Below are 72,089 nucleotides of genomic sequence, written 5' to 3' on the forward strand. Positions count from 1 at the left end.
AAAAGTGAAGCCAGAAAGCAATAAAGCAAAGTCTTAAATTTTTATGAGGTGATGCATAGTGTAATCATCGCAGAAGACATAATGCATGCTTACAATGAACAGATATTTTTGGATATCTGCATCATCATTGATATTTAATGCAGTCACAGAAAAAGATTACTACACATGCTTATTCAGGTTTGGGGGTCTGGTTTTATACAGGGTCTCATTATGTATCTCTGGCTGGCTTGAAACTTGCTCTGTAGACCAGGATAGCATCAAACTCACAGATCCACCTGCCTCTGCCCCGACAGTGCTGGGATTAAAGATGTGTGCCAGCACTCTCAGGTTTTTAAAAGATATATATTTTTATAGAAACCCAGGAACAAAGACATTCTTCCTAGTTTGTGTGTCTCCTGGTCTTTACTTCTCTGACTCCCAGATGGCTACTGTTCACTTCCTCATAGTCACAAGCCACTGTGCCCCACAAGGGTCCTGCCAGTCGACCTCGTGTTCAGTTCCCAGAGAAGGTGGTAGCTTTCATGGCATGTTCTCAACTTTCTGCATCATGGTAACTTACTTTTCAGCTTTAGTAAGTATTCCTCCTTTATGATCATTACCACAATGCTTTCTAAATCTCAAGTGTCATGTAATAATAAAACATTCACCACCCACCCTTCACATGCCTGCCAAACTGGAATTGATGCTGGATGGCATTTCTTAAATAAATGTTTTTATTCTTTGTGGTTGACTAACCATCATTCTCATTCCAATGAAGACTGTGGAAAAGTATTCTGAGAAATATCAGTCTGTGCTCCTCAGCATGGCACAGTGTCCCAGGCAACGTGGAAGTCAGCATTTTTTTTTATGATGAATAAATAAATGTTAAGTGCTGAGTAACTGTAGATAATGAAATTAACAGGAAGTGATCATCAAAATAACTAACGATTAAAAAAGGTCTTGTCTCGGGTCAATGTTTATGTGCACATACATAGCTTTGGATAGAAACACCAACCGTTCTGAGAAATTCTGCCACATGCCAGTGAGATGTCGCCCTGAGAACTCTGTGCCGCCCACGTGGAGCTGCTGTAAAGGGACCAGAGGCATGCCTGAATAAACGATTCCCCAGGAGCTAAAGAAGCAGTATAGGTTGGCTAACTCAACAAAGCTTCCCAGAAGGTATGGTGACTTCACGGCCTCACTGAAGACCCACCTTCTTTCACACAGAAGAATAGTTTACAGACTTTAAAAATAAAAAAAAAAAATTTTGACATATGCTAAAATATGGACATTATGTTTAAAAAGATAAATATTGTATGATTCCACATAAATGAGGAATGTTCATAGAGACAGAGTAGCCAGGCAGTGTTGTCACATCCCTTTAATCCCAGCACTCAGGAGGCAGAGGCAGGTGATTCTCTCTGAGTTTAAAGCCAGCCTGGTCTGCAGCACAAGTTCCAGAGTTCCAGGACAATGCTAAGGTTACACAGAGGAACCCTGGATCAAGAAACAAAAATAATTTAAAATTAATTGAGAGAGAGAGAAAGACCGAGAGAGAAAAAGAGAGCAATATAGGTTGACAGGGGCTGCAGAAGGAGAAATAGAATGTAAATTTTTTCAGTAACTAAAGAGTTTTGTTTGGATAATGAAGAAATTCTGGGAAAGCTCTGGCAGTGTACATTTTGAATATATCTAAATGCCATGAAATTATACACTTAAAATTATTAAAACAGTACATTTCCTTATGTGCATTTTGCTGCAATAACTTTAAAAAGTGAAAACAAAGCCAGATGCTGTAATCCCAGCACACTGGGATGCAGAGGCAGGCGGTTCTCTGTGAGTTCAAGGCCAGCCTGGTCTACAAAGTGATTCCAGGACAGCCAAGGCAACACAGAGAAACCCTGTCTCGGAAAATCAAAAAGTAAAAGCAAAATGGAACAAAACAAACAAAAAACAACCACCACCTCCCAAAAGCCAACCAAAAAAACAAACTATAAGCCCAAGGCCTTCTTATCTTTTTATTTTCTTACAGGTTTTCAGTTGCATTTCCTGAATGTGCTGTAGCTGCTGCAGATTGGATCCACACATAGACATGACAGTATCCAGTTTACTAAGCCCATGAAAGTGACCCACCCCAAAAGGAAAAATGTTTCATTACTGTGTTATTAAAAACTGAAAATATGAGGCGACAGTGAAGATCCATTCTGACTTCTGGTTGATCTTATTGGCACTTTTACATTCTTTCAACTTGTCATTGGATCAACTCTTTCTGCTGTGTATCTGCCCCAGTACACCCTGGAATATTGCCATGAAGTAAAACTACCCGGATTTTAATCCCAGCTTGGTCCTCTATTAATTATATTTTTCACCAGAAATAGCTTTATTTTAAAACAACTCGTCCCTTCAGTATTTTTGTTTGTTTGTTTGTTTTGAGACAGGGTTTCTTTGTGTAGCTTTGTAGACCAGGCTGACCTCAAACTCACAGGGATCCTCATGCCTCTGCCTCTCAAGTGCTGGGACTAAAGGTGTGTGCCACGACGTCAGCTTCCCCCAGTATTTTGTTAATTAAATAAAACTTGGACCTGAAGGATAAATGTTTTAAGTGTTAACTCAATCATTAAAATGCTGCAGTTAGTAGAGCTTTGCTAAAACTAACATTAAAACACTAGTGAAGAGGACTGCCTCTGACATAATCTGATAGGCCTGTTCTTTGATCACCTCCCCCTGAGGGGAGAGCAGCCCTACCAGGCCACAGATATGACAATGCAGCCTTTCCTGATGGGATATGATAGACTAAGATCAGAAGGAAGGAGAGGAGGACCTCCCCTATCAGTGGACTTGGGAGGGGCAAGCGAGAAGAAAGGGAAGGGAGGGTGGGGCTGGGAGGGGAGGAGGGAGGGGCTTATGGGGGGGATACAAAGTGAATAAACTGTAATTAAAAAAAAAAACACTAGTGAGGGCTAAGAAAGCTACACAGAAGACAACTGCAGTGTCCTGGGGTCACTATAGCAGAACTGCTAAGACTGGACAGTCAGTACAGAAGTGAGTTCTCACAGTTCTGAAACCTGAGAAGTCCAAGGTCATAGCACTAACAGATCTGCTGTCTGGTAAGGACCCATTGGTCAGTGATGGCACCTTCTCCCTGCATCCTCACATGGAAGAAGAGGAAACAGGTTTCTAAAAGCATCTTTAGTCAGAGCATGATTCCTATTCTTGAGGGCAAGCTCTCTTCCCCAATACTCTCTCAAAGGTCCTGACCTCATAATGCTATCACACAATTTTTGGGTATACACACATATAATCAGCCATCTGATTCATCAGCAAGGTGAGATTCATCTCCTTGCTGAATCTCAGTGTTCTTCCGTAAATGTAAAGAGTTACTCTGAGGATTGTGAATGCTCACACATTGTCCTAGCTGGCTTTCTGTTGCTGTGATAAAATACTCCATGGATTTCCCTGCAGGCATTTCTCAGTTGAGAGTCACTTTTACAAATATGTCATGATTTGTGTCAAGCTGACAAAAAACAGACCCCAAACTAACCAACACACGCACACACACACATAATCTATGCTACTAGTGCTATCATTATTTAGCACATTTAATCTTCAACATGGGATGGCGAAGAGGGAGAGAATGTGTTTATGCCTACCCAGAACCTCACTCTTAGAACCACTGCTGCTTGCAGGGAACAGATTTAAAACAAAAAGGAAGATACTGGGCCTTGTTTGCAAGGGAAGTATATATAGCCACACTGGAAAGACAGGAGCCCTCATCCCCTGATTTGCCAGTGGTGTATAAGCTATTAATTAGGGGTGGCACTGTGCATGGAGGAAGTTGGTGGCAAGGACAGGACCTCAGTAGGTCCCCCTACCTCTAACAAGTCAGGAAGAACTGGGCCATAAACTAGAAAAGTTGAAAAAAATATGGTATAGAAGTGCCACCCTCTAAACCCCTGGGGGTCGGATTGGCTCAGGTGGGATACCTTCAGATCAGCTTTGTGGGTTAATTCTGCACATGGTTGTATTTGGGGAGAGAGACTATGATCTATTTGATTTAGCCTTTTATGGTGCTCAACCCAGAGAATGCTGTCTCATTTAGGAATGGGCTAAAGTTGGACTATCTCCAGTTCAACAACTTCCTGCTGAGGTTTTCTCAGGGCAAGACAGTGCTGCTTATCTTAGCCTGAGACTTTGTCTTTGCAAATCCCAAGGCCTTGGGGTAAAGCTGGACCCACCTGAATGCATAAGGCTTGATACTACTGTTTCCAGAAACAGCTTCCTTGGGCCCTTGCACCTCCTCACTGCAGTTCCGGCCTAGACTCTGAGCCTGACTGTTGTTGGTAGTGGCCATTGCTCTAAAACCTAAAAGAACATCGTCTCCTAGTAGTAAGTTTGTGGTGGTCTCCATTAGTCTTGGCCACTTGAACACTTGGTCGCTCGTTGATAGCATTGTCTGGGGAGGTTTGGAAGACGTGGCCTTATTGGGGACTGTGTTTCACTGGAAGTGGGCTTTGAGAATTTAAAGACTCATACTATTTTCAGTTTGATCTCTCTTTGCTTTATGTTTGTGGCTTGAAGACATGAGCTCTCAGTTTCTGGCTCTGCCCTAATGAACCCTAAACCCCTGGAAGCATAAGCCAAAATAAACTTTCTCCCATAAGTTGATTTTGTCATACTGTTTTATCACAGCAACCCAAGAGTAACTAAGATACAATACAAGGTTTACCCGTAGACAAGATCTTGCCAAGCTGTCTCTCTGCCTAACAGAGGGCTCTGCAGAAAGAGATAAAATTCATTTGAAGGAACTCATTGTGGAGGAGACTGAACCGAGACCCAGAGCTGGAGGTAGAAACAATAGCAAAAATCCTCATGTGGTTAAAGGAATTATGTGCCACAACACTGATCTAGGCTAACCTATGTCCAGCTTTGGGCGAAACCAGGGGATCTCTGACTGAATGGGGCTTGCCCTAGGGCGTGGAGGAAACTGTTGCCCTGACGTACTGGGAGAGTGGGATCCAGTGTGTTGACCTTGGCAGCCGATGCAGCCTCTGTGCCTTTCCATCTCTTCACAGTTGCGGGTCACCTATTGCACTGTTACAGAACATGGCTACACCTTCTTCGTGGTAGTTCAAAGACCAAAGAGGAAATTTCAGAGTTGTTGCCAAGTACCTGATGTCCTTAAGCCGATGACCAAGCTAATAGATAATGTTGCCCATGAGCCTGGTGTTTCTTATGAGGGCAAATTGAAAAGTTTATTAGATTTTGACCATTAATTCCTGGATAAGAACACTGTCACACACACACACACACACACACACACACACACGTTGGATTTGGCAACCCCCACTGCCAACTACCACACTGAGTTTGAATTGAGGCAAATATCATTTAAAGAAGCCATTAATTAATAACATGAGTCATGAACAGCACTTGACTAAACTCCAGCAGGTTAACTTGTGAAAGCACAAAAACAGATTGTTGCTCTTTCCTTTCCTTTGCAGTACACAGACTCCACAACTGTTTGCTCCCACAGCTACACTCCTTCACACCTCTATCCTTTCTACCATTAGTGAGAATTGATTTGGGGAGCCTTTTCCTTTAACTACTATAGCACTTCTGTTCTCTTCAGGGAGTTCTGAGTTACTTTACTTCAGAGTGCACGGACAAAACTGCTTATTAGCAAGTAACAGGGATCTGCAGGCTCCTTGATGTTTAGCTTGGGCAACTCAGTTGCGCGTGTGCTTGTCTAGATGTACAAAGCCCCGGGTTTGATCCCCAATATACCACATGGACAAAGGAGTTGCATGCCTGTAATCACAGCACTTGGGAAATGGAAGCTGATGGATAAGACTTTGAAGGTCATCCTTGGTTATACAGCAAGTTCAGGTACAGCCTGGGATACAAGAGACCCTGTGAAAAAGAAAGCAAGAAAAATGTCTGAGCAGTTTCATATTATAAATTTTGTCATATGTACCACATGTACTATGTATGTGATGTGTGTGTGCATGTGTGCCATGACACACATGTGGGAGTCAGTTGATGCCTTTCAGAAATTGGTTCTTCCATTGGAGGTTCCAGGAATCCATCTTGGGTCATCAGGTTTGCGTGCCAAGTGCCATCTTGCCAGCCCAGTAGTTTCATAGTCTATTTGGGACTGTTCCTCCCAGCCATGTATTCAAACTACAGGTTTAAAATTCAAGGACATTTCAATTAACTGTCTTCCTAGAGGATTTTTATGGAAATATTGCAAGATACAAATCCAGCCTTTCATTTACCTCTCTCTCTCTCTCTCTCTCTGCTTCTCTCTGTCTGTGTGTGTGTGTGAGATATTCATTATATGCTTGTGTGTGTGGGCATGTGTGTGGAGGCCAGAGGCTGATGTTGGGTCTCTTCTAATTCTCTCTACTTTAACTTCTGAGACACAGTTCTCAAAGAACCTGACGCTCACTGATTAGGCAAGACAACCTAGCCAGAAAATTCCAGGGGATCTTCCTCTTTCTGCCTTCCCAGTGCTAGGATTACAGACAAACACCATCGTGCCTGCCTTCTCACGTGGGTGTTGGGGATCCAAATGCAGGTCCACAAGCTCTCACAGCAAGCATCTTACTGACTGAGCCAATGCCCCAGCCTTCAGCGTTTAATTTGTATGAGTGTGCATGTGAATAGCACTATGACATGAAAATATTCTAAAATTAGGTTGAAGCGAAACTGCATAACTCTGCAAATACACAAACAATTGAGCTGTTTGCATACGCAGTGAGTTTTATGCTTCATATCTTATTTCTCAGCACAAGAGGATATAGCTCAGTGGTAGAGCTTTTGCTTAGCATGCATAAAACTATGATTTTGACCATTACTGCTATAAAAATAAGATAGATTAATAACTGAGATGATGAAAGCCCCAAAGAGGACACGCATACAGAATTCACATAGGTAGTCCATAGATATTACATTGTAACATTCCTGCAAGCATATTATCAACAATTTCCCTGTATTTTTCCAAATAGGTGTCCCCAAACTTTTTAATCTTTGTTAACTTTAATAGCCAAAAAAGCAGTAAGTAAAAAACAAAAAAAAAAAAAACAAACAGAAACAAAACAAAACAGAAACCTACACAGTGTTGGATGTTGTTGTTCCTTTTTTCTGAGACAAGCTCTGTAGCCTAAGCTTTCCTGGAATGCACTATGCAGTCCAGGCTGGTTTCAAACTCAAGCAGAGGTGAAATTGCCTCTGCCTCCCGAGTGCTACGATCACAGGTATCTCCCACCATGCCCAGCTTACCTTAAACCTTTAGTCAGGATGTTGTAAAGCAAGACTGAAATTTCCATTTGTATTAGGGCCTTTGACATTATCTTCTCTGTGAAAAAGCTGTCTTTATCCTTTGCTTATATTCTGTTGGTTTCTGGTTGGTCTGTTTATATTGACTAGAAGCAGGGGATATCTTTCTTTAAATGTTGACTACATTAGCCTTAGTCTTTGTACGATATGAGCTGTAAATACCTTTCTCAGAGATAGATTATGGCACTTCTTATGGTATATTTTTATGTAGGCGTTTTTCATTTGCAAATAGTAGACTTTATCAGTCTATGTTTCTCTTCCCCTTCTCTCTCTCTCTCTCTCTCTTTATACATATAATTTATATTTTTTCCACTTAATATCCTGATTGTATTCCCCTCCCTCATCTCCTCTGGTCCCACACACACACCCCTTTCTCCAGAGAGGTCTTCCTCTACTACCATCTGACCCCAGCCTATCAAATCTCATCAAGACTGTCTGCATCCTCTTCCTCTGTGTCCTGGCTAGGCCTGCCCACCAGGGGGAAGTGATCAAAGAACAGGCAACAGAATCCATGTCAGAGACTGCCCCTGCTCCCCTTACTAGGGAACTCACATGGAGACTGAGCTGCCTATTGGCTACATCTGAGCAGGGGGGTCTAAGTCCTCTCCACGCATGGTCCTTGGTTGGTGTATCAGTCTCTGAAGGATGCCCTGGGCCCAGAAAAGTTTGCCTGTGAGTTTCAGCATCTGCTTCAATTCACTGCTGGGTGGAATCTTTCAAAGGACATCTATGGTAGATATATAGATCCCATGCTATACCCTCTCTTCAACCTTTCTTTTCCTTCCTTCCTTCCTCCTTTCCTTCTTTCCTTCCTTCTTCCTTTCTAAGGATTCTCCCCCCTAGCTTCTTTTTATTTTTAGGAAAGATTCATCCCATGAGAGGATTATCCAGAAAGTGCTCTTAGGTTTTTTTTCTAATAACTTTGTGGCTTTATTGTTTTCACAAACTCACATGAGATTTATTGGCTGAATTACAAGAGATAATGATGTAAAACTTTTTGTTACTGAATATTCTAAAATCCTTTCATGATAAGATCTCTTCCTACTAATTTAAGAGTCCCCACTATTATGAGCTAAGTGTTCACAAATCTATTTTGAGTCTGCTTCTGAACTCCATATCTTTCCTATTAATATGCCAATGTATTCTGGTATCACTATCCCACACTGTGGTAATCACTATCTTTGAGGTAATCTTTAGTATCTGAGAAAGCTAATCTTTCCTTATTACTATTCATTTTCATAATCCTACCCTATTATACTTGGCTTTTTACTATGATATGTAAATGCTATTAATCTAAATACAGTAATATTAAACTATGATGATATTATTACAAAAATCCTGATATTCAGGAGCTAGAGAGATTGCTTAAGTGGCTAAGAGCTCTTGTTGCTCTTAGAGAGGACCTGAGTTCAACTCCCACTACCTATATAGGAACTAACAACTGTCTGTCACTCCAGTTCCAGGGGATCCAACACCTTCTTATGGCCTCTGCAGATACTGTACATCCATGATGCACAGACATACACATAGGCAAACCACCCATACAATAAAATAATAAATAAAATCGAAAAAAGTGAATTAGAAAGATGTTAGCTGGAACCAAGTTTAATGGTGCTTTCCTTTAATCCCAACACTTTGGAAGCAGAGGCAGGAGGATCTCTGTGAATTCAAGGCCAACATGGTCTACAGAGTGAGTTCCATACAACTGGACTTGGTACTGTACTTTAGATATACTTTGTCTATTTAATCAGTACCATGGTTCAATAAAATAAGAAGTCCAATATTCCTTTTACAAATAAGGAAATATGGTCAAGGATGAAGAGACACAGCTGGGAAAACTGGAATTGGTACCTGAGCGCTCAGCCTCTGGATTCAACAGTGCTGGATTTCTATACTAGCCCCACACAGTCTAATTGTTAGCAAAGTGTTGACCCTCTGAAAATGGCGGCTTTCTTTCTAAAGGGATGCTATTTTCTTCCTCCCCAATAGCTGTCCTTCCTTACCCAAAGAGCCCATGAATGGTTACAGGAGCAAAGACCTGATGCTTTCAGTTGACCTTGCAGGAACACAAGACTTAGTCCTGGCCACTGGGACCCAGAGAGAAGAGCATTAGTAAGATGGGTTGCTGGGAATCTGCTTTCCTTACGTAAGCTGTTCTGACACCTTATGGTATTGATATGAAAGGAATATGTCCTGGACATCGAGGGTGGCTTCAGAAAGACAGGACTGACTGAGCCACGTTCATCACAGAATTATGAATTTTTTTATAATTATGAAAATTAAGTAAATTTTTTCTTACTTTTAAAACCACTTTTAATGTGACATTACTTCTCCAGAGGCAACAAATATTTACTGAGTATGAAATTAAACTTATGGAGAATTTAGTAAGGTACTAGCAAACAGGAAATGCCTAGTAATTCATTATCGTCATCTTCGTTGATGTTGTCTGTGCATAATTTTTTAATTTGTAGCTTTTGGTCATTAGTAAGGTATGGAGTTTTCTTTATTTTTAAAATAATCACCTCTTGGGCTGGAGAGATGGTCCAGCACTTCAAAGTGCTTGCTGTTCTTATATAGGGCCAAAATTTGGATCCCAGGACTCACATCAGGAGACTCATAGATGCTTATAACTTTAGCTCTGAAGTCCTCTTTGGCCTCTCTGGACACCAGTACATGGGTGGCAAACATACACATAAGTAAAAATAAATTACAAATAAAGTAAAATAATCACTTCCAAATTTACCAAATCAAAACATGTAATTACAGTCCTGGCCCATACACTGTTAAGGGAATTGTTAGGGTCAAAACCCAGGCCCTGAGAACCCTAGTGACCCAACCTCTTATTCTCAATAGGCCAACTACAGAGACAAGTGATACTAAAATGTAAAGAGATAGCGATTTAATGTCACCACACAGGGAAGAGGAGTAAATAAAGAGGTCCAGTGACCCTGATGCTAGGTCCACTTTTAGGGTCTTAGCATGAGGTTTAGGTATCAATACATAGCAAGAGGTCTGCATAACAAGAGTCCTGGTCAAAGTGTACTCCTGACCCACCATTGTTTCCGCTCCAATCTCTCCGTGTTGACTGTGGGAAATCTCTTTTCAGGAGACTCTAGTTGTCATAGGCTTCAGCTTTTTCTATCTCCCAGCATGAGAATTCTGGGAAAATACCAATTCCATAGGAGCCACTGTTTCAATAGTCTGATAACTAAAGGGAAGAATACAGTCTCTCTTTACTCCATTCCTATCAGAGAAGTTAAAGTATATGTGATGGTGACCCCAGAAAGTTATAACAGAGGGCCAGTGAGATGGTACAGCAGGTAAAGGCGCTTGCAAAGCAAATCTGACAACCTGTGTTCAAGCTTTGGGACCCTTGTGAAGGGCAGAAGGAGCAATTTCACACAATTACCATGTTACATTTGTCCACACCACACACACACACACACACACACACACACACACATTCTCTCTCTCTTTACCTCTCTCTTTCTCAACTAGTTAATTAATTAATGCAAGAGATTTGTGGGGAACTGAAAACTTGTGATTGTCTAGTGGTATGGGGTTTGTAGACAAAGTGTCTTCCCAAAGCTTATGTGCTAAAGGGTTGGTATCCTGGGTTGCATTTTCAGAGATGGGATTCTGGGGAGGTTATTGGATTATGAGGTCTGTGATTTCATCAGTACCTCTGTCCACTAATGGATTCATAGCTGAATTGGCCATAGGATAGTGACAGAAATTTTAAGAAGGAAGGGGCCTGATTGGAGGCAGTATGTCATAGTGGGTATGAGGTTAGTCTTTGCACTTGATGGATTTACAATTACCATGAAACAAACTTCTGGCCATGTCTGTAAGGGAATTTCCAGATTAGGTTAGTTGAGGTAAGAAGACACATCTTAAGTAAATGGAGCACTAGTCTGTGGAGTGGTACCCTGGACTGAGTAAAAAGAAGAAAGCTGAACAGCAGCTCTATCGCTTTCCACTTCCTGCATGCTGGCTCAAGATAAGCAGCTGCTTGAAATTCCTACAATCATGACTTCTCCAACACAATGGGTTGTCTCCAACACAAAGAGTGTATTTTATCTTTGGCTCCTGCCTATACCTCCTGGACACTATAAGCATTTCTCTCTCACATGCTTCTGCCATGATCTACTACCTGGCCTTTAAAAACAAACAAACAAAAAAACCCTACCTGATCAAATGACTATGTACTAAATCTCTGAAACCAACAGTCAAAAGAAACCTTTGTTGTTGTTTTATAACAAGGTCTCATTATGTAGCTGTGGCTGTCCTGGAACTTACTATGTAGATCAGGCTGGCCTTAGACCCATGGAGATCCATCTACCTCTGCCTCCCAAATGCTGGGATTAAAGGTATGAGCCATTTATGCCCGGCTCCACAGATTTTTAACTTCCTTTAAGTTGTTTTTCTCTGGCATCTTGTCTTAGTGATAGAAAGCTAACACAACAAGTGACACTGTGGTCATCATTTTGCAGCAACTTATGCTTAATGATAACACTGGTAAAACCACATTTACTCTTAGGCCAGCAGCACATACAATTATGGATGGCCTATGTTGCTTGACAGTAGGAAGTACCATGCTACGGTTTTGTATGCACTGTACTTCACTTTCTGTGATGTTTGCTCAGTGACTACTGTTTGTTTCTCAGAATGTATCAAACAAACAAAAAGAATATGCTTGTAATGAATCAAAATTAGCTTATAACTGATTGCCAAGAAGGAACAGACAGCATCTCAGAGAAAGAGCATTAGAAAGATCCTACTACAGATTTAGATGGCTCTGTGGAGGTTTATTCTAGCTCATCCTAGGACTTATTCTAGAGCATCTGGTTTGATCCAGATTGGAAGCTGTAAGAGAGCATGGACTGTTCTGTGCTTGGGTGACTCAGTAAATATTATCTATCGGGAGAAGAGACTAGGAAGAGAATACATTTGCAATTAGCTAACAGGTGCCAACAATTATTTTAGCAAGAAAAGAGTCTGATACTTTTGCAAAGTACACTGACTGATGTTACTAGCGTACTTAGACAAAGTTATGCGAAAGCCTTATTTTCGCTCTCTCTTTTTTTTCATGGTCTTGTAATCTTGTGTAAGGTTGATATTCCCTGAGATCGTTTATGTCTAATGAGAGAACATCACCGTTAGTGTAAGATGAGTGGACTGCCACAGGCTGTCATCTTTACTTTCTTATCAAGGCAAAGTGCACCAATGCAGACTAAACCCCAGTAGTCCCCACTTACAGCTTCTAACCACTTTCTTAGTCCAAAGTCTTCCACATTCCTTCAACAAACAGCATGGTCAGGCCTGTCCCAGAAATACCCCGGTCTCCGGTACCAGATTTTATCTTAGTCACTGTTTCTTGCTGTGAAGAGACATCATGACTGAGGAAACTCTTATAAAAGAAAGTATTAAATTGGGACTTGCTTACAGATTCAGAGATTTAGTCCATTACTGTCATAGTGGGGGACATGGCAGAAGGCAGTGCTGAGAGCTATTGGTCCCCAAGCAGGGAGAGAGAGAGATGGAGACAGAGAGAGAGAAAGAGATTGGACCTGGCATTTGCTTTTTAAACCTTAAAGACTACCCCAGTGACACATTTCTTCCTAATTCTTCAAATCCTATCATATAGTGTCATTTCCTGGTAACTAAGTATTCAGATATTCAAATATATGAGCCTAGGCAAGTCATTCTTATTTAAACCACCACAAAGACCTTGGGTTGAAAGCTTTCATCACTACAACCTTGAAGTTAAAGTCTTCAATACAAACCCTTCAGTTTAAGTTAAAGTCCTTACAGTGACCTTTTTCACATCATTTACAGATGCACTGTTTAAAAGATAATATAGAAACACAAACAAACAAACAAAACCTCAATAGGGTAATGGTAAGTATAGAGGGATCAAAAGCTTCTATTGATAGTTGATTTGATTTGGTTGCAAAACCAATTTTCTTCATTCAGAAAATCGACACAAACACTCACATTTCTAAAACCATTTTGTCTTTCCTGTGAGAGGCATGAGTGACCTCAGTTAGAATCTCAAATTAGAATTGCCTACTGCTTGTTTTTTTTCTTTTCTTTTCTTTTGTGACTGGATTTAGCAAATTACTTATAATTAATTTTCACCTCTTCTGGATCATATTTCACTGGGAATTGTTCCCTCAGTAATAATTTATAATCTATTTTAACTGGAAATATTAAATTCTTATTAGTATATGCAACTCAGAAGTAGTCTGGAAGGACACACCTGGAATGAGAGCCAAGATATGCAGAGCTTCAAAACTCAAAGCTTTTGGTCCAGTGGCATGTCCTGTCAGGAAGGCTCCCATGTGGCAATAAAGGAAGCTGGATAACCTCATGACTCTATGGATCTCATAGTGTTTATTACCAATAGTCAAATGTGGAACACTATTACAGTGGTTCTTAAATATTATTACATAGAAAAATGACTAATAGGACATGTTAGAAGAGAGGTTACTAAGCCATGCTTTCATCATAGAATTAATTTTTTGATGCCAGTAGAACCTCCTTCAAGGTCAAGTCATCTCAAGCTTCTACTGATTTCTGCGGTCTCTGACAGAGAAAACTACTTTCAAAGGCTCATTTAATTAGACAAGGTAGAGCTACATGATGTTTGGCCCTCTAGGGCCCAGGAATTTGCCTTTCTAAGTTCCCAGGAGCTGCTGAGACAGGTAAAATAGTAACCATATTTTAGGAACCAGTATTTAACGGATAAGGGATTGTTTCAGTTTCTATCTGTTGAACCCACCCAACGTGTGTTATATGATCCTCATCTCAAGGCTGACATCTAAAAACTCTGACATTAGTTTGTGGTGGCTAGCTTCAAGGCCTCTCTTGCTTTGTAGAGAGAGCTTGCTTCCTGCATCTCTGATTCTGGAACCCAGTATTCCCAGGCTGGCTTCACAGTCATTTGCTGGCCTCTCCGTCTTTGTGGGCATCATCCAGAAATTTCTCTTGGCCTTCTTCCTTCATCCATGAATCTGAACCATACTTTCTCCTCCTGCATCTACCACCCAGTTCTGTTGTCACCTAATGTCATCATACAATGAACCATCTATAACAATCCAATTTAGTTAAGTTTCAGTTATGTAATGGATAAAAGTAAATAAGACTTTTCTTTAGACACTAAAGGGAAATAGGCATGGCTTATTTGATTAAGTTTTAAGGCAGGGCTATGTAAATTGTTAATGGCTGAATCCTAACAACTAATAACACAACAAGCCATTGGCAATTTGATTAATAATTAGCTTCACTTACACAAAGGCATATTATTTTTTAACATAGTCCATCAACATTTAGGATTATATTTATTTTCTCTTGCTATGTGGATGTCACACAGCAAAGCTGCCACAGAGCCCTCCTTAACAGCAACGATGGACCATCAGCTCCAAACTTAGTGGCCTATAACAATGCCCATTTATCTTTCATGTCCTATTGGTTCAAGTTTGGCATATCAGGGCTGGGTCCTTTGCTTGAGGTTTCAGAAGGCTGAGGTCAAAGTGTCAGCTGGTTGCACTCTCCTCTAAAGGCACCACTAGGGGGAATCTGTTTGTAGCCTCACCTTTGTTGTTCATAGAAATTTAGTTCCTTGTGTCTGTAGGCAGCCCTACTTCCTTGCCGTCAGTTGGCCACCAATCTCTACTCCTCCAGGCTGTTCCTTCTTATAGTCCTTCTTCCAACATAGTAGTAATAGGATCTTTTGATGCCAGTAGGAGAACCTCCTTCAAGGTCAAGTCCTCTCATGCTTCTACTGTTTTTTGCTGTCTCTGACAAAGAAAACTATTTTCAAAGTCTCATTTATTATACAAGGTAGAGCTACATGACTAATCTTATTTTTGACTTAGAACAATGGAGGGACTGATAGCAAGTTCACAGATTACACTTGGACTTGAAAGGGGGATAACTATATAAGACCCAAAGTTACTGAGGTACAATTTTTTTTTCATCTCAGAAGCATAATTTGTTACCAGGTTGAAACCCCTTGAACTAGAATGCTAAGCGATTTGCCGTGATTATTATATGACCCTTTCCTCACTTTTGCTGACCTAGTTTTCTGTCTAAAAAGGAGAAAAAAACCCTAAATTATAAAATAAAAATGAGCCATGTCTATTTTTCTTTTTTTTTTTACACATGCTTCATTATTTTAATCTTGTTCCCTTTTCTCTTTGTCTGTGTCACAATTTTTTTTTATTTATTAATTACACTTTATTCATTTTGTATCCCCCCATAAGCCCCTCCCTCCTCCCCTCCCGATCCCACCCTCCCTCTGAGGTACAATTTTGACTGCTGCAGTTTATGCCTAGGCCCCAGTGATCCACATATGTCCACATGTAAAATATGAATTTACTCTAAAAGATTCACAGAAGTATTTTCCTGTCATGATATCATTTCAAAGTCCAAAATCTTGTTTAAATATCATCAGCCCAGAAATACAAAACACTACCTGTATCAGGACCAGATAAGGTCCCTGGGAGTAATTAAGTCCAGGAAGATTTCTTCTCTATTCATAGACCTGTAAACCTGAAAAGATAAGCTCCCTGTCCCATTCTTTTGACATACCATATTGAGAGGCATTGGATATGTGACAGACATTTCAGTTTAAAAAACCAATATACATACTTATATATGTATATATATAATATATATATATATTGGTTTTATATATATGTATATTTGCTATACATATGTATACATATACATACATATATACATACATATGTATATATATTATGGAGTTGAATATATATTATATATTTTATATATACATATATATATATATTGATATTGATATAATGGGGTTGTAGAGATGACTCTATGGTTAAGAACACTGGATGTTCTTCCAGAGGACTCAGGTTCAATTCCTAGCTCCCACATGGAAGTTCACAACTATCTGTAACTCCAGTTCCAGGAGATCTGACACCCTCACACAGACATAGATGCAGGCAAAACATTAGTGCACATAAAATAATAAACAAACAAATAAGTAAATAAATAAATAAAACAAGGTTACATGGGGCTGGAGATTGTCTATTAACTTCAACTCCAGGGGATCTAATGCCTTCTTCTGGCCTTTGAGAACACCAGATACATAAATGGTACACAGACAAACATGTAGGCAGAATACACATAAAATAAGTAAATTTAACACACACACACCAAAAAACAAAACAAAGCAACAACAAAAACACGTTTACAGATAAGCCTAACACAGGATGTACATCCTGTGAGGCCAGACCCATTAGTTTTCAAAGACTGAAACATTAGGCTCATGGCTTTTCCTGTAGAGGTTTATGATCTGACCTTGGGAAATGTTCATTGTGCAACCCACATTTGATATCTCTTGAGTATCCATAGCATGCACACACACACACACACACACACACACACCCATGATACAGTGGCAAAGCATAATATAAATCAACATTTATAAAGTCAAAGAAACAGCACTGCATTTTTTAAGCATGATATTGTTAGCGACCATATGCCACATTATGAATAAGTTCCTTGGTCATTTCCGCAGCAGTGATTTCATACACAAACGAGATGACTCCCTGAGGTTTGGAACATTTAATAGTGCTCTAATAGATAATTATATCAATAAACAACTATGAGGAAAATCGGAGAACTGAAAAAAAATACCTAAAATAAATGTTTTAAACAGAGCCCATTGACATTTCTTTAAATCAAGGTTTCTCTAGAATAGTTAATTTCATTAGCAAGAAAAAGTCTATAAAAATCTCAATTACATTAGGAATAAGACCTAATCAAGGTACATTGTCCAGACTGTAAGAGCCTTCTGGGAGATTTTAAACCATTCAGCCTTGGAGAGCATATCTATGCAAGGCTCTCTCGACTGGGACTTGTGAGAAAGACCATGAGAAAACTAGAGAAGACTGATGTGGATGAAATGGAGAGAATATCTTTAAGAAAGATGGGCATCCAGAGCCTAGGACAAGCTTGCATGTCTGATTCTGATTAAGAGACAGCCTTTCAGATTTCTGCGTAGAGGGAACAGAGGGTTAATATTGTTGAAACAGCAAGCCAGATATAACCTTGGCAACAGAACAGTAAATTGACGAGACCAGGATAATAGCAAGAAGAGGACAAGGGGAGAAATTACAGGATAATGTGGACATTTCGTTCCTCACACACTAAAACAATGGTTCTGGCCTGCTGTCAGCACAGAGTGTTCTCTGGGGCATTTGTAAATGGCAGTCATGGGTTCGTGTGACGTGGTCACCAGTTCTTGTTCAGACTTGCTGGTGAGCAAAGGCAAAGATTACAGTGGGCTATTGTTACAGTTACTGCCCTGGATAGGGTTGCATACAAATCCGGTATGTGGCAGAAGACACACACACACATTTAGCGGGCATACGCACAATAAAACTGTTGGAGCCTGGCCTTATTAGCTAATTAGATAGGTAAGACATATTGAGTGCCCACTGTGTGTTAGACACTATGCTTTATGAATGTTATTTCATCTAGTTCTCAAGGCAGTCAAAGCAATTGTTAAGGGTGAAGAAGTGGGGCCTCTGAGAGATGCTGTCTTGCTGAGAACAGTTAGGAGGAAAGCTGTGGTCATTTCTATAGCACTCTGTACCTTTCCATGACTTAGATAGTAAAGTGAGTTTGCTGGCTGTGGATGCAGCTCAGTTGATAGACTATTGTTTGCCCTGCAAGCTGGAGACACTCACCTGTTAATTCCAGCACTCAGGAGAAGGAGAAAGAGGATGAGAAGACCAAGGTCACCCTCTGATACACAGCAAGTCGGAGGCCATGAGATGTGTTTCAACAAAATTAATTAATATAATAAAGTTGTTTGCCTGTTGATGTCTGTTGTCCACTATGGCCTTGGGGACCATGCAGAGAGAAACTGACTGAACCTTTTGTCGGCAACAGACCTGGGTTGAACTGAGGTTTTTTGTTTTTTGTTTTTTTTTTTTTTTTTTGTGTATATTCTGTGCTGCTTATCATCTGGCCTGTTGTGCTAATTATGTAAAGTAATTAGCCACAATGATATAAAAATGTAGCTGGAGCAGAATTAGGCCTTCAGAAGATTTTATTCTCAATATTCTATGATCCTGTAAACTTTTCTTAAGGAAGAGACACTAGACCCCATGAAGAGAACCTAGAAGCCATTGTAAACGTTCTTTTCATAATTTTTTCTCTGTCCTGTCTAAAGAACACATAGAAAAATTATAGAAATTCAGCAAAAGTTATTACATGCATCCTGTGTCCCTGAGACTATTGGTTGGCATTGGGGTGCAACAAAGAAACAGAGAAGCTCACAGACGCTCAGACAGTAAACAAATTGTGGTGGTTGAATGACAGACATCCCCTGAAATATCAGGCATTTGAATGCTTGATTTCCAGTTGGTGGTGCTTTTTAGGGAGGCTTAGGAAGTGTAGTTTTGCAGGCGTAAGTACATCACGAGGGGTGGGCTTTAAACTTTCAAAGCCTCATACCACATTCCAGTTTGCTCTTCTCTGCTTCCTGCTTGCTATTTAAGCTGTGAGCTCTCAGCTTGCCGCTCCAGTCTCTGTGCCTGCTGACTTGCCGTGCTTTCCTTTAGTCTATGGCGATGATAGATGCATCCCTCTCTGGCACAACAAACTCAAATAAATCCTTCCTTGTATTAACTGCCCTGGTCTTGGTGTTTTATCACTAACAATGGAAATCCCAAATAAGACATAAGTCATGGCAATAGTGAAGACGACAGGGCTGTGAGACTAGGCCAGGAACCCTACCAGATCTTTAGGGTTGGGGCAAACATTCCTGTAGAGCCCTGAGACAGCATGGTTAGCTAGGAGTGAGCCAGGAAGAATCATGTGGGAAAGCCTGACAATGGAGCAGAATGTATCACCAGTATGGATAAGGAGACATGGAAGAGGAGAAAAACCAAAGGTGTGGAACAAGTTCAATGCAGAGCACCACACACAAAACTTTAAAAAGAAAAAACAAACATTTTTCTCAGTGTACTTATTATTGTAAAATAACAGTATTTAGAAAAGAATCCGTTCTCAACAATGATAGTGATACAGTGTGAGGACTGGCGTGCAGGACTCCAGCATCCACGCTAAAGTCTGAGCACATGGCAGCCATCTTGAAATCCCAGCACTCTTCCAGCGCAGCACTGGCAAACTGGCTAGCTAGACTGGGCGGATGGTGAGCCCTGGATTCAGCAAGAGACTCTGCCTCTGAAATAAAGTAGAACATAATATCAGAAGACACTTGACATCAACTTGAGGCTTCCATGTGAGTACTTACAACACAAACACACACACACAAACACACACACACAGAGTGGTTTTACCATTGCATCATGTTGGTGATGGGAACAGTTGAAGCTGAAGATTGTTTATGGGAGTTGTAAACAGCAAAAGCAGCACTTCACCATTTTGCTTTCTAAGGACACCAATGGAGGGGAGCATCACTGTAGATGGTAGAAGATCCACTGGAGGCTCTGGCTCTCCGCTGAAGCCTTCTCATGTAAAGGTAAGACTCACAAACTCTTACCAAAGAAGTCCCTGATTTCTCTAATGCTATCAAGTCCTGTAAATGACTCCAAGAGCAATAATAAGCGTGCTCAGAAAAATCAAAGCCAACTTAGGAATCGTATTTTACACAAAGTTACATTTCCATCCATCTATTTACCCTCCAGAAGATATTTCTAAAAATTAGGCCTGCCTGCCTTTCTTCCTTTCCTAGCCATAGCAGCAGGACACTGCCCAAATTATTGTCCTTACCCAGTGTGCCTATCATTTCGCTCAGGATTGTAGCAGCTTCATGCTTTCCCAGGAAGAGTAGGTGGGGGTTTCACACTGTGATAATAAAGGGACCCAAGATGGAGATTTTTCTAAAACAAACACACCCTGAGAATTGCTGTTTATTCTAGTGTCAAGAGGAAGAACAGGCAGGGCCTTTCTAGTCAGGACAAATAGGCTTCCCCTGCCACAACCTGCTATATACACACACTGGATTAGTTGGGTGTGTACATTATTGTTTTTGTCTCATTTTTAACTTTTGAGAGGGAGATATAATAATGGCGAGTTATATTTCTTAAACTCTCTGATCAAAGGCAATCTTTGAGGTCTAGAAAAGCCTTGTGGAGCCCATGGTTTAGCCAGGCAGCATTATGTCTGTGAGCACTGTGTCTGCTCACTCTGGGTGAAATCAGAAGTTGAGTTTTTGCCTGGTGCCTTCAAGGATAGCAGAAGCCAGGTATGCCCTGCCCTGTCATTCAGGCTCAGTTGAATTCCTAAGATGTTTCATGGCCAGCCTATTTCAAAACCCTCTGCCTGCAATTTCCACTACTTCCTTGATACATAGTATAATTCAGCTAAAAGTGACATCTTTCAGCTCTGGGGGTTTCATTTTTATTGTGGTTATTTGTGTGTGTGTTTATTTGAAGCAGGGTCTTGTGTATGTTATGTGGTGTATGTAAATGCTCATGAGTGTGTATGTTTATATTATGTGTTATGTGGTGTATGTAAATGCTCATGAGTGTGTATGTTTATATTATGTGTTATGTGGTGTATGTAAATGCTCATGAGTGTGTATGTTTATATTATGTGTTATGTGGTGTTTGTACATGTTCGTGTGGATATGTATGCATATGTATTATATGGTGTATGTACATGTTCTTGAGAGCATGTTCAAACATGTGTTATGTGGTGCATATGTATGTTAATATGTATGTTTGTGTATGCATATGTGTAGCCCAGAATTTACTAGGTAGCCAAGAAGAGCCTTGAAGTGGAAGTTTCTGGTTTCTTTGAAAAACAGTTGTGTCATGTGAATATGTTTTTGTTTTGGTCCCAAGAATAGGGTGTGGAAATGTTTTTACCGGGAGAAAACAGCCCCCGTGGAAAACAGCCCTCATGAGAGAGAGAGACTGATCTTGGTCAGCTGAAAGCTACCTTGTGCAGTAGGTGTAATTTTTGTGAGCTGCAAAACATCCTTGTGTGGCTTCTGAGAAGGATTATATAGAAACCCACTGACAGTGAGACAATACTTTCTGTATCTCTGATTTTTCACTGCCAAAGTTCACATCCTTTTCTGGTCTTTGCAGAGAAAAACACTCCAGAGAACTGCTCCGGCTGCTTTGGCGGAGTTTTGCCTCTTTGGCAGACTTGTGACAATTGGGGAGTCTAGCCACTTCCACTGAATCATGCTGCTGCTGCTGCTCTACTGTTTGATTAGACAGTTGGTACCCTGATGACTAGTTTGATAATCCCCCAAAGACCCATAAACCCTTACCAGCAGGAAGTACATAAAGGAGGTCTACAGCCCCTTTCCCTATTAATTGCCTATCTAAGGGGATGGGGATTGGTTAGAAGGGAGGAAAAGGCAGTTAAGAGCCTTTAATAAAGTAGGTGTTTGAAAAATCTAAGCCTACACAGCCTTGAGACCTTGATCCTCCTGACTCCACCTCTCAGTGCTGGGGTTGCAGATGTGTGCTAATACATATGCTGAGGCTTCTTTAAATTCTTAACAGCCAGTCCCTTTGAGCAAATCTCCTACTTCTTCACATCTCTTCCTTTTTGGACATTCACTTACTCTTCAGTTTCTGCTTAGTCAGCACTGCCTCTAGAAGCCTTTCTTCCCTACTCATTGCCCAACCCACATGCAATGATTCAAATGTCCCAGTAGAACATGTTACAACGTGATCTTGCTCATGTACACTCTATTCCCAGTTCCTCACTGGGCAATACACGGAGTTAGTCAGACTTTCAACAGATAGTGACAGAATGAAGTTGGGTTTAAGTTTAGTCTGGGCAACTTAAATCCTGTCTTAAAATAAATGTGAAAGGAGGACTGGGATAGCCGGCTTTGTATAAGGCATTAGGTTAAACACAGACACACATACACACACGCACACACAAATGACTAGCTAATTGGATGGGTGAGTAAACAGCTAGATGGATGAATGGATGCATGCATGGATGAGAAATGCCTGACTTCCACAATGATCTAACAGAGGGCTATTTTTAATAGGGACTTAAAAAGCAAGAGGTATTTCTGATTCTTAGATAGCTGTCTAAAGGAAATGGAAAAGTGCTTACTATTTAGAATAGCAATAATGATAAACTGATTTAGCCAAAATAAATCATGATAATCTGATTGGACTAAGTCCAAGTAAGATGTATGCGCAGCAACTCTCAGTTTCAAAGAGACCTCATATAGCCTGCTCGCGAGGATGTGATCCAGGCTTCAGAAAGTGAGACCCTTAGGGCTATATATTAGGTCTCTATAATGCTGTCTTTAGATGTCTCCTCAAGGGGATGTACAAAGAACTACACTCACAAGATTGCCTCTCCAAATACGAATTGTGGCTGGAGGCTGGACTGGACGTATGAGAGGCTACTCTGGGCAGGAAGCAAGGCCAAGACTTGGCATGAAGCCCATTACTAACCATGTTGCAGAGAACAATGCCTGTGGGAGAACTCAACAGGAACCAGACCCAGTTTTATGGAGAGATACAGTGGCCTCAGTCTGAAAACAATGGGCAAGGGATTTTCCAATCAGAAATGTTGGGCATTCAAAGATGTATTCATGCTTGGCTTCATCAAGAAGGCCAAGAGGAAGTTCCCTACTGAGTGCTGAGGTCAGGCCTGGGTAAGAATATGATATTGTTGCAACAACAGGAGAAAGAGGCCAGAGGCAGGTAGAACTGGGAGGAGTAAAAGTGGTTAGCAGCAAAGCATGCTGGGTTGTTCTTAGAAAGAACCTAAGATAGAGTGGGAGGCACAGAATCAGTGAATATAGTCTCTAGATCAGTGGTTCTCCACCAGGGGGCCAAGACTCCTTTGGAGGGATTGAATAATACTTTCACAGGGAAAAACACAGATTTTCATAACACAAGTCACAACATTGGCAGAATTACAGTTATGAAGTAGCAACGAAAATAATTTTATGTTTGAGGGAGTCACTACAACAAGAGGAGCTGTATTAAAGGGTCACAACATTAGGAAGGTTGAAAACTACTGGTGTAGATGCTTAGGAAGTCAGAGGGATTGGGATGAGGTAGAGCTGATCCTATCTTAGAATGACCTCACGGAATTCCATACCAGGGATGCAGCAGATTCCATTGAGAGAATGATGGCAGGATAAGCCTAGAGCTGGGAGCACCTAGAGCACTGAAGAAGTTCTGGAATTTGGGTAGTCATCCATCAATAATGATTCATCCTAACCACTTGGTGGGAAGAAGGCTTTCAAGCTGAGTATATGAGGAGGTGCCTAGGAGCTCCTGTGTGGGTATCACATTAGTAGTATGTGGGAAGACAGCTCTGTTTCTCTCTCTCTCTCCTCTCTCTCTCTCTCTCTCTCTCTCTCTCTCTCTCTCTCTCTCTTTCTCTCTTTCTCTCTTCTTTGCTTCTTTTCATGCTAGAGATGGTGCCCAGGGCTTTGACCATGTTAGGTCAGCATTCCCCCACTGAGTACATCTTCAGTTTGGGTAAGCAACTTTGAAACAGAGTATAGTATAAGCTAGGTTTTGCAAGGCAAGTTGATCTAGAAAGAAGCACCAGAGGACCATTCAAATATTTAGGGGCTGGCAACAGGGCTTCTGCAGCAGGCATTCTTCCCAAAGTCTGGACAAGGCCTAGAGGTGCCTAAGATTCAGGTGGGGTGGGTTGGGGGTGGGCAGTAAGTATCCACTGTTCCACGTAGGACCTGATAGACTACTGGGTTATAAAAGATCTGACTCTTGTCTAATGGTCTGTTTGCAACTGATAGTGACCTGGCCCCATCTGACATCGTCTAGGTGGTGATAGAATACGCACGACCAGAGAACTGCTTTCACAGTTTCTCATCAGGCCATAAGCTAATAAACTCACTGTCTTAATCAGTGTTCTATTGTTGTGAAGAGACACCATGACCAAGGCAGCTCTTAGAAGAGAAAGCGTTTACTTGGGAGCTTATTTACAGTTTCAGAGGTTTAGTCCATTATCATCATGGTGGGGAGTGTGGTGGCAGGCATGGCAGGCATGGTGCAGGGGAAGTAGTTGAGAGTTACATCTTGATCTATAGGTAAAGAGTGAGACTGGGTCTGGCATGGGCTTTTGAAACCTCAAAGTCCACCCTCAGTGACACACCTCCTCCAACCAGGCCACACCACCTAATCCTCTGAATCCTATCCTGTAGTTCCACTCCCTAGTGACTAAGCATTCAAATGTATGAACCATTATGCTCACTCACAGGCAATCTCACAACATTGGTGGGGAAGTCTGTGAGCCATAAAACCTTGTATCTCTGAGGACAGAATAATGAACTCTATAGCAGTCCTATATTTCCTTCCCATCAGGTAATAACTTAATAAGAAAGAATCATGACTGACCCCCATAGCAGCCAGCCAAAAAAATGGGATTTACAGACATGGTATCTCTTTAGGGAAATGGGGATAGTGATTCTATATAGGCCATGGGCCTCAAACTTTGCAGGCATAAGAATGACTTCTAGAATTTATTGAAAATGCACACATTAAATTGTTTTCTTTTATTTGAACAAGACTATTAAAAATGCACATTCAGGGGCTGGAGAGATGGCTCAGAGGTTAAGAGCACTGGTTGCTCTTCCAGAGGTCCTGAGTTCAATTCCCAGCAACCACATGGTGGCTCATAACCATCTATAATGAGATCTGGTGCCTTCTTCTGGCCTGCAGGTGTACATGCAGACAGAACATTATATACACAATAAATAAATATTTTAAAAATGCACATTCAGAACTAGTGATTCTGAATGTACAGAAACCAGTAAGGCAAAGGCCAGTTCTGCTGCAGGAAGCGGAGGCAGAATTTTCACTTTATAAGGATGCGGCAAAACCTCAGAAATATGATTATGAGGAATTTGCAAGAGCTGTGGTCAATCAGACTGCTTTCCAAATTCGATATGAGTAATAGATACTGAGACTAGGCAATTCCTGGTTCTATCTTGCCAGCTAGAATGGAGCTGAGGCTATGGAATTACTGGTTGGGGCTAGCCCTGGTTGATGGGCTATACTTTCACATATTCACAGAGGGCCGATCAGGGTCATGGCAAGAGCTTAGGGTAGGAGGAAGGACTAGAGGCTCAAACTGCAGCCAAGGTTATCCACACCCAGAAATCTTTTCCAGCAGTACTCCATGTGCTGGCAGGAGTCTGATACTGATAGCAGCCTTGTATCTGGGAGTGGCTCTGGCTGGCTCTCTCCCTAGACCTCTACCCCCCTTCACTGGGCAACTCTTTCAATCTATAAAGAACCACAGGAACAGATCCCTACTCACCAACTCACCAAGTGTATCTTCAGCCCTCCGAGGGAACTTGAGATCCCACAGCAGAGAGGCTGGACAATCTTGGGGCAGGCTGGGCTCGAGTCAAAGCCTTTTTAGACCCTTTCTCATTGTTTATTTCTAGGGAGCTAGAGTTGGGACTAGGATAGGCTCTGTCAGTGAGACAACAAAGGAAAGGAGCATATTTCTATAATGATACATGATTTCTACCCCATGATAATGAGAAAATGATAGCACCTAAGCAAAGATAGTGTCAGTGCCAAGAAAAATGGTCAGAATTTGGTGACAAACCTGTTACCTGTTTGTCTTATGTTATTCAGAGAATTAGAGACAAAACCAAAATATAAAATTCTCACTTTTAAAGAAATTCTGCCCTGCATATTTTCCTAATTTTAAGGTAACTTAGGGTTCATAAGTTCTTTAATCAGACTGCGCTCTTAAAAACTGCAAGAGAGCAGCAGCATGGAGTGAGCTTGAGTCCTGGTTAAGCTTCAGAGAAAAGAAATAGGTCATTACGCTGTACTTGAAGGAGAAAAGTCAGGACATTGGTGCATTTAGAAGGTAGCTTGGGGTACCACTGTATGGAGAGGAAGAAGAAATAGAGAAGGAGCCATCTCATGGGTTCGTTTGCACTTTGCTTTCAGAATTGTGTTTCTTTTTTTCTCCTTCTGCCTTTTAGCTAGGCCTGTTCCTGCTGGTTGTTTAAGGTTCAGCTTAACCCTCATCTCCTTCTGAGATTTGCCTCAGTACGGTTGGAAGCTTTGTCCTTTGGACTCTCACTGTTGTTTCTGTGCACATTTTGCATTGAATATTTGTATCTATCTATCTATCTATCTATCTATCTATCTATCTATCTATCTTCCTCTCCCGAAACAGGGTCTCACTATGTAGCTCTGGCTCTCCTGGAACTCACTATGTAGACCAGGCTGGCTTTGAACTCGCAGAGATTCTATTATCTCTGCCTCCCAGTGCTGGGATTAAAGGCATATGTTATTTTAAACAAAATCTCAAATGTTCAGTTTTACCTATTAAGACTTGGGAGCCAGATGCTGGAGTGAAAGCCTGTTAGCTCAGAGAGGCAGAGAAAGCACCCAGCTGACCTTCCTACTCAGTCAACATCTCCCAAAAGAAAAGGGAGCTCTCCTTCTCCATGCCAAAACCCCTCAAACTGAACGTCCCTCCTTTCTACTTCCTGTGTATCTCTCTATCCATCCTCCTGATTTCCTCTTATTCTCTCTATATATTTTTCCTATGCTTACTTCCTGTCACCTGTTCTTGATCTAGGGTTAACTTTATTTAATCCTTTTTACAATACTTAAGCTGAAAGCTCTTGGATTAAAGGTGTGTTCTAGGGCTGAGTCACACAAATAGAAACAGGTTTCTATTTTTTTTTCCAGTAAACAACACAATCTTGGGGTTCACAGTATGATCAAATACCCTGTAACAGATGTGTGCCACCATGCCCAGCTGGCATTGATTTGTCTATAGCTAGAAATAGCCCACAGTCAGTGTCCACCGACCCCCATCTTTCTGCTCCTCTCTTCCCCAGTACTGCAGCTCAAAGCCAGGGCCTCATGCAGGCTCTAGCCTTAAACTCACTCCCAGACTTCAAACCATCAATTTCTTGAAACAAGGAAAGCAGGCTTTTATGCTTTTCTAAATTTACCTGTCGCCCAGCTAGTTACTAAGAACTAGAGATATTTTTTATTCATTCTGTCTTTTTTCCAAAGTATACCTCCTTAACAAAGTTTACCAAACTGTTCAGGTTGTTTCATTAAAGCTTGTGGTTCAAACAAAAGCTGCTGGGGGATCAAAATAATTCTTGGAATAATGTAGAAGGAATATGTTATCAATTACCAATCATATAGACAAAAAAAATTTCAAAAGGATGACGAGGTAAATTTGAAAAACTTCGTTGAATCATTTTGTATATACCATGCTAGTAAGAATTAAAACAAAACATAAACATTAAATGGAGTTTTGCTTAAGGCAGCATTCCCTTGCTGTGGTATGGACACTGACCTCTCTAAGAAGTAGTTTGAATACCTATTTCCTGCTATTTATAGCATATCTTGTTGAAAGCAACTATTTGGATATCATTTGAAAAGATAATCTATTACCCAGTGAGAGGCATTTTCTCAGTTCAGCTCAATAATTTCTTCTTCTTCTTTTTTTTTTTTTTTCAAGATAGGGTTTCTCTGTGTAGACTTGGTTGTCCTGGACTTGCTTTGTGAACAAGGCTGGCCTTGAATTTACAGAGACCCGCCTGCCTCTGCCTCCCAAGTGCTGGAATCACAGGTGTGCGTCATCATGTCCAGCTTCAATATTTTTAATTGATAAAAAATTGACAAAGTTTCTTAGGTTCTGGAATTCCAGAGTAATGTGTCTTTATGATTCTCATTGAGTAAAAGGTATGATTGTGTTTTGTTTTGTTTCATTTTGTTTTATCAACTGGGAAAGATGAAGCTATTGGAAAAGATTTGGGACACGAACTAGCATGATGTTTTGAATGCATTCTTCCACTAGCATATAGATTTTAGGAAAAAGTATGGACATAAATTGAAGGTTCAGAAACATGAATTAGCCTTAAAACTAAGAGTCTGCCCCTCTCATTAAAATCCTAGAGAGGCCTGTCGGTGACATGAATTAGCCTTAAAACTAAGAGTCTGCCCCTCTCATTAAAATCCTAGAGAGGCCTGTCGGTGGTGGTACAAGACTTTAATCCCAGCACTTGGAGGCAGAGGCAGGAGAGTCTTTGTGAGTTTGAAGCAATCCGGGTCTGCAGAGTGAGTTCCAGAACAGGCAAAGATAAACCCTGTTTTCAAAATCAAACAAACAAAATATCCAATGGAAGATATAAACTCAGCAACTATGTAAACTTTCACATCATCTTATTGAATTACATGAGAGAGGCCATTTCAAGTTAAGTTCATTGGGTGGTTGTATTCAAGAATAGAGAACTGTGACCTCTCTTCTTAATTTTTACAGGTGAATCATCTGACTTGGCTTGTTTTTTTGGTAGTATTAACCACACTTGTTTTTGAGATGGGGGTCTCATTTTGTAGCTCTGGCTGGCCTACAACTTGTTATGGAGACCAGGCTGGCCTTGAACTCATAGAGATTCACCTGTGTCTGTTTCCCCAGTGCTGGGATTACATACCAGCACCACCATGCTCAGTTAACTTCACACTTGAGGATCCGGTAGTAGGTATATATACTGATTCCCTGGGACAACCTGTCCCTTTTCTAGCACCCATGGCTCCTACCAGGGCTTTTCACCTGACTCCTATGCTAAACCTCTCCAGCCCTAGGTGGGCTTGCCTTCTCTCAGCTTCTGTATAACCCATCCATTTGGCCAGTTGCTATCTTGGTTCTCTCTTGGCCTGTTGGTCCTCAGCTCCTCTCTTCGTCTACTTTCCCTCTCTCCTCTTCTCTTCCTTTCCTCTCTTCCCCCCTTCCCGACTCCCCACTCCACGGCCTGGTTAAGTCTGGACTCTTCCAGATGCCTCTGGCTGGGCTCTCCCTCATATCGACAATAAAATCACTCTCCCCAGCTATACTTAGGTGTGGTCATGTCCTCATTTCATTCATGTACAAGTATTAAAAATGTCAAAAGACATACAGATGAGTGGAAAAGCATGAGAAATGTTTAGAATATGACAAAGGAAAAAAAGCAAAGTGCACATTTATATGCAAATCATGATTGGTCATGTGAAGGTACATACATTTCTGGATAACATAAGTGACTAACTTAAAAACTAAGTTGACTATCTTTTAAAGATGTTTTTAGCTTTGCATAGTTTCTTGTGATGAAGTTTGCATTGATGCTGAAGCTCAGTCTACTCTGGTATTTCCCAGTGGTGCTAAGAAAATGTGTGGGTTTAAGGTCTGGCCAACAGTGGTCAAGAGGTTGAAAGTCTGTTTTCAAACCTATTTTCTCATGAGTCATTGCTTCTCAAAATAAAGTTGAAACACTTCCCAACCTGGTTTAATACCACAGATTCCAGGTTTTAACGTCATGAATCCTATAAGCTTACTTCCTTCTGGGTGTAGCTGTTAATCTGCTTCATTCACCCAGGCTTTTTAGCTTTCTTTCATTTTTTTGGTTTTTATCATTTAGAATTCGAGAACTTGAATTCATTGGGTTTTGCAGTATTTACGTTTTTCAGTGGCCCTTAAAAAAAAATCAAGCTTGGCAAACTCCAAAAGGAGTTTTATTTTCTGAAATGTTTGTCTGGAGTGTCTGTTTGGACAAGCTCGGTCTATTCCCAGCTCATCAACAGAAGGACCGAAGGCACTACTCTGAGCTTGTTCTTGTGAGTGGGATAGTAAGACTGGGCGCTCCCGCGCTGTACGCCAAGATCTCCCGAGAGCGCAGAAGGGAAACGAGAAAAGACTGAGCACGCGAGATTCCCACAGCTTCTCAGTCAGGGAAGCTACCTAGAAGACAGACGGCGTCAAAACCTCCCGGACGCCCCGCCCCTCCGGCAATACGCAGGCGCATTCCTCTCAGCGCTGTCTCTGGACTCCCCAGCCCCCCAATAGCACGCAGGCGCGACTTCTGAGTAGCACTCCAAGGCCCCGCCCCCCCCGAGAAGCCCCGCCCCTTCCATAGCACGCAGGCGCATCCTCTCGGAGCTCGCGCAGGCTCCGCCCTCTCCGGCCGCCCCGCCCCTGCCGCCCTGCCCTGTCCCGCCCCTAGGCGGTTGCTGGCGGCTGCCGCCGCCCTCCCTCGACCCAATGGCGAGACTGCGGCGTCAGTAATGTGAAGCAGTGCACTGGTTTGTCCGGCCCCGGGCCCTGCAGCCCATTACACCATCCGCCGCGGCAGCCGCTGCATCGCGAACGGCCTGGGAGGGCGGGTGCAGACAGCTCCGCGGGGCGGGGCGGAGCGAGCAGCGCGGCCGGATTCATTCCTGTGGGGCGCGGGGCATGGAGGAGCTGTGCGGCCGCTGGCGGAGCGGTACACGGGCTACGGGGACAACGGTTTCCATTTGAAGGGGCGGCCCGAACCGGGGCAGCGGCCGGTGGGAGGACCGGCCCCGGGGCAGGTAGGAAGGCCGCGGCCTGGGGCCCGGCGGGGAGGCCCGGGCGGGAGGAGGGCGTCGGGGCGGCCGGCGGGGTCGTGTGGGCCGCGGGGCCCCGGGCGGGCAGGTGGCGGGGAGGGCCGGGGGCGAAGGGGACGGAGGGCGGTTGTGGCCCCGGAGTACCGGGCGGCGGGCGAAGTTGGAGGCTGGAGGGCGGCCGGATTTCCTGGGCGCCTCGCGTCGTTGGAAGGGAAGAAAGCCTTTCCGGCGAGGTGTTAGCGAGAGCGGGCCCGAGGGTTGGTGCGTCTGACCTTTTTGTTCCTTATCGAAACCCGTCCCGGCCACAGTGAGGCCTTCCAGCCTCGCGCCCTTGGCGGGTTCTCTGCAGACGCAGGAAAGAAACATTTCTGAGCCCGCCGCCTCTCTTACGGCGGGCGGTTACTCGCTGGGCGTGTGCAGAGCCAAACCAGAACAAAGCTGGGCTGGCTGGAGCCGGACACGAGGAAACCAGTTGCCTGTAGTGTTTCGTTTTCCGCACGTTGAGGGAAACCGCCTCTCACCGAAGCCTTCTGGTCTCCGCGTGGACCCTTTTGTAATTTACTTTCGCACCTCTTTTGGGGGAAGGGGCAGAGTCGTTCCTAGTACGGCCCTTTTCCCGTTTCTTTCCACAAAATTAGGAAACAGGGAAGCCCAAGTCGTGTTTTTGCCTTGACTTGTGTGGAAAATCCTAAAACTGCTATTTTTTTCCCCCTAGTGTGCTTTTCTGCTTCTCCGATGTTGGATAATGCGGTAGGAGAGAACACACTCGGTGGTTTTATATCCGTTCTTGGGCGCAGTGACTAACTTTGGACTTTGGCTCTTGTAACTTGCCCTGGTGGAGAGTTAAGCTGGAGCTCTGCTTTGAAGGATAAATAAAGCTTAGCCCCGACTGGACATAAATGGATCTAAAGACGGCCGTCTTCAACGCAGCGCGCGATGGCAAACTCCGTCTCCTCACCAAGTTGCTGGCAAGCAAATCTAAAGAGGAGGTTTCCTCCTTGATCTCAGAAAAAACAAATGGGGCCACACCACTCTTGATGGCTGCTAGGTATGGACACCTCGACATGGTGGAATTCCTTCTCGAGCACTGCAGTGCTTCCATAGAGGTCGGGGGCTCTGTCAATTTCGACGGGGAAACCATCGAGGGGGCCCCCCCTTTATGGGCCGCTTCTGCCGCAGGACATCTGAAGGTTGTCCAGTCTTTGTTAAATCATGGAGCGTCTGTCAACAACACGACTTTGACCAACTCAACTCCTCTTCGAGCTGCGTGCTTCGATGGCCATTTGGAAATAGTGAAGTACCTTGTGGAACACAAAGCTGATTTGGAAGTGTCTAACCGACATGGGCATACGTGCTTGATGATTTCATGCTACAAAGGACACAAAGAGATTGCTCAGTATTTGCTTGAAAAGGGGGCAGATGTTAATAGAAAAAGTGTTAAAGGTGAGTTCAGCTTTGGTTGTTTGTTTGTTTGTTTTTAAGTGACTGCCTTTTATTTTCAGGAAGTTTGGTAACAATATTTAGCATTGTTGTTGAGTAGGCCTACATTGACAGACAGTTTATTAGGTAACCCCTCCAGTACTACCTTGACTCTGTTACTTGATAGTACATTAAAAAAATGTGATAAGCAATCCCAGTCACTATGTGAAGCAGCATTTTCACTCTCTTCCCTAAAATTGCAGAGCATATTAGTGGCAGATGAGCTGAACCTTTCTGGCTTACAATCTGGTTCGTTTGGGAGTATAGTGAAACGCAATATATTGTTTTGAACTTTTTAAAGAGACATTTTGGAGTGGTGAGTCACTGTCTTATTTATTCTAGGTACGCATTTTATTTGTTACTCTGTCAAAGAAGTCTAGACCACACTGCCTTGAAAGAATTAAATCTGAAAGGGACATCTGTTCTCTGATTCCACTTACTTGTGGCCCATAGAAAAATCTTTTATGTAGAACTTGTATTAAATGTAGCAAGACAGAAAGTGGATTTTTAAAGACCTGCTGAGGGCATAAAAAGCTAAACAGTGTGGATTTGTAGGCAACAATTGAAGGATCTTTGTCAGGAAGAGCTTAGGTTTAGAGTTGAGTATAACTTTAATAATTTGTGAGAAACTAAAGACAGTGATAGATTAGGAATTCTTTCAGCCTTTGAAAGAGGCTTTCTCTGCACAATTTTGATAACCTGAAGACCTTACCTAAGTAAATGTGCACAACACTAAAATAATTTACTACCAAATTTAAAAAATAGCATAAATCAGGTTAAGAAGTTTTCAGACAACATATATTGGCTTGCATTGTTTACATTGAAAAATAAGCCTTACCCCCTGCATTCTATACTCTTTCTTTCTTGTAGAGATAGACTGTGTACCCTTCCCTCCTTGCTTTACCTTTGGTGTTGGTTGACTCACACCCCACCTCTGTGTGTGTATGTCTGTGTCTCTATCCTACATTATGCCATTCAGTTCTAGCAAACATGGCTATCTCATTCTTGTTTGATACAATTTTTCATTGAATGTATAATTAATTGATCTAGGACTATGCTAGTATAAACCATGCTGCTGTGAACATTCTTGAAGAAAATTGTGTATTAGCACACTTCTGTGAGAGTACTTATAGTATGGATGGCTGTATTTGGAAATATTGAAGCAACATGTGCTATGATAAAAGGTAAACCATGCTGTGGGGCACTGTATTGTTACTAAGTGTTTATAACAGTAGTATTTTTTTTTCCTAAAAAGGCCTTATGATACAAGACCATTGAGATTTTTGTTTTTTGTCTTTAAGTTTCGCAGAGCAAGGCAAAAGAAAAACAACAACAAAAAACCTGCTACTCAGTCCTTCCAAAGATACTTATAAATTTTGTGCAGATATGAGTGTGCAGTTTTATTTTGTCTTGTTCTATAACCTGCTTTTTAAATTAGTAAGTTATTTTTACATTCTTAACTATAGCTTCTTAATTTCAAGAACTGTGTACTTTTTTTGTTTTTGTACATTAATGAGATAGATGTGCTTGTTCATTTTTACAGAAATAATTAAATAGTTGGATAGCTGATTAAATAATTACATAGACTGGATAGTTGATACTAGAAGATATGCAGTATCTTTAGTATTTTTCCTTTTAAAATTTTTTTCCTTTTATTGAAAATAATTTTTTCTCATGTGTCCAGATTGTGGTTTTCCTTCCTCTGCTTCTCCCAGTTCTTCCCCTACCTCCTTTCCCATCCAAACCCACTCCCTTATTAGAAAACAAACAGGTTTTATAAGGGAATATAATATAATGTAATAAACTATGGTAAAACAAAAACTTAACACATTGGAATTGAATAAAAACAAACAGAAGGAAAAGAGCACAAAAAAAGGCACAGAAACCTAGACCCACTTGCTTGCATACTTGGGACTCCCATAAAAACACTAAACTAAAAGTTATATATGCAGAGGACCTGGTGCAGACCTATGCAGGTCCTGTGCATGCTGCCTCGGTCTCTTGAGTTCATGTGCCTGTCAGGCATGTTGATTTAAAGGACCTTGCTTTTTTGCTTGACTGCTATCCCTTCTGGCTCTCGTGCTCTTTCTGCCTTCTCTAACCTGGGGTTCCCTGATCCCTAAGGGGAAGGATTTGAAGGAGACATCCCATTTAGAATTGTGTGTTCCAAACTAGGTCTCTCACTGTCTATATAATGTCTGGCTGTGGATCTGTGTATTTGTTCCCATCTGCTGCAGGAAGAAGCTTTTTTGATGATGGCTGAGCAAGAAGCCACTCATCTATGACCATAGCAGAATGTCATTAGGAGCCTCTCTCTATCTCTGTCTCTCTGTCTCTCTCTTTAATATAGTAGTATTTACTTGGTTTTATCCTAGGTCCTCTAGCTATCTAGTCTCAGGTTCTTGGTCATCCAAGCAGTGTTGAATACGGGTTCCATTTGTGGAGAGGGCCTTCAGTCAAATCAGATACTGGTTGGCCAGTCCCACAGGCTTTGTGTTGTCATGCACTAGCATAACTTAAAGCAGGACGCCTTGTAGACCAAACCCTTAGTAGCTGGCTGCATTTCTCTTTTGGGTAGAGTGCAGAGAACCTTGCTGTACAAAAGATGCTAGAACAGTAGGGGTGAAGGCTCTCTGTAGGCACCAGCTTGACTTCTCCATGTCCAGTGGGTTGTGTAGGAGTTGTCTTCGGCAGTGGGGCCTTGTGGTCAGTTTGTGGAGAGCTGCTTATCGTGTGGCAACAGCATGGGTTGTTAGGGGATATCCATGGACACCCTTTGACCAACAGCTCAGATATGTCTCAGACCCATCTAGAAGCTTCATTTGGTGTCAAGTGATGGCTATTTGGGGCCCGCTCTCTCCCCATTATTTGGCTATTTCTTTTAGTTATCCTTTATGTATATATTTTAGGAAGTTACTGTTGTATATAGGTTTACATACTACACCCTTCAAATAGCCCTTAATTTTAGCTGTCTCTCCCCATATTCCTCATCTCCCACTTCTTTATCCCCACTCCCACCTGATCCTTCTTTTTCAGCCCCCCCCATCCATATACTCCTGTCTATTCTATTTTTCTTTCTTACAGACATTGATTGGTTTTCCCTACTCCCTTAACTTTATACCCAACCTCTGTGGTTCTATGGAAAGTAGCTTGGTTGTCAGTAATTTAACAATTAGTATCCAGATACAAGTGAAATGTATCACATTTGTCTTTCTGGGTCTAGTTCACCTCTCTTGGAATTTATTTTATCTCTAGTTCTATCCATATACCTCCACATTTCATGATTTCGTTTCTTTAAATGGCTGAGTAATACTCCATTGTGTAAATGTACCACATTTTCTTTATCTATTCTTCTGTTGAGGGACATCTAAGTTGTTTCCAATTTCTGGCTATTGTGAGTAGAGCAGCAAATAAACCTGGTTGAGCAAGTCTCTGTGGTAGGATGAAGCATTTTTTGGTATATGCCTGTGGATCTTTGGTAGGTCATTTCTCCTCTTCCTGAGGAACTGCCACAGATTTTCATAGTGACTGTACAAGTTGACACTTCCACCAGCAATAGGTGAGTGTTCTCTTTACATCATCACCAGTATGAGCTAGCACTTGTTTTCTTGATCTTAGCCATTCTGATGGGTGTAAGATGAAATCTCAAAGTACTTTTGATTTAAGAACTGTATATTCACTAGCTGGTGGTGGTGCACACCTTCAATCCCAGCACTTAGGAGGCAGAAGCAGGTGGATCTCTGAGTTCGAGTTCAGCCTGATCTCCAGAGCAAGTTCTAGGACAGCCAAGCCTACCCAAAGAAACTGTCTCAAATAACAAAAAAAAAAAAAAAAAAAGAAAAAAAAGAAAAAGAAAAGGGGCAGGGACTGCATATGTTTTTATTAGAGTTTTACATTGATTCTGGGTTTTCAGTGATAAACAATGATTTTTTGTAAGCATTGTTCAGTATTTTATTTGTTCCTGATTGTCTCTATAGGTAGGCTGATGAAATAGGTCTGTTTTTTTTTAAATCCTTCTGAAAAATGTTTATTTAAATTACTGTTTAATTATTTCAGTATTTGGAATGCTTCAAGATAACTAAAAGAAGTAGGGGATGGTTAAAATATATGATCCCATGTTGAAGCTTTTTAATGTTTTGTTTCTTTGCTTAGGGTTCCTTACTTGACAGTGTAATAATGTTCATATTATTGATATAGCCAGATATTGAAATCATGTTGGGTTAAGTTCTTAAGTCAGTCGAGAGATGAGTACTGATAGTATTTATCTTATATTTTCTAAGCTTGATTTAGATACGTTATATGCTGTACGAGAGAAATGTAATATAGATAGCCTATATTTTTGTCTGCTTTTATATTTTTGTCTTCTCCTAGTATGTGACTATTTTTGAGTGATTCAAAAGGAATGTTCTCTTCTTAACGACCGTTACCACAGCTTTGTATGTGAGGATGTGTGGGCTCACTCTTTTTGCAAGGTGATCTGCTAAGTCTAAGTCATATTTTCCTTGGTATCAACATCTGATACATCTTTTTAAGAAGACAAGTAGGGAAAGAGTTACACCAAATGTTGTTTCAGGTAACTTCAATTTTAAATACAAACACAGACAAAAGATTTTTATCATTTTGTGCATAACCTTTTTGTGATGCCACTTCATTTGGACCAGGATTCTTTATGGGTGTTAGGGACAGATTCTAATACATACACACCCTCACATATTCTAATACATACACACCCTCATTTGCCTGTACTCTGATCCTGAAGCTTTGTTTCTTCGATAATTGTTCTTTGATTGATCCCTAATTTCTTGGGTGAGGACATGGAGGTGGAGGGAGTCAGTGGTATCAAAAAGGAGGAACCACTTAAAACTGATGTGGGACTGTAAGTATTTTATCTGGCTCAGCAGTGAAGAAGGATTTTGTTCTAAAATTTAGCTGTACCTTAATAGTGATAAACACTGGTAAGACCAGAAGTAGAATCCAACATTTTTTTTTTTAGTTAGTGGTGGTGGGGAACCCAGGGTCTCATGAATGCTAGCTAAGTGTTCTACTTCTGAGCTACATCTTCAGCCTAGTTTCTTAGAACATATTTTGTGTCACACATTGGAAAGTGTTCTGAAAAAGATAGTACCAAGCCGTTATGCTTGGTGTTACTTTAAAATGCATTTGGGTCCCTTCATTCATTTACTTTTTAACAAGTAGTTGACAATTGATTATTACTTAAGTTTTTCCTATTACTTTTTAACAGGCTGTTGGATCTTTTGAATATGTTTAAAAAGAAGGTAAAATTCATTCATTAGTTGAGAGGACATGATCAGTAAGACAAGATACCTAGTTCTTGATTCCCTGCCTCTGAGTTTTGATCTTAGAGAAAGGTTCATAAGCAGACACTATTATTTGTATCAAAAAACATTATTATTAACAACAAACTGCCTAAGGGGGCAATGGGTTCTTTCTTTCCCATGGCATTCTATAATGGGAAAAAAATTCTTCAGATATTCAGAATGATCTCTCTAGTTTAAAATAACAATTTATTATTTTAATATTTAAAATTTTTATTTTAAGCTTATGTGTGTTTTGTCTGTATGTATGCTCCTGCACCATGTATATGCAGTGTCTGTGGGGACCACAAGGGGCTGGAGTTACAGTTTTGAGCTGTCATGCAGATACTGGGGATGGAACTCAGGTCCTTTGGGAGGGCAACCAGTGGTCTTAACCATGGAGCCATCTCTCCAGCCCTATAGTTGAGTTTTGAGACAAGTTGGTTCCTATGTGAAACCATTGACCTCCAAATCTGAAGAGATTATTAATCCTCAGAACTACCTCATTTGTCCCAGCACTTTGCATTTACAGTCATCTTTAGCCTTTTTGGGTTCTGTTTTGTTTGAGATTGGTTTTGTTTATGCTTGAATTTTTTATTTTGCTGCTCTCAAATTACGAAAGTCCTTCATGTCTGCTTTTACATCCAAACTGTTGGGAATTTAGCAGTCATTTTTGTATATTTTCAGACACATTTCTACAGTATGGTCTTTGTTCCTATTGGTCAAAACCATATTTTACCAGAAAAACAAGTATTTTGATTGTCATTGGATAATGACATTTGGACAATCTCAGACTTTATTGAGATCTAATTTATTCATATTCATTTACTCGTATCATTCACTTATTTAAATATAATACAGTGGAGTTTTTTTAGTGTGTTTAATAGGTTGGATAGCTGTCACTTCAGTTTTTCATCATCCTGCCTCAAACTTCATGTTCATTGTCTACTGCATTAACCTCAGATGATTCCTAAGTTTCTTTCTGTCCCTGTAAATCTATCCGTTCTAGACTTGAATGAGTACAGGTGGAACATATGGTCTCCATATGGTCTCATGAAACTTGCTTCTTTCACTTAGTGTGTTCAAGGTTTATTCAATGGTAGCATGTCAGTTTCATTTTATTACCAAGTAATAATGCCTTTGCAAAGATCAGCGGCTCTCAATCTGGATGAGTTCACAACCCCTTTGGAAGTCAAATGACACTTTCACAGGGGTTATCTAAAACCATTGGAAAACACATATTTACATTATGATTCATAAGAGTAGCAAAAGTACAGTTATGAAGTAGCAGTGAAAGTAATTTCACCACTGCATGAGGAACTGTGTTAAAGAGTAGTAGCATTAGGAAGGCTGAGAATCACTAGTATAGATACTACCACTTTTACCCATTCAGCAGTTGATGAGCATTTGATTATTTTTTATTATTTTTCAGCATTATAAGTAATGCCTTTATGGGCATTTATATAAAAATTCCATGGATATGTATTTTCATATCTCTCAGGCATGTGTGTTCCTAGGAATAAAAATAGGGTTACAATGGTCACTGTTTAACTTTTGAAGTACAGGCTATTTTTCAGAGCAGTTGCATGGTTTATATTCCTCAGATTATAGGAGGGGCCTAATTTTTCTGCATTCAACACCATTTTTTTTTTTTTAATATACCTATCCTAGGATTGTGATTTTGGCTCATATTTTTCCCTTGCCTAAATAATGTTTAGTATCTAGTTTTATGTTTAATTCATGTATTTGCTTGCCATTTCTGTATCTTAGTGTCTTCATATTTTTCTGTGTTTTATAATGGAGCTATTTATCCTTTCTATTACATAGTTTAGAGTTATTTATGTATTTGGTATACAAGTCTTTTACCAGATACATATTTACAGGTATTTTTTCCTACTTTATGAATCATTTTTGATAGTATTGTTGATAACAATTTGAATTATTTTGTAGATTTAAAAAATTGGCATTGTAGAACAGTTGTATATGTGACTTAAACAAGATAATTGCTTATTACATTTTTATTAATTTTGTATTATATAATTTTGTATTGTATTATATACACATACCACAGCACACATGTGGTGGTTAAAGATAAAGTTAGGGTTTACTGACACTTTATAGCTTAAGAATTTTTTCAAGGATGAAAGCTGTGACCTAATTCTAATATATACCATATTTTTATTTTAGATCATTCAGATTTAGACAAAATAGCAGGCTATAGTGGGATATACATGTCTGTATCTCTTTATTTTGATTTCAGATGTTTGGTAGCATTTATGTTTAAACATTGCATTCTATTCAAGTAGGGGAATTGTAGGTCTGTACCATCAAGCAGGACTGAATACAGAGAATCAGACTAATTCTTACCAGAGTACTGGTGTAATTTGGGTTACTGACTTTTAGAAACATACTGAATTCGTTGTTTGGCTTAAACTTTCACACATCAATATGAATTCTTGCTATCATTTAATTACAGGAGTCTTTAAAATTGATATCTGTGAAAATATTCTTTCTAAATACTTCTTAAGGATTGTTATCATGCTTTAATACATGAGCACATTGTAGGTTCGTGATCTTGATATCTTTCCCAGAAGCATTCCACTGAAGATGGCTATTATTCATTCTTGTAAATTTTCTTTGCTCTGCTTTTGAAGTTGCATAGCTAAAGATTAACATAGTCACATCATATTAACTTTCTACAGAAACTCTTTGAGTTGATGTTTAATAAGCCATTAGCTAGCTAGCTTGAATTTTAAAATGATGCCTACTTAATAGAAGTGTCTTTTGAGAAATTATAAAAAGTTTCCATTATGAATTTGGTGCAGGAAAGTTGTTTTTCTCAAATGAACTTGCTCAGGTATTGAAAAGTGTGTAATACAAAGTGCTTTTCTTTCTTTCTTTTTTTTTTTTGTCTTTTGTTGTCTTTAAAAGTAAATTCATGAATTCTCAAAGTCAAACACCTTTATTTTGATTTAGGATGCTTGGTAGCATTTATGTTTAAGCATTGCAATAGCTTTCATTGTTTCTTACTCTGAAAGTAGAAGATATAATAAGGTAATCCTGCTAAATATTTTGGAAGTACAGTCATTGTATTATAAGAGTGTTTTAAGAGCCATAAAACAGTAAATTCTTAAGTTGAAAAATAGTTACTGCCATATATTGTTTAAAATCAATGATGATATGTGATGAAAACATAATCTTTGGCATGTAATTTAACACAGATGACTAGAAAAAAACATAATGATTGATCTTGAAGTTTGGGTTGAGTAGTTTTTTACAAAATATTTAGCTGTATATTTAACACTTACATGACTGGTAATAAATGTAAAAAACAGCTGTCTATTATATTATGAAAAGTTTATACGTAGACCAATCTCTTTTATCTTTTTCTGAGACAGGGTTCTGTGTACCTTTGGCTGTCCCGGAGCTCACTATGTTTACCAGGCAACCTCACAGAGGTCTACCTGCCTTTGTTTCCAGGGTGCTAGGATTAAAGGCATGAGCCATTACCCTAGCTTCCATTAAAATAAAAAAATAAAATAAAATAGCTTATAAATAGAAAATGTTTCGTTAAGGAATAAAAATCATATAAATTAAAAGTAATTCTAGAATACTATAAAAGTGGAACTTACTATTTTTTTTCTTTTCCAAATTTTAATCTTTTTATATAGTGTATTTTGATCATATCTATCCTAATTCTTGGATAGCCCTTAACGTGTCCCTTTCATCCTTTCATGTCTTTTCTCTCTCCATAACCAACTGAGTGCGGTTTAGTTAGTGCCGCCTGCTTGTGTGTTTTGTTTAATTGGTCTTGTGCAAGTAATCAGAACTGCAGTGAGTTCATGAGTGTAATGGCCATGTCATGTCCAGAAATCAGCATTTTACAACACTCCTTCCCCATCCTCTGGCTCAGATGTTTCCCGAAACGTGTGAAGTTATAGATTTATCATTTAGGGCTGAACACTCAATTTGACCAGTAGCTAAGTTCCTGCCTTAAGTGCATATTGCTTTTCTGGCCAAGGGTGAGGGCGACACTAAACATAAATTTTTAGAAGGTAGTTTGACGACATTTAGTGAAGCAACAGTAGTAGATTCCCCCTTAGGCCGTATGACTTCATGAGCCATGGGCTTTTTACCAGCTTTGTAGTACCTGGCATAAATTCCCTCCTGTAGAGCAGGTTTCATATCTATTCAGCATTGGTTACACCAAAAACAGTTATGTCACTGTTGCCCCAGTGTGCACATTTGCCTGACAGTCAATGTTGTAACATGCAGGTTATACTGCTGGATAAGTCTGTTGACTTCTCCCCAGTAAGCTTCATGGTCCTTTCTGGCACTCAGAAAAAAAAGTTTTCAAACAGTTCAGCTTTATTTCTCCATGCCCTACAATAAAGTGTGTTGTGTCTTTAGCAATAGGGTCTTACCATCTAGTTATTGTAGGCAGCTAGAACAATGGCAATTGCCTGTATTATTTGGGGCCCCTCCGGAGCCTTCCTGTCTCAGGGAGGTATCCCCTTGCTGGAAGTTTCCATTTACTAGCCTATGTCTTCTAGGGGAAGCATTGTCAATATATGCAGGGTATCTATGTTTAAACATTTCTAAAAGTTAGTTCTTAATTAGCGTATGAAGTACTTAGTGAAGTACTAACTTTCCATAATTGTTTTCATATATCTTTAGTTTTGGTTAACCCACTCTGCCACTACCTCTCTTCTGTCCCCTCTAATTCATTCCTTGCTTAAACTTTTAACCCCCAGTATTCCACCTCTTTCTACTTTGATACCATGAGTTCTACTATCCCCTTAACACTTAAGAAGGTGCTAATTTTTGACACTTGTTTCTTGAGGTACAATTTACATAAAGTCGATCTTTTTTAGTATATATTTCTATAAATTTTGGCATGCATTGTTACTGCCATATAAATGTGAGAACAGAAATCTGGTTCATTCTTTTCTCTTTGTAGTTAGTTAATCCTTCTTTCAGACCCCATCCTATGGCCATCATTGGTATACTTACCTGTCATTACCTGTCATTCATTGCCTGTGTTATAGGCACTATTTTAGTAGAGAAAATTTTTTTTCTTTTTTTAGTAGTGAAAAATTTAAAGCCACACAAATGCCTACTGACAAGGAAATGGTTATGTAAATTATGGCATATCACTTTACTTTAGCTTTTATTGTAAAACCATTAAGAATAATTAGGCAATGTCAACATGAGTTATAGAGGCTATGCAGACTTGAAACTGACAGAATTCCAAGATACAGGTGGAAAGCACGAAGAGTTGTATATACCAATTTTAACTTTGTCAAAATATAGTATATAAAAAGACTTGTAGAAAAGTACAAAAATTGTAGTTGATTTCATTGCTGTGGTTTTTAATTCTTCAGTAGAGGAAAATCAAAACTTTTAATATATGAAAATGAAGTTCAAATCTATGAGTATTGTTGGTAGTCTTATCCACTAATTTAACGTATTATATATCATGGATTCTTTCATGCTGTGTGGCAGAGTTTAGAGGTTAAGGCAGTAACTTTATAATCTGTGAAGCCTAAAATATTCTGGCTTTTGCTAGCTTCTGGGTCAGACTCTTACCAGAGATACGGAGAAGAAAGGCCAGAGAAGATGGTGGAACATGTTACTCTCACATAAAGTCCACATCCCATGTGTACCTGTATCTTAGTTAACCAAATAAAATAAATCTTTGTAAAACTAAAGAGTTTATGTACACACTGGAGTGGTTTCAGAATGGTGAAAAATTTTCTGTTTCTGAAGAGGAAGCAGGAGTTAGGAAGATGTCATTGATTGAACTTTGATTAGAATGTTGACTTCTATTAGATACAACATTCACAAGAGTATAATATGACTGGCTTTTAAAATAGGGTCCCAAAAATGTCACTGAGATGGCATTTGGAAGATGTGTGTTTATGTTTTACCACTATTTTTTTGTTTTCATTTGGTGTGCAGAATTGAATTTAACCATCTGCCTTGTATTGTTATATGTAAAGATTAAAAGAGACAAGAGCTAATACACTTTAAGAAAATAAACATTATACTAGTAGGTTTTTTTTCTTTTGTCATTTCTGCTTTTTTTCAATTTGCTACTTTCTCTGGGCTTAATTTTCTGCTTTTCTTCCTTCAAAATATCTTGGAATGGTTACTTTTAATTTCTGCATATTCATGTATGCCTCTACTTTCTGAGTTTAGTGTGCTCTTCCCTTCATAATTTGAGATTGAATTTAGCTATTTTAAGCTTTTATGTTTGTTATGTGTGTGCCTTTAAAAGCGTGTATTACTCTGAACACATTTTTGGCTATAGCCCTAAGACTTGTTATTTAGTACTTTTGTTGCCCATGAGATAATTACCTTTTGGCTGTCTTCTTTGAACCAGAGATTATTTATTAAAATGAGTTTTAAATTTGAAATATATGGAATTTTCTAAGTTATTAATTTGTTTTGTTTTTTGAGACAGGGTTTCTCTGGGTATCACTGAGTGTCCTGGAACTCTCTCTGTAGACCAGGCTGGCCTCAAATTCAGTGATACATCTGCCTCTGCCTCCTGAGTTCTGGGATTAAAGGCATGTGCCATTACTGTCTGGCTTTAGGTCAGTATTTTTATACTCTTTATAACTTACTGTATGGCCTAGATTATGCTCAGTATTTGTATACTCCATGTATCTTTGGGGAAAAATATTTTCTACCATTATTTCTATCTTTATGTTTAGGGTGTATATTGTATGATAGAATTTGTCCTGGATTTTTGTTTGCATTTTAGTTAGTGCTTTTTTTCCTGGTAGGATCATTTAATTCATTTCCATTTAATAACATATTCTTTTTAAATTTTTTTAATTTTTATTACAATTTATTCACTTTGTATCCCAGCTGTAGCTCCCCCCCTCAGCCCCTCCCAATCCCGCCCACCTTCCCTCTTCTCCTCCCATGCCCCTCCCTCAGTCCACTGATAGGGGAGGTCCTCCTCTCCTTCCATCTAACCCTAGCCTATCAGTTCTCATCAGGACTGTCTGCATTGTCTTCCTCTGTAGCATATATTCTTGTAGCTTGATTTTCATCTGGTTCCCTTTAGGTTCTACCTGTTTGTGTTTGTTTCTTGCTTATTTGTTGTTTATTTTGTGGGTGTTTTTGTTTTTGCTCTTTGGGTTATCCTTTTTCTTTTCCTCTATTTTTTAGGAAAAAAAATTATAATTGTGTCTCTATCTGTGAACTATTTTTGTAGTGGTTACCCTTGTTTACTATGACTTTGGCATACATTTTTACTTCATTCCCAGCAGTGAGACCTTAGCGCAGTCTAGCTGCAGTTGTTCTCCTTTTTTTCTGTAGCACTGCTGCCAAGTATTTCACTTCCATATGTACTATTTCAAGCTCACAAGATATTGTTGAGAAAGTTAATATGTATTTAGATTTACCCACAGATTTTTCCCTTTTATGTATTTCTGCCCTTGCCTTCAGTTTCCATGTTTCTTCTGCTAAAAAGAAGTCGAAGATATTTAGACTTTCCCTCGTAATAAGTATTTTGGTGTTTTTTTTTTTTTGAGTTGATAGTGTTATTTTTATTTATCCATGATGTGGATCTGGAATTCCAACCCGGGAGTTCTTTTCTGTTAGTGATTTTCACAGAGATTCTGTGTCTCAGCTTCTGTTCATAGTGGCACTTTGCTGCTGTTGATCTTGTTGCTTTCTAGCAGAGAATGAATGAGAACCGTCTGGTCTAATTGATGCTTTTCTCTTTGACCTTAGTTTTCACACACACACACACACACACACACACACACTCCCACATACTCTCTTATTGAACCTTCCACTTATTTTTGGAGACAAGGTCTATCCTTAGCTTTGAAGAGGTCCAGTAGGCTGGGCTGGGCTAACTGGCTACTTGTCTCCTCCTCCCTAGTGCTTGGTTTGCAAGTAAGTACAAGTGAGTCTTCTTTATGTAAGGTTCTTCACATCAAACTCTTTTCCTTGCTTGCAAGGAAAGCACTTTATCAACTGAACATTCTTCCTAGCTCCCTCGGATCATTGTTTGTAGTCATCATATAATACACAGGAGAGAAAACACAACATCTAAACCAGAAGAGCCAATGAAAAAGCCCAGGAAGACATTCAGTGAATACAGTTATTAACATACATTTTCAAGTAAGGTTTAGCATATTCAGAGATTTTTTTTTTTAAATTGAATATTCAAGGGAAAGATGAAAGCTGAAAACAAACAAAAACGACCAAATTTAGTGGGTGGCTTTTAAAAATGGATTACTCACAGTAGACTAGAGAATTCATGAACTAAAAGATGGGTCAGGTGAAAATACAGAGAGAAAATCACAGATGGAAAAGGATTACAAAAGAAAAAGGGAATAATGCCAAAAGGTCAGCATATTTAAGGAGAGAGTTTGAGAAATTCCTCAAGCTAATGAAGATTTTACTATAAATACATTTTATGAAAACCAAGAAGAGAAAAGAAAAACACATCAGGGGGACTCATCAGATTGGCTTATACAGGACAGGCAGGGTAGTTCAACAGTGGTCTTAGTGTGAAGAGCAGTTGGTAGTTGCTCAGGCCATGAAGCTTGATTGCTGCTGGAGTTCTCTTCTAGAAATGAAAGGTCTGGAGGAATCTTGGGAGAGCCACTGGTCTTAGTCCATTATGGAAGGCTGAAGAAGCTAGGTTCTGGTATCAGGCTGGCAGTAGTAACAAGACAGATTGTACTCACGAGCAAGGAGGGGTGGAAGTAAGCAGCAAAAGGAGTCCGCTGTCTCCTCCCCCTTCTTATAGCTGGGATGCCAGAAGGTGCTGTCCACTCAGCAATGGTGTGAGGATCCTGACTTCATCACATAGACCTTCCTGAATACTTAAACAGACATACCCAGAGGAATGTTGATTCTAGGTCCAACCAAATGACAACCAAAATAAACTATCACAACACCTGAATGAAGGCCCCTGTGGCTTCCACACACAGGCACACATGCTTGTGCACACATAATGAACACACACATGATTTGATCTGTACTATAACAGTCTCATCCTCCAAGTAGTATCTGTATTTGATACAGATATCAGATATGTAGATCTATATCCTCAGTTGTTTTTTTTATTAAATTTGATTTTCTTTTGTTTGTTTTTTGAGATACCATATTGTTTTCTCTGCTTTCCTTGTTGTGATTAGAGGTGTGTAATCATGCCTGGCTCTCTTAGTCTTGAGTGACTGGACTGCTTTGTCACTGCCATTGCTAGATAAAAGCCTCTTTTTCCCTTTTTAAGGCAGATTTGTTTGTTTTGTTTTGTTTCATTTTGTTTTGTTTTTTTTTCAAGACAGAGTTTCTGTGTGTAGCCATGGCTGTCCTGGACTCACTTTGTAGACCAGGTTGGCCTTGAACTCAGTAGAGATCTGCCTGCCTCTGCCTCCCCGAGTACTAGGATTATAAGCCTGTGCTACTGTGCCTGGCTCTAAGGGAGATTTTTTTTTTTTTGCGCTGTACATGTATTATTCAGAACACACATTCTAATTTTTCAATAAATACAGAATTTCCGTTCATTTAAAACTGACTTGCTGCGGCCCTAGTCTTGATTTTATTTCCTCTTACCATCAAAGAATGGCACCTAAATCGTTTCTTTTGGTTCAGATTTTTGTTTTTTAACTTATCTCTTTATTTACCTTTAACTATTTTGGGGGAAATGAAAATAGTAGGAATTCTCACTTTCAGAATAATTTGAAATGATTTCTGAATGTACTGGGCATAGTAGTCATGGTTAATTGAAATTTGAAACTAGTAACAGTGATCAGAACCTGAATGCCCTGGGTAGTTGACCATACTTTGTAGATCACTGACATCTAGGACAGAATAAACAGATTCTAAGTAATTGTATAATACTTATATTGTAGGAAAGAAAACAGGATCAACTTATGAAATGTTTCAAAGTCCCTGTGTATAAAAGCTTTTAGAAAATCATTTAAAATGTCATTTATTTGTTTACTTATTAGTTGACGTGGTGGGGTATGTACCGTGACGTGTGGAGGTGAGAGGACAACTAGAAAGTCAGGTCTCGCTTTCAGCCATGTAGGACTCAGGCACAGAACTCATCAGGATTGACAGCAAGGACTGTTACTTGCAAAGCTGCCTTTTTGTTTGTTTGTTTTGTTTCTAGAGACAGAGTTTCTTTGTAACAGCCCTGGCTTTCCTAGAACTTGCTCTGTAGATTAGACTGGCCTTGAACTCACAAATATCCACTAGCCTTTGCCTCCCAAGTGCTGGAATTAAAGCTTGTACCACCACACCCAGTGCAAAGCCATATTGATGGCCCATTTTTTTTCTTTGTATGTACCTGTGTTTGTGTCTGTGTGTATAGACCATGGCTCATGTGTTTGCAGGGTCTCTGTAGTTTTGTGTGACTGTGACTTTGTTGGCCCACAAGAATTTTGGAATTCTGTTTCCACTTCCTATCTTGCTGTAGAAACACTGGGATCTCAGACTTACACTACTGTGCCAGATATACACGGTTTCTGAGGGTTCAAACTTAGACCTTCACACTAAGTGAAGTGGTAAGCACTTCACTTAATGACCCACCTCCATGATTTTCCTCCTCAACCCCCAACTTGAATTCTAAAGTAGATTTGTTATTTAAAGTATTCATCTGCAAACCACTTCCTGGTGTGCACACTATGTTGGAGGTCCCTCAAACGTCAGGAGGTCCCTGACGTTAGAAGGTGACTCATTGTACAGTAGTACTCACAGGTAAGATGGTATTATAGTGATATCATGAGACACAGCTAGATCATAAAGGGAAAGTCAAGGGGCATGTGCAGGCCTCTGTGCTTTCTCCCTTTCGTGAAGAGCACTCCTCGATAATGAAAAAACACATAATATTTTTGTATAGGGAAACCCACTACAGATTAAGCACTTAGCACTTAGGGTTGTTATTGAGGACTGGGTTCAAAAGGCCCTCTTTGCCTAACTATATCCCAAAATCAGACTAGACAGAAACTGTTTGACATATATAAACTTTATAAACTATGGTTTGGCCAGTTTGGCACAGTGAGCTACCCCTGTCATTTAGGGAAAGTTTTAGCTGGTTTAGAGAACAAGTTTCCAGATGCCAAGTTGAGGCTAACCTTGTGAGTAGTTCTTTTTAGGAATGGCATTTTTAGTCTGCTTTGTTAATTTTAAGTAGAGATACCCAGAGTGATGCATTGTAGACCCTTCATGCAAACAATGTATGCTCATACCAAAGATCTGCTTGATGGCTTTGCTTCTTATATCAATCAAATGGTTATTATTACCCCTAGATATAATATCTGATGTTTATGTCATACATTTCTATAGGCTGTTAGTAACGCCATTGCCTTTTGCCTTTTCATGTGTAGGATGATAGGACAGTGTTAGGACATTTACTACATTTAAAAATAATGCTTAAAAAATTAAATAAGAACAGGAAATATCCCATGGACTTATTTTTCCTCTGAGAGAAGTGTTTTCAAGAATGGGTCAGAAATTTTGGCTTTAACAGTAAAAACTCATTTGATAATCAGGAACTTTGAAAAAATTTTGCCCAGTACTGAAGTCAAGTGGAAGAATATTAGATCTTAAAGACCAGATTCTCCATTTATCAATGGAGAAACTGACCCAGAAAGCTACAAATGGCATGTGAATTTTATTTTACCTAGTTTTGTTCAGAGAATATACTTTAGAGTCATAGAATATTCACTTTCATTTGAATATGAATGAAAACTGCCAAGGGGCCATTGATTAAGGAGCTTTATTTGGTGACTTTGGATGTTGTTTTGTTTTCTTTTTCATACTTGTTAGTCAAGTTATTTGTTCAAGAAGTTTTAATAAGTATTTTCTTCAGCTCCTGCTGTGTATCAGACCCTAGTATTAGGCGCTGAAGATAATTGTTTTGTCCTTTGTAATTATAATATGTCCTACTTAGGGTTGGCTTGGCACTGCCTGCACTTTTTTTGGGGTGGTGGTGGTTACATTATACCCTGGCCCTGGTCCTTCAAAGTGTGTTCTTTCCCTCTCTTCAAGGCAACACGGCATTGCACGATTGCGCAGAGTCTGGAAGCTTGGACATCATGAAGATGCTGCTTATGTATTGTGCCAAGATGGAAAAAGATGGCTACGGAATGACTCCTCTTCTGTCAGCAAGTGTGACTGGTCACACCAATATTGTGGATTTTCTTACCCACCATGCTCAGACCAGCAAGACAGAACGTATTAATGCTTTAGAGCTTCTGGGAGCTACGTTTGTAGATAAAAAAAGAGACTTACTTGGAGCTCTGAAATACTGGAAAAAGGCAATGAACATGAGGTACAGTGATAGGACTAATATAATTAGTAAACCAGTTCCACAGACACTAATAATGGCTTATGATTATGCCAAGGAGGTAAACAGTGCAGAAGAGTTAGAAGGTCTTATTGCTGATCCTGATGAGATGAGAATGCAAGCTCTATTAATTAGAGAACGCATTCTTGGTCCTTCTCATCCCGATACCTCTTACTACATTAGATATAGGGGTGCTGTCTACGCCGACTCTGGAAATTTTAAGCGATGCATCAACCTATGGAAGTATGCTTTGGATATGCAGCAGAGCAATTTGGACCCTTTAAGCCCAATGACTGCCAGCAGCTTACTGTCATTTGCAGAACTGTTCTCCTTTATGCTACAAGACAGGGCTAAAGGCTTGCTGGGTACTACTGTTACATTTGATGATCTCATGGGCATACTGTGTAAAAGTGTCCTTGAAATTGAGCGAGCTATCAAACAGACTCAGTGTCCAGCCGACCCATTGCAGTTAAATAAGGCTCTTTCCATCATTTTGCACTTAATTTGCTTATTAGAAAAAGTTCCTTGTACTCTAGAACAAGACCATTTCAAAAAGCAGACCATCTACAGGTTTCTTAAGCTGCATCCAAGAGGAAAGAATAACTTCAGCCCTCTGCATCTGGCTGTGGACAAGAATACTACATGTGTAGGGCGGTACCCTGTTTGTAAATTTCCATCTCTGCAAGTTACTGCGATCCTGATAGAATGTGGTGCTGATGTGAACGTCAGAGACTCTGATGACAATGGTCCCCTACATATCGCTGCTCTGAACAACCATCCAGACATCATGAATCTCCTTATTAAATCAGGTGCACATTTTGATGCCACAAACTTACACAAACAAACTGCTAGTGACTTGCTGGACGAGAAGGAGATAGCTAAAAATTTGATCCAGCCCATAAATCATACCACACTGCAGTGTCTCGCTGCTCGTGTCATCGTGAATCATAGAATATATTATAAAGGGAATATCCCAGAAAAGCTAGAGACCTTTGTTTCACTTCATAGATGATAATGCGACTGTACTTCTGCACTGGTAAAGCACGACTTGGTAACAGTTGTTTCATAAATGAGCACTGTTGGGATGACACCAGCATTCATTTAGCTTGATATCATTGTGCTCTCATTGGCTAAAGCATTGTAAGCATCAAATCTTCAGGATTGGTTTCCCAGTATTTAATATAAATATACCGTATAATATATTGTTTGTGAATTATTGAGAAATGTAATGTCATATTCAAATTTCTAAAATTGTCTGCCAAAGGCCATTCTGATTTTATTTGCTGTTGGGTGTTTGGGACAGAGTTAACTGTTTTTCAGTGATGTCTTTATACTTTACTAGTTTGTGAATTTTATACAATTGAAAGTCGTCCTTCCCTGGCTCCTATTTCTTCCGTCTTCAAGTTTTGCCCGTATCCACTTTTTTTCTCCCTAACCATTTCTGCTACAGGGTTCCCTGAACCTTTGGATCCATGCTAGATCATAGACCTTATGGACTTGTTCACCATTTGCAGTTACCATAAGTGCTTTATCTTCTCTATGCACCGGCTTAAACTGGACTGTTGTGTGTTGGCATATTCTCTATGCAGCAGTGGTCAGCTTCAACTCAAACCACTGTTTTCTTATGTTATGAAGTTCATTTCACAGAAGTACTCTTAGAGCATGTCAGTTTCTAAAGTTGCCGGTAAGCTGTTTGAGCTCAAGCTTTTAAAAATTTTATGTTTTGTTTGGTTTTGCTTTGTATCTTCACATCTGAGATTTCTTTCTTCAGTCCACAGAAAGTTTTTTATGCTAAATTTGGGAAACAAATCTATTACAACTCATTAACCCAGTTGAAGAAATTTAGGTCTGTCATCTTAGTATATCATGCAATAAAGGAAGATCTTTCTAGAGTGACCTGCCTTTCATACTGCTCCAGCGTTGTCCTGCTTGTGCTGATGGTGTGACTAGGTATAGAGAATTTGCTTCAATTTAACCTCAGAATTTATCACACAGCTTAATGAGTCACATTGAGCTCTTCAGTCATTGAACTGCAGACCACTTTTAGTTACAAAAAGGCTAAAGCATGTCAGTGGCATGATGCTTGCCAAGCCAGATCTAGGCATCTAAGATAATTAAGGTATTTTAGTATGCAATTTACTGCCATAGTATCAAAGGTCAATAACAGTGTTCTTTCTTTCTTCAAGTTTATGTATATCTTTTAAAGATAACGTGCATGAATTACTTTGATCTCAATTATTTGTTACCCTATTAAACACAAAAGATTGCACAGTGATTTCTGTCCCCTTAATGAAAGCGCCTCCCTCTCTTCTTTCCCCTCTCTGCCACCATCCCTCCTCCCAGCAACCCTGCTCCTTTTATTTTTTTCCCCCTATCTTAGATTTGTTAATGCCGCAGAAAGGGCTCTTTTGACTTAAGAAAAGAGAAGTGAAAATTAAAAGGATTCAGATAATCACTCAGCACTTTGCCATTACTCAGTAGGATTTACAGTGAATGGTACATTGCCCTGCAGATGTCAGAGAAATTGTTCTGAATGACATGCTCCTTACTGATTCTAGAAAAAAAAGTCAGTTACCTGTGAACTTCCTCATCTGGGTCACTTGGATTTAGGGGATGACATTTTATTCTGAGGGTTAATGTAATGCTATTTAAAGAATTGTAATTGCAAACAGTCACATTCATCTTCAGTAAAAAATTGTAATGGGTAGTAAATAAAGAACATTAGACTTTTTCATTAAACAATTGAAGTTTAATTCTTTAAAAGGTATCCTTACTCATTTTACTACATTTCAAATTACATTTTACCATTGGAAAAATAGATTAGTTATCAATGGGCTCTATAAATCCTTTGATGAAGAGGTTTTGCTATGTTTTACTTACTCTGGACAAGTCTGATAAAATATTTGAGCTGCTATATGTAAGAATAATATGTCATTTAGACAGTCTAGAAATAGCAAGCAATACTTTGAAATCATCTGCGTCTTGGTGGCATGAGAATTGTATATGCATGAGCTTTTTTTTTAAAGAAAAGAAAACTTGCCATTTTAGTGAATCATTGGTTGATCTCACTTTTTGGGTAAAAGATGAAAATTTGATTTTAAGGGGTTTAATATCTGCCTCTCCACTTTTCCCAGAAGAATCTGGCTTACATGTTCTTAGAGCAAGGCACAACACTGTTTTACAGGTGGGCTAGAATTGCATAACCCTTTATGAAATAAGGATGTCTTTCCATAGTGGCTTCCTTCACTAAAAATAGAAAACTTAGAACTGGTTTTTAGTCTTGAAAAATGCAGTGCTATATTGCAGTCAGGATGCAGCTCTCCCTTTTCTGTTTACCGTCTCTAGAAATGCCATTGGCAGCTCTTGAAAATCAGTTACGTAGCTCAAAATTAGCCATGATTTTATTTTAGAGTAAGTTGGTTCAGGAGTGCAACCTCAGATAACTGTCAGGGCTTTTATCAGAAAATTGTAAGACTGAGTAAAATAAAATTATTAAGTTTGTAAGTTGGTTTTTATCTACAGTGAGGAAATGATCTAATTGTACTTATTTGAATCAAACTAAACTGGACCCTGTAGCGTGCTAGTATTGGCTGGAATTAATGTGCAGGTCTCAACAGTGTTTCTCCAGAAATGCCTCTGAATTTTAGATGTTCCATAATATTGATCATTTCTGTAAAACAAGTGCTTATTTTATTCAGATTCCAGTCTTCTTTCCAAAGGGAAATGAATTAATAGGTTTTAAAATGTCATTTTTTTCTTGTCCTTAAGTCTGACAAGCATAAGCCCAGAACAGCAAGATAGCCTGGTGCCCTTGATGACTTTGAATTTGAATGATTGCTCATTTGCAAAGAAGGAATTTGTAATATTTTTTTAAACCCCTTTACTATAAGTTGAGAAATTGCTTAGGTTGTATTTGGAAATTTAGCTTCTTGAAATCAAATTGCCCAGCAAAGCCCTCAGCTGAATGCATGGTGTGTTAACCCCTATAAGTAGTTCCCGGCAGGGCCTGGGTGGGGAACGTGGTCTTAACCATGGCCAGCAAGCACTGTGGCTCGGAACTTGAACCACTTTATAGTTAGATACTAAGGAAACTTGAATTGCTTGTCATCTTTTTTCATTTTTCCCCCTTATGTATCACTAAACTAGTTTCTCTTCCTTTTGTTCGTTCCCATTGTGTATCTTAAAAGAAGTACTGTATTCAGATGCCAGCCAATAAATTGTCTCAAATGGAAAAATACGCCACAGCATTGTAAGGTTTAATAAAATTAAGTTTGCACCAAATTTAAGTGTGCTCTTATTAACTCTTACTTCTTGATGGGTGTTACTTTGAAATATATTTCAATGGATTCCTTTTTGAAAGAGCCAATACTTGAAAACCCATAGCCAGTTAGAACTTAACCATGCTATTTGTTACTGATTCTACTGTATAAATAAGATGGCTAGTTTATTGTAATTTTTTCTAGGAAATACCATAGGAACTAAAGACTGGGGAGACTTGGTAAAAAGCATGGAAGGACTGCTTTTAACTTGTCCTTTAATGTTTGGTATTATTATTAGAAGCATGTGCAGTGATAGGCGTACAATGAAGGTAAGTATTCCACATTTATATTTCAAGCAATAAAATATAAGTTTTATTCCCTATGTCTTAAGTTATCTAATGCAGTATTTTAATTGACCTAGAAAATTGGTCCTTTTTCCAGTGTTGGGATTACAGAAATGAGCCCTGTTAAGTCTACTTTCAGTATACAACAATTTCTGTTTATCTTTCTGCTAGCTAATGTTAAAAGATCTGTGATTTATGTGACTGTAATTTTGTAAAAAATTGTAGATACTTAGTTAGAGAATACAAACTTGTGACTTGTCCATGATCTTAACAGCTGGAGTGTTTTTTAGTATTTAGTAGAGGGTACACCCTCCACTGTATATTTCCACTAGCTAAAGTATGGGCACTTCATATTTTACCAGGCTTCCACTAATGTCCTTGTATCTGGACCCATTCAATGATCACTTGCATATAGTCATTTTGTTTTCTTAACCACACAGTTGGTCTTTCCTTTTTTTTTTTTTTTTTTTTCTAAAACAGTGGGTTAAAATATTTTATAGAGCATTTCTTTATTCAGGTATATTTGGTATTGCACCAGGACTGGAGTTGTTTGGCAAGGTGTGTGTTTCCCTTGTTTTCTCAGCCTGGCGTCACTGATGATGTGAACATGGGTCACTTAGCATATCTACCAGGTCTCTCTCTATTTTAAAGTTACTATTTTTTCACTTTCAGTTCCCTGGAAGCAAGTCACTAAGTCCAAACAGTGCTCAAGGGAAAAAATTTAACGCTTACTTTCTAGAAAGGGCCATTTTACATTTATTACTTGGAATTTTAATGTGCAAATTTGATCCTCATTTATTCAACCATGTTTCCATATTAATATTACTTTTTGTTGTAACTCCAAAATGGTATTTTGTTGCATAAATTGTTCCAGCTTTTGCTAAAATGAGCCAGTATAAGATCCTCAAGGCTGGTGGTGTGCTTTATGGTAGAATGCATGTTTAACCCTGGGTTCAAGCCCTCCCTTCCCTTTTTAATACCAAACAGTGGGATTTCATGGTGGGGAGACATTAGAAATGAAACCAACCCATATGCTGTGACCCAGAGGGGCCAGCTTCTTCACTAGGGCTTCCCCTTTCTCACAGAAAGGGGCAAGTACATATCAAAGAGGTGATTGGGATACTTTTTTGTTCAAGCTTTCATTGGGGATAAGGGATAGGGATTAAGGTTTGATAAATTTTCATTATGCGTGGGCAGCTTGAAATGATGTTTTCCTTCCTCTATAAGTGTTCTGGCCTTGCAGTTTGTAGACCAAAATGTGGCTGACAACCTAGGAATGCTGAGTTAACCCTCAGCCATATCATCATCTTGCATAAACATCTTAGTCATGATTTGGTCTGGGTCTTGTGATAAGACTTGAGAGGCTTTAGGTACCTGAGCTACTGAGAGAACATTTAAGGTGGGGTATAAGAATGCTAACTCCAGTCATCCTTGTTAACGCTGAGTTTAGAATCAATGTAGAGGCAAGTAGATCTGACCGAGGTAAGACTGGAGAGGCTAGACACCATATGAAGACAGATGCTGGGCTTTTTGTCTCATTTTAGTCAAACATCAGCTTCAAGTTTGAGTAAATTCAGCATTTGTAGCACATGTGGCTTTTAAGGTTTTGCAAAGTAACCTAGGCAACTATTACTATAACTCAAATGTCAGGATCTACAGAAAAGCTATTAGGAAGCTAATGTCTTTAAGATTTATAACCTCCAACACTGGTAAATTTTAAGGGCAGTGATCTAGCAGACTTCACTTCTGTTAGTTATTGAGACCATTTTATGGGATGAAGTTTTTCCCCCATTACATTCTCTCTATTTGTCTTTGTTTACCCCATAATCTTGAGGGATTTACTGTCTTCCTGGAGTCATTTTCATGACCATTACAAATGCACTTGTTTTGCCAGGCCTAGTCAAGGAACTTAAACATTCTTTAAAAATGCTTACAGTCAAGTCTTTAAACATTCTGGCCTACTCTGGTCTTTCTTACAAAGAAAGAAAGTTGAGTTCAATGATGAGGACAGAAGGAAACGATGTTTTTAATGAATAACAGCTTAAGGGACCAGCGTTCATTTGCCTTTGGTGGTTAGTCGCTGTCTCAAACTGCTGCTGCTGCCACTGGCAAGGCCTTTAGGCTCATCTTGTGTTTTGTCTGTGCCAGCTCTGGAATCAGTCATTGCCCCGAAGCACAATCTGCCTCTCAGGGGAGATTCCCTCTTTTTAGATTTTCCAAAGAAAATCTAAACTCTTACAGTGTACTTGTGATTATTGGTTTAGTATGAGTGTCAGTGTTCATGTGGCATTTAGGATACCTTGGTAGGAGTCAGTTCTCTCATTCCGTCTGGTGGGTATCAAGGAATCAAGCTTGGCTGCGGGTGCCCTTACTCACTGAGCCATTTTTCTTGCTTCGTTAAAATTAGAGTAACGAAAGTGATGTAAGATTCTGACCACTAGCTATGCCTCACTATAAGAAACAAGGAAGCATATCCAAGATAGTTGAAGGAGAATCCTGTTGTTTCTTAAAAATTGTTCTCCCTTTCCCAGCTGGGTCTCATGTTTCCCAGACTGTCCTCCAACTTCTGTGAATAGTGCATGGTTATTTACTGAGTTCTCTTCCTTTTTCAGACATTATCATTATGCTTAAATTTGTGCTTTGTGTTTTATTTTGCAACTTGTCTAAGGTAAAATTGTAAGCTGGGTTTGATGGTATACACCTATAATCTAAGCAATTAAGAGGTGAGGCAGGAGGATCCAAGTTCAAGACCATCCTCCATTAAACAGCAAGTTTGAGGCCAGCCTGAACTAAATGAACCCTTGTCTCAAAAAAAAAAAGGCAAAATCGTAGAACTATCCTTTCTTTGTATGTGTGTATGTTTGCAAATGACTTTTTAAAAAAATCAGCTCATTAAAACTGGTCCATCCTGTGTATTCCAAAATTGTGTTCAATACGATGGTTGAAGACTCAGATCTGTTTGTTCTTTGCAGCCAGGAATTTCAAGGAAGTTATTATTAAGATGTAGAATTGGCTGAAGAATAAAGATGCGATCAAAAACAAATCTTACGGTTTTAAAGTTTTGTTAACCTTTTAAACCATCAAAAATAATTAAAACATTTTTTAAATCCTTGAAATTGTCTAGGAAGAAACAGCTGTTTAGCCACTGCTTGTAAAAGATTTTAGCTTCAAAAAGAATGTTTCCTTTTGAAAAACTCAGTTTTAAACTTGTATTCTGTAATCTCTGTATTTTCTTATCTTAATGTTCTCATACATTGTGTTACTTTTCTTGTTGCCATGGCACACATGGCAACCCAAGAAGCAATTTCAAGGAAGGATGTATTTTGGCTCTTAGTTTGAGGCTACAGTCTATTGTGCGCAAGGTATAAGGAGAGGCTGCCTCCTCACAGCAGGTAGACCAGGAAGCAGAAAGCAGGGAATGCTGGCACTCATCTAGATTTTCCTTTTCCTCTAAATAGGCAGTTGAGGTCTTTCAATTAATCTTCCAAGTAGACACATCCAGCAGTGTACACGTTAACCCGAGGCCATCCTATTTGAAGATGACTTGAGTGCCTTCGTCAGTGCATTACAGCCTCGTAAGCTGGGGTGTCAGGGAAGGCATTACAGAGATTGAGACCAATGCCTGTGACTTGAAAGTAGCCATGTACATTATTTTGCTTTTGTTTTTAATCTGCCACTTCTATCATTTTACCTGCCTTTACTTGGTTTCCATTTCTTCTTCCCTGCCTTTAAGGACATTGCAGTTGAATTGTGCCTGCACCCCAAAAATTTGTCCTCCCAGAACTTCAGAGCATGGATGTATTTGGAGCAAGATGCTTTGCAGATATAATTAGGGTAAAGACCCCAAGATAGGGTCCTTTGGGCTATGGTGATCCTAAATGTAGCAGCATGTTCTTAAAGAAGAGATGGAGAGAAGGACACATGAAGACAGTGATGGAGCTACCACCAAGGAACTCTGAGGATAGGGGCTAGCTACCAGAAGCTAGAATAGGGGAATGCTTCTGCAGAGCCTCTGGGAGAGACCAGCTGTGGCTACAACTCAATTTCCCATTTCTGAGCTCCGTGACCGAGCTTTTAAGTTTTCAGAGTTTTAAGCTCTGAGAATTTACAAGATCCTTAGGGAACATGGCATGAGTAGTGGGTTTATTGTTGTGTGTGATTCAATAAATTAATGTCTCTGGTCTCAGTTTTTTATTTTAAAAAATTAGAACTTAGGGTATTTGAGATTCTGAGGCAAACATGGGCTCCACTGGGGTAGAGAAACTCAGGTTTACTAGCATACATGCAAAAGAGTTTTGAAAGCTAACACCATGTTATAATCAAACTGAGAATACCCAGATAGGAGTCTTTATCATAAACAAGAATGTAACATAAATGTGATAGTAGGCAGATTCTGATACACAAGACTGTGTGGCAATGTTGAAAATAGAGAAAAGAAGCCCAACAAAAAAGAAATGGGTAGTGAATCTCTCTTTAACATATACACACCCCTTGGTTTGGGACTTCTGGCTTCATGACTGTGGGGAAGCATTTCTATTGTTTTAAACCATTGAGATGGGGCTTGTTGCGATAGTCCTTGGGACATGGCACCAAGCATCCTGGCTTTGGTAGTTGACAGCAAAACCCATGATTGAAGTCCTGTCCCCATGGTGACATTTTCTCTCTCGTATAAACTACTTAGTGTTCTTCTGGAGGAAGGGGAGGAAGAGTGAGTTGCACTGTGTTGCCCTCTTTGTGCTGCCTTTCCTCAGCCCTTTGAAATTGTGACTCCATTGTCTTTTAGCTTCGTTTCATTGGCGGTGATGCTTCTCATTTCATTTTAAGCTTTCCCTGTCTTGGGAATTTTGCAGTTGTTGTGATATGACCAGGCTTAGGTTTACTTCTGCTTGTCACCTCTGGGTATTTTTCTTTGGTTTTGGAGATCAGCACTTATCTCTGTGATTCTCTTTACTCTGTGTCTGAAACTTCTACTAGACACATTGCCAGACTTCCACATCTCCTACCTTTGTTTACCAGACTCTTGATTTTCTGTAATCTTTTGTACTTTTCTGTTATCTTCTGTCTAGACTACTGTCTGACATAATAAGTTTCTAAATTTTATTGCTCTTGTTTTTATTTTCAGAAATTCTCCCTCTCCAATTTACCTCCCCCCCCCCTTTTTTTTTTTTGCAGTTTCTGAGAGTCTCATTTTAAACACTCCACTATGCAAAAGGTATCAGTTATCTAGGATATAAGATAAGTTTACAGAAAATTTGGTCACAGAAAATAAAAGCCGGGAGATAACAATTGCAAACTTGATGATTTTCAAAAATTGCTGGGAGATATTAACTGGCTATGGCCCACATTTGGATTAACTACTCAAGAGCTAAGTAATTTGTTTCAAATCTTACAAGGTGATAAGGACTTATATAGTCCAAGAAAATTATCAGCTGAAGCTGAGAGAGAATTGGTTCTGGTAGAAAAGAAATTACAGGATGCACATGTGGATCTCTTGGATCCAAAGCTAGTCTGTATTCTGGTTATTTTGCCTTATCATTCTCCCATGGGAAAGCCTATGTGAAGAGAAGATAGCATCTTAGAATATTTTTAGCACATAAACAGAGAAAAAAAATCTATGTAGACAAAATTTATGAATTTATTCTGAAAGGAAAAAATGAGACTTTGTCAATTAGCAAGAATAGACCCAGCAGAAATTGCCTCATTATGGGCAGAAAATGAACAATGGCAAAGCTTGCAGTAATTTTTTGTGAGGTATTATCAACAAATATCCAAAAGCAAGAGACTTCAATGTATAAAAAGAACTAATTGGATTCTTTCTCATATAGTAAAACAGATAATTTCCAGAGCACTTACATTTTTACACTGATGCAAATAAATCAAGAAGGGCAATTTTACCGGCAGAGTTTTACAGAGAGAGGTTGAATGTGAGAACAAGCTAGACACAGGTGAAGACAGAACAAGCCAGAGAATGAGAAGGAGCCAGAAGATTAGAACAGATTGCTGGAATTAGTTTGAGGCCAAGCAGAATAATTTAGAGGCCAGGAGAAAGTCAGATTAAGTAAGTCAGCTGGGAGAGGAGTTTGAGACAGAACAGCTGAGTTTAACCAGCCAGCTATGAGCTCAGAATGAACAAGAAAGAGTGAGTTTATTAAGTAGTAAGTCCTAGAGATGGAAAACTTTCTAGGCCCAGGTTATCAGATGGCAGAAGCTTCCAGGACTAGGCCTAGGAGAGCAAGAAGGAGGCTCCCTCTGAGACAATTGAAGTAGGTGAATAAAAGTTTATTTTACACCACTGCATGCCCTCTCCCTATCCCCAGCCAAGCTTCTCAGGTGCTTATTAATCCTCATGTTAATTCCATACTCATTTTGATAGGAAACCCCAGGATTGTGGATCCTTTCTTGTATTATGTATTTTTCTCACTGTATTCAGTTAATATTTTCCCAGGTTTAAAAAAAAAAAAGTTCTGTGTTCACAAGGGTTTGGGAGTATACATACAGCTCCACCATGGCATAGTGGGTCCCAGAATCAAAGTTTTTATTTGTTTGGTTGGCTGGTTTTGTTTTGTTTTTAAGCTAGGTATCAACTTGTCAAGCCTGGCCTGAAACTTTATATACAGCCATGGATGCCCTTCAAGTCTTGCTCCTACCCCTTGAGTGCAGAGATTACAGGCCTGGTTTATGTGGGACGGGGCATTTAATGCAGGGCTTCCTGCATGCTAGGAAGCACTCTACCGACTGAGCTATAGCGCCAATCACCAGAATCAGATTTTCTAAATATTTTCTTCTTGGGCATCCTGTATCAAGCAAAAAAAAAAAAAAAAATAATAATAATAATAATAATAATAATAAAATTGTCGTGGGAGCATTTTGGGTTTTGACACAGCCCAGAGTAATGGGTAGGCAACTTCCGTTAATTGCTGTTTTACTAGAACGCTAAGGTTTTCTTGGCCTCCTTTACTGAATCTCTTTTCTGACATGGTCTTTGAAGTCTTTTTCAAATTCTATAACTTAAGGCTTTTTACTTTCAGGATCGGTTACATGATTAAACTTTTTGTGTATTTATCAAGTATTTTTATACCTGTTTATCTGTGATTCTCATTTCAAATGCTACTGGGTTTTTACTATTGAAGTTATTAGGCATTTACTGTCCCATAAATCAGCTGGCTCAGGCCATTCTTATACTTACACCGATATTCTCACTAGAACTCAGTTCTATTTTGTCAACAAAAAAGTGTAAATTTATAATTGTTCTGACAGAAAGCAAAGCTGCTTGAAGTGTCACACATTGAGGCCAGTACTTGTGACTGAAAACCTTTAGAGACACAGAGCCTGTCTACATTTTGTGGTCTCAGTTGTAGGCCCAGTTCAGCTAGACCTTCCTACAAGGTTCAGGCTAAGAGGGGGATAGAGGAGAGTTTGCATAATGCTTTTCATTTGCTAGGAAAATTCACTCATGCGTATTTTCAGGTACAAAGTGCACTTTGTATCTTTATTCTTAACTCGCTTGTGAAGGTAAAACTATTTAAGATAAAGTTCTGTCTCTACTAGTGAGTTAATGTTGCAAAGCAACTAAAAGAAGAGGCATGCCTTAAGTATGTCCTGTCATATGGTGTCTGTTTAATACATTGACCCCTTAATACACTCCATTTAATGCATAGGCAAATATATGTGCATATATATTTATCCTATATACAGATAAGCGGAGCATCTTTTGATGGCACTATTTCACATGAATCTAATGGTAAAGTGGATTGAGCCAGCAGCAGCACAAACAGTGTATTTGCTGGGGAACTTGTGTTGTTGAGGGTATTGATTCATAATGGCAGGACTGGTTTTAGTCATAAAAAGTGTAAACTTTTATGTGACAAGCTTTTTGAGTGACAAGTATCTAGAAAATTTAGATCCATCAGATGGGAACGTACTTTAAATAATTGTGACCACATTTGTTTTGCTTACTAGTTGCCTAGCAACCCTAAAGTCAGGGAATGACAGAGTTGCAGTCATGGCAAAGGTATGGTCAATTACTCTGATTATCAAATAGCTGAAAAATACTTTGGCCCTGGTTGGTAAGAAACTCATCTGTTCAAAAACAGCTCATAGGCTCATTTTTACATCATTGAATTCTTTCAATCTATCTTTGAAAATATACAGTAGAGCATTAAAGAATTAAGTGTTAGTTCTGGGTATGTTTTAAGTTTTCTTGGATGGCTACTAAAGGATGTCTTTTCTAAAAACTCAAACTCCTGTGTAACTTTTAACCATTTGTCTAATTAGAACCAAAAAATGAGGTTAAAGGCAGTGACAAGCTGAATGCACTACCAAAAAGGTAAGGTAACTAATGGATAAAGCATCAGAAAACAAATGATACCATTGCTTCCTTGTCTACTAGCTTTTTCTCCTTGAAGTTGATGAGAATAAGAGTTTTATGAGGTATAAATAACATGGCTAAGCAGTGTACCTGGCACACAATGTCTTTAGTAGCTGGGGGAAAAATAGATCACTAAAATATTTTAGATGCTAGAATTTTTTGGCTTTTAACCTTGAAATGGACCTTACATTTATAATGAGCTCATTTTATACTTGGAAAAAAAAAACATAAAATTCTTACTTTCTGTAGTTTAGAACATCAAACTAAAGGTGCAAACTGGTATTTGAAACAAGTAATTGAAATGCTTTCTTTGAAAGGTAAACTAGGGAGGTGATAGGAGGAAATAGTTTCGAATTGGAAAAGCTTCAATCTTAATTTTGAATCATGACAGTCAAGGCCATGAGACAAGATCAAGATTCTGCAGTGTCTGTCAAAAATGACTCTCGAAACAACATAACCTGGAATGAGAGATGAGTTAAACTTTTCAAAGGCTGTCATGTGAAGGGTCCTAATTGTGCTCTCTTTTATAGGTAGAGAACTGACTTCTAATTCTGCATCTAAGAGAAAATTGGCTACATCTTCAGTATTATGAGCAGATTTTAATGCCCAAAGGGAATTATGTTCTGTCTTCTATTGCCTGTGGGAAGGGTGTTGCTAAGAAACAGGATTCCTGATCTATTCTGAGGAAAGCAGCTTGTCATTTATCAGAGCACAGACAGTGAAATGCGACAAAGGCAATGTGTTTTTAAAAACTGAGGCTGTGAGTGACCAGGGAGGGCATCTCGTTTTGATTAGACATAGCTCATCTGATTGTGAGCCCGTGTGTTGGCTGTAGACGCACATGCAACATGCTAATCATTCTGTAGTATTCAGGAGCTGCAAGGAAAAGAGTCGCAGAGTTAGAAGGCTCGAAGGAAATGCACAGCTGTGAGTGTTTCCATACAAGCCCTGTAACAAACAGCCACAGCTTCAGGACTGTTTACCTTAGCTTGTGAGGTAAGTATGTATTTTCCCCTTTCAGATGGAGTGAACAAGTTCATCAGAAACTTAACCAAAGTTACCAGGCTAGAAGTGCAGCCTTCAAACCTGTATTTTCTGAGCCCGAATGCAGAGTCCTGAACACTTCACTTACCCGGCATCCACTTCTGCTGTCAGAGGCCAAACAACGGGCCAAGTCAGACCACCACTACCAAGTGATGAGGCAAATTCTATAACCTCCAGACACAGGCCTAGAGTAACCCTATTTCTGATTTCTTATTTTCTAAAGAATAGGAGTTTCTTTGTTTTTCTTTTGTTGTTTATAAACTTAAAGGTACTATATCCTCAATTAAATAAACAATATTGCCAAAGGTCTGTAAAGTACCAAAAGTAGGGCTGATGTTGCAGTCTGGCATCATGGTGGGGGCTGCCTGCAGAAACTGGGGGTCTCTAGAGTTCCCACCTTGCTGTTATATCATCGCCTTGCTTTCTGCCTTTCATGCTCACCTTTTTCAACATTTACATCAACTTTCTCCATTATGATGGCTGGCTTTATAAATAGCTTGTGAGAATCAATGTTGTATTCAGAAGTAGTAAGAGTCATTTTAACAGGAATTAGTTGAGAGGTTATTATGTGATAGCATTGTAGGAAATAAAGACTCGACAGCATTTAAGACAAATCCCTGTTTTGATGAAGCTTGCTTTGCCGTGGAAGAGAGACCCAGACACTTTTAGCTTGGTGCTCTGTAGTTGGTTTCACGTGCAGTAGAGACGGATGGAGAGTGAGTAGGAAAGGGTTTGTAGAAAGGGTTTGAGTCACCAAAGTCTCTCTAGGGACCTGACACTTAACCTGAGACCTAAAGGAGGTTGGAAGAAGAAGCTCTGAAGCTTTGGATAGGCTGGGAGTGGGCTGCAGAAGCAGGAGAAGGGCCCTGAGATAGGCTCCAGTCTTTTGGCCCAGGATTGGGAAGACCGTAGCTCAAGAGTGGGGAAGGCTGATGGGCATTATCAGGATTTGTTGGCCATGTGGAAGAGCGTGGTTTATGGGTGTGACAGGAAGCCATGAGACCTGACCTGAAAGTGGCATATTTTGTGTTATTGAAAGATAAGTCTAACTACAGGGTGGAGAATGCACTGTTGTGAATGAAAGCTGGGAAATCTCAGGAGAGGCTCTTACTGTGTTCCATTCAGAAGATGAAGGAGGCCGAGGCTAGGGATGCTGGCAAGAATCCGTAAAAAGGACATGCAAGGGCATAGGCTGGTGCTTAGCAAGGACTCCCGAAGGGTGCCTGGAAGATGGAGGAATCAGGGATGCTAAACAGATGTCACTTTCTTTTTCCTTTTTAAAGATTTATTTTTGTTTTATGTGTATAGGTGTTTAGCCAAATGTCTGACTGTGCATCATTTGCCAGAGGGGGACAGAAGATGGCAATGGAGCCTTTAGACTGGAGTTACAGTCCTAGACCATGTGGGTACTAGAAACTTTCTGCAAGAGCAGCAAGTGCTCTTAACCACTGATCCATCTCTAGCCTCCAGATATCGTTTTCTGATAGTGTAAAATGCTGTGTTCTCTGCAACACAGCAGCCGTACCCAGAAGTAAATAACCAAACTAAGGATGCTAAAAGTTGAAGACTTAAAATATTTCATTTAAATTATTTTAATTTTGCCTTTAAAAAAGCAAATATTGTAAATTGTAAGATGAAAGATTTTAAAAAGCTTAAGTAAATGATGTGTGTGTGATTGTTGGTTCCACGGAACACAGAGGTCAGCCTCATGATAAAAGGTGGGCCTGTTAGAGACTCCTGGGGGAAACATTCAGGCACCCATGGGTGGAATTTGTTTCTTGCTGACATGACAGCTGTGCCCTTGGGGAAGATGACAGCAATGCCTGACTGATAGCTATCCAAAGTTACAGAGGCTATGCATTACAGTAAAACAAAGTATGGGCTGATGATGAGAAAAACGGCGAGACTACAAGATAACTGTGTGGCATGTGCGCTGAGAAATTGCTGTAGAGGAAAAGGGGACAGAACTTACCAGGGTCAATGCCCTACAGTTGGCAGTCTGTCCCCTTTTCCTAAGTTGAGCAATTTTGTTAACATAATTAATTTTGTGTTAATTACATAATTATGTACTATCAGGGCTATGAAGTTACTATATAAGATGTATAGTGAAGATAGAAACCACCTTTCCCTACAAGCCACCTGATAATGAGGATGGCCATCCATCCCCAACCCCAACCATCATCCAGGATCATTTGCTTTCTTCCTATGATAACAGCTTCCTGATTCTGTCTGGGAGGTCTGGCTAGGGCCTTAGTTGGATTGTCTTGCCTGAATTGACTATGCTAAAACAATCAGATATATAAGCCTTGGGATTGGAATCTGAGTTTAACATGAATATTAGTAAAATGGTCGATGCATCCAAACTCTGGCAATGACAATTGAGACTACTGTTGGTTCCCCTGTTTCAGATGCCTGGTCCTTCGGCATCTTCATTCTTTAGGCTTGGCTTGGCTTTCCAGAAACAGTGGGAAGAACAGCAGGAGAAAGGCAGAGTGTACGGTCAGAGAGACCCAGGGTGCCCGTAGTAACTCTGAGACCCTGGAAGGAGGTCCTTCTGAGCTAGAAACCCAGTCTTTCTAGCTGAGCATAGGAGTGACATGGTTGAGCACTATTGTCTCTTCTTCATTCTTTCCACAAACAGGCACTCTTAAACAGCCTAAATGCTTTAAAGAGACCTCTCAACTTTTGCTTTGGTCTTAACACTCTGTTATATGCATGTGAACTGAACAAAGGTGGTGGCAGAGTGGCACCTTTGTAAGTGGAAAGCCTAGGACCCTATATGTATATTGTCCATATTCTGCTTAGATAGTTCCAGTTCTAGGGAACTTACTGTTTTGTATAATTGAAATATATTTATTACTCTAGCACTCAGGAAGTAGAGATAGAAGGATCAGGAGTTCAAGGCCACCCTCTTCTACATAGTGAATTCAAGACCAGTCTGAGATATATGAGACCCTGTCTCAAGCATAAAGTGAGTCCTGTTAGTGATTTAGCTCAGTGGTAGTAAAGCCTAGTATATTCAAGTCCCTCATACCACATATAAAGTAATAAATACGAGTAAAAGAAAAAGTTTAATTAACATGGATTCTGATTGGTCAAGGTGGGGCAGACCTTTAATCCCAGCATTTAGAGGGGGCAGAGGCAGGTGGGTCTCTGTGAGTTGGAGGCCAGCCTGGTCTACAAAGTAAATCCAGGACAGCCAAGGCTACACAGAGAAACCTTCTCTCTCAACAAAACCAAAACCAAAACAAAGGAAAAAAAAATATGGATTCTAGAGCACTCTGCAATTTGGGGCAGTTTTATTAGCCCTATGCCTAAAGGGTACAATTGGGTTAGGATGGATTTAAATATTCTTCAGAAATCACTTGAATAAGGAAGCCTTGTTACATGATTTATCAGGTTGTTTCCAAACGATGCTAGAAGCCCTGTGAGCCCATTACCTGGCTTCTGTCAGAGCTCTGAAGATTGCCAGCCTGTAGATGTCTGAACCTAACTTCTGATGCATTCCTGTCCTGCCCTCCATTTAGGTCAGTAGACACAAATAGATATGAGGAGAGAGGGCTGTGGCCCAATTCCAAATACCTATGCAAATATCAGCTTCATTCCGCCCTGGGACACTTAATTTGGAATGACCACACACATTGGTTCTAATTCCATCCCTTGGTAACATTTCCCTTAATACTCTATAACCACTAAACTCAGTTTTGTCCTTATGCTAACATTTTAATGAAATTGTGAGTGAGCTTAAACCAGACATTGATGAACAAGACTGCTTAAAGATGAGTTTCTGAGAAGACCTCTCCTATCAGTAGACTTGGGGAGGGGCATGCCTGCAGAGGGTGGAGGGAGGGGGGGATTGGGATGGGAGGAGGGAGGGAACCACAGGGGGGATAGAAAGTGAATAAAGTGTGATTAATAAAGAATTAAAAAATTTAAAAAAATGAGTTTCTGAATAAAACTTATATCATGGAAGTCACCACAGATAGTGTCTTTAATGTTGGCTGAGAAGGAGGTTTCAGAACTCTATAGAGGAGGCACTAAAGAATCGAATTGGTGCTAAGAGTAGTGATTTATTCCTAGTACTTGAGAGGCAGAGGCAGGTAGATCTTTGATTTTGAGGCTAGCCTGGTTTACATAATGAGTTCCAGGCCAGTCAGGGCTACAGGATACCCTGTCTTTAATATATATATATTAAATCTTTGATTGGAAATTGACTCCTACAGAAGAATAAACACATTAATCCAATAAAATACAATAAACTGTGAATCTAGGGCTTGCCCCAGCCTCTCTAGATCCTCGCCTTTTACTTTTATAAGTGAAACATTTAACAGAAGTAGTTGCAGAGAGGGCTGACTCTGCCCCTCAGAGCACCTCTGGTCACCCTGGGATCTTTTTTGTTTTATCCTGCTACCATAGATGGAACATTTGTGTACCCTATCCATTCCTAAAATTCATAGTTGAAAACATAGTCCTAGTGGGATGGTGAGGGGAGGTGGGGCTTTGTTTTCAGGGTAGCTCATTATGAATGGTACTAGTTCTCTTTTGAGACAGACCCCCAGAGAACTCCGTTCACCTGTGAGGGAACAGGTAGAGGACAGTAGTCTGTGAACTAAGTCATGGGCCCTCAGGACTTACTAACCCATCAGTGCCTAGACCTGCAGCCTAGAGAACCCATGAGAAATATATTTTGGTTATTCTTCTATCAGGTCTATGGTATTTTTGCTAGCATTGACAGTGGACTAAGACATTTGATGTTGCAAATGCTTGAACATTTTATTAGAAAATTCAGTAGCTATGACTTTTAAATGTATTTTTAGTCAAGGAGAGAACTGGTTACATACATACATACTTTTGGTCATTTGGATTTTTCTAGGAAATTGGGGGCATGGATGAACTCAGATTTTCAGCAAACAGTAGCCACTGTGCGCGCGTGTTCTCGTTCCTTGTAATACAGTGAACTCTTCAACTTTAGGCAGTTCCCTCTTCCCTCACAGAAAACCAAACCTTATAGATACACAATGGCCACATTGCCTTCTTCAGAGCATGGGCATTTTCTTTTCTTAAATATTTCCAAGAATCCTTCAGCTTTGGGGAGTATTTGAGCATCATGTGTTAGTAAATATTATCCACTCAGTGGTCAGCTTCATGAGAAAGGAATAAAATATCCAATAGACTCATATTTTAAAAACTGCCCTGTTCTATATAAACTATAAATATACAATGAAGGAGAAATGATAAATGAATTCTATCTATATATGGGCATATTTGGAAGTAAGTTGTTTCCTTTTTAGAAGGGGTTACCATAGATATAGTAGCCACTCACGTGTGAATGTGTGTGTGATGTGAAAAGAATGAGCACCATTTCAATCCTATTATATAGACATGGCCACTGCTGAAATTCCGTGGAAACTTCACAGCGACAACTCTCAGAGTAAGGCAGAATTCTGGTACAATTGTGGTACAGCTTTTGTCTCTTAGAAATGATGCTCAATAGGTAAGTGGATATCTTAAGAAAATCTTAGGAAACTGGAACAAGTGGTGACATTGACATTCTTCAAATTTTCAAGGTACCTATGTAGCCCGCATCCCTTAAGATAACCGTGACCATATTCTACTGAATTTGGAGGTTTAAGGATCTGTTTGAAAGTGGACAAAATAACGGCTTCTCAGTTATTTGAATGATGGGTTTTTTGTTGTTGTTTTTTGTTGTTTTGTTTTTTGCCTGCTTATTTCTTACCATGTGCATTTGGTCAGGAAGGTTTTCTGAACTGTATGTTTATCACAATTTCTTACTTCTCTGTTTTCACTAATAGGCTGCAAATGTCCTTCTTTTCAGACACTGCTTTTTCTCAAAAAAAAAAAAAAAGTAGTTAAGCTGCAAAGTCATGGCTAAAATTCCCTCTCCCTAGACCTGAAGCTCAAGGGGCCTCAGCTCTTCCTGGAAGATGCTGCCTGTGTGTTTCTGAGCATGAGCACCAAAAACCTAGGCTGACCGGTGAGCTAAGTACCCGCTTTCCCACTCCTTTGCAGGCAGGTTCTGTGCCAGGCCTCTGCTGTGCAGTCTGTGGAGGAGGAATGAACTGGAGTTCAGGGAAGCACTGGCTGCAATGGTGGGATGGGGAGGTATGGAGGACATGGAACCTGGTCAGGATTTTGCTCAGCAGGCAAGGCAGAGAGTCTTTTCATTCTTTCCCTAGATAGAAAAGGTACCCTTGACTGCACATGTAACTAACTGGCCTGCAGTACATGTATGGGCTAGAGGCATGCTGGTTCTCAGTTGTTTGAATTTTACAAAAGTTAACATTTTGCTTCTCAAAAAAGGATCATAAACACAAAATCAATTTAATATTACTTTAGTTTAGCCAAAGTGCTACCTCCAGCACTGTTCCAGGGACAGACCTGACTGGATGGGGTATGGAGGGAATGAAGCATAGACAGATACACAGACATACAGATATACCGAAAAGCTGGAATCAGGTTGTCTGGGCTCTCTGATAGAGATGCCTCGGCACCCCAGAAGCTCAGCATGTTTATTGTACACAGTTGAACATGGATGTGAGGTTATTTCATACAGATAAACAGGAGCCAAGTTTTATGATTATGGGTTTCCACTTCTATGTTAAAACACCATGACCAAAAGCAACTTGGACTGGGCATGGTGGTGCATGCCCTTAATTCCAGCACTTCGGAGGCAGAGGCAAATAGATCTCTGTGAATCCAAGGCCAGCCTGGTCTACAAAGCTGGTTCAAGGCCAGCCACGGCTGTTGCAGAGAGAAAACTTGTCTCAAAAACACAAAAGAAAAAAGAAAACAACTTAAAGAAGAAAGGGTTTATTTTGCTCACAGTTCCATATAACAGTTCATCATCAAAAGCAGTGAGGGCAGGAACTCACAGAGCAGGACCTGAATCAAAGGCCATGGGCGGTACTGCTGCTTATCAGCTCACTCTTTGTGGCTTGCTCAGCCTGCTTTCTTATAGAACCCAGTACCACCAGCCCAGGGGTGGTACAACCTGAAACGGGCAGGGCCCTACCCCATCAATCACTAATTACGAAAATGTTCTATAGGCACGCATGTAGTCCAATCTTATGGAGGCATTTTCTTAATTTAGAGTCCATGCTTTCAGATGACTAGTTGTGTCAGGTTGGTATAAAACTTAGCCAGTACCATGTCATATAGCTGAACCAAGAGGGCAGGTTCAGATTATCTCAATAAGAGCAATCTGCAAAGCAGCTGTCTTCATGCTGTAAACATCCTGGAGGAGAATGTTATGGTAGACATTTTCTGTGCACACTGTCAGCATCTGTACACAGACCAGAGGAAGGCTTTGCCATCCCACTGAACCTATTGGAGGGTGGGGAGGCTTTGCTATTTTCCTGTGGGTGTATGGCCCTTGATATGGCTAGCTCATATTACCAACACACACACACACACACACACACACACACACAGTTAAGCCTTAATGCACCCAGGGCTTCCACTCCCTACACTAAGGAAATACTCTCAAATGACGTGTGGTAGCACAGACCTGGAATCCCGGAAGAAGCAGGCAGATCTATGTGTGTTGGAGGCCAGCCTGGTCTATGTGGATATCTGCATCAGCCAGCCCTACATAGTGAGACTTTGTCTCAAAAACAACAATTAAAAAAAAAAAAAAAAAAGGCAATGCTGCAGGACAGAATGGGAGGGCCTGTGCAGCTTTCCAGATCCTGAGCTTAGCTCTGGTGGCTGCCCTGCCCACCATCCTCCTTAGAAGCTGTTGGGGAGATGGTGGCTGCAGGAGAGCTGTGAGTTACAGAATGTCTGAAGGGGCCAGCATTGGAGACTCTGTCCATTTGAAGCACTCAGCGGTGTACATATTTTTCACAGGGCTTGGACAGATTTATCAGTCCTGGCTGAACAAGTCTACTCCCTACACAGCTGTCCAGTAGGTTGTGACATTGGACCTGAGTTTTGTCTACATGATTACAGTTTACCTATTATAAGGCTGTGTTATTTTTATAGAACTGTGTTTTATAAAATTCAGTTTCTCCCTTAAACTGGCAAATAATTGAGACTCTGTTATATGATTTTAACAAGCTTCATAGCATAAGAACTGAACACTTTTAACTCTATTCTTTTTTAAATTATTTTTATTTTTATTAATTACAGTTTATTCACTTTGTATCCCCCTATAGCTCCCTTCTTCCTCCCCTCCCAATCCCACCTTCCCTCCATTTTCCCTACCCATGCCCCCTCTCCCAGTCCGCTGATAAGGGAGGTC

General features: G+C 39.9%; 2 protein-coding genes and 1 pseudogene across 2 annotated transcripts in view; all 3 read left to right on the forward strand.

Moving 5' to 3' along the window:
• The window catches only part of Ticam2 (TIR domain containing adaptor molecule 2), a 13,740-nt gene extending 12,925 nt beyond the window's left edge, over positions 1-815 (forward strand). Inside the window, exon 2 of the mRNA XM_021652553.2 lies at positions 1-815. This exon is cut by the window's left edge and continues 2,669 nt beyond it. The gene's annotated coding sequence lies outside the window, so the exon portion shown is untranslated.
• Positions 816-30,328: 29,513 nt separating this feature from the next.
• Positions 30,329-54,092, forward strand: Fem1c (fem-1 homolog C). Its single transcript, XM_021652556.2, has 3 exons — positions 30,329-30,674; positions 31,405-32,132; positions 49,514-54,092. The coding sequence occupies exons 2-3, from the start codon at positions 31,589-31,591 to the stop codon at positions 50,821-50,823; spliced, it is 1,854 nt and encodes a 617-aa protein (XP_021508231.1). The 5' UTR covers positions 30,329-30,674; positions 31,405-31,588; the 3' UTR covers positions 50,824-54,092.
• Positions 54,093-70,986: 16,894 nt separating this feature from the next.
• The window catches only part of LOC110557903 (protein RER1-like), a 3,250-nt pseudogene continuing 2,147 nt past the window's right edge, over positions 70,987-72,089 (forward strand).

Source organism: Meriones unguiculatus, chromosome 2, assembly GCF_030254825.1.
Source record: "Meriones unguiculatus strain TT.TT164.6M chromosome 2, Bangor_MerUng_6.1, whole genome shotgun sequence".
Taxonomy (NCBI): Eukaryota; Metazoa; Chordata; class Mammalia; order Rodentia; family Muridae; genus Meriones; species Meriones unguiculatus.

Excerpts from the sequence above, each read along its gene's own strand:
- Fem1c (XM_021652556.2), top strand. The coding sequence starts at position 31,589 with ATGGATCTAAAGACGGCCGTCTTCAACGCAGCGCGCGATGGCAAACTC. Across the intron at positions 32,133-49,513 it reads TAATAGAAAAAGTGTTAAAG|GCAACACGGCATTGCACGAT; the intron begins GTGAGTTCAGCT and ends CCTCTCTTCAAG.